Consider the following 72,089-nt stretch of genomic DNA (forward strand, 5'->3'; position numbering starts at 1 on the left):
TGCACCAGAACCCCATACCTACAACCTGCACTTAGAGGTACCGGCAGAGATTGAAAAGCTGGTTAAAATCCCCGAACAAGATGAGGTGACGAGGAAGTTCAAGAGCCTGGAGCAGTCCTTCAGGAACCTGCACGGATTGGGCAACCAGGTCAGCGTGGCCTACAAGGATCTATGCCCTTTCCCGGATGTCCAACTCCCGGCTGGGTTCAAGATGCCTAAGTTTGATTTATATGAAGGGCACGGTGATCCCATGGCGCATTTGCGGGGATTCTGTAGCAAAATGAGAGGGGCAGGTGGCAAAGATGAGCTGCTGATAGCTTATTTCGGCCAAAGTCTGAGTGGATCGGCACTAGAATGGTATACCAGGCAGGATTCCAGCAGATGGTACACTTGGGATGATCTGGCGCAGGCTTTCGCAGGTCATTTTCAATACAATCTCGAGATAGTCCCTGACCGTCTCACATTGCTGAGGATTGGAAAGAAGCCTGGGGAAAGTTTTCGTGAGTTTGGTTTCCGCTGGAGAGAACAAGCGGCCAGAGTTGATCCTCCCATGAAAGAGGGAGAAATGGTGGACTACTTCTTGCAAACACTTGATCCAACTTACTTTGGTCACTTGGTGACAACGGTTGGGAAATCCTTCAATGAAGTGGTAAAGATAGGGGTCATGATAGAGGAGGGCCTAAGGTCTGACAAAATCCTAAATTACTCAGCGTTCAAGGCAACGACCTAGGCTATTCAGAGCGGCGCGGGAGGTGTGCTCGAGGTCGCATCAGTCGAAGCAGGTACTGGGTCCAAATTCAGAGGTCCTTCCCCTCACTACCAGCCCAGGCCCAGTCATCCAAATTATCCACACACTCCATACAACCTTCCACAATCCTACTACCCACCATCAGAGCCACTCTTTTCAGACCATCATGCCCAAGCCTGCCCCTGAGCTCCATATAATCCGCTTCAGTATTATCCTTCCGAACAAAGTCCGGTCGCAGGGTCAACTATCAGGTCACCCCCGCTGGCGAGAGCCAGCACCACGTAATGCATTCTTGCCTTCACAACGTTTTCAAGCACCCAACGACCCTAGAAAACAGGGGCATGGGGGAAAACAAAGGCAAGGAAACAATTTCACGCCAATTGGGGAGTCCTACGCGAGTTTGTTTGAAAAGCTAAAGCTTTCAGGACTGATTGAGCCGCTCCTTGGCTATACTCCAGACCCATATGCAAAAGGATTCGATCCTGCTGTTCGATGCGTGTATCACTCTAATGTCCAAGGACATAGCATTGAAGACTGTCGTTCTTTGAAAAAGGAAATAGAAAGAATGATTCAGGAAGGGGCAATTGTGATCGATGACAGTGACAGGGAGCACGCGAATCCTCTTGAGAACTTGTTGACCGATGTTGATGATATTGAAGCTGGTAATGGTCTTGGCAGTATCGATGCAAAGCTTAGTGGCTAAGATGCCAGTCTTGATAAAGTGGAAGGACGCTCTGTTACTTGGTTAACAGGAGAGAAACTTGTGGTGGCTTATTTTGTTTTCATATCTGTTGTTCGGATCATTAGGATTGTAATTCGGATTGTTTTGTGTCAATATCATGCCGCTTATCTTTCTGTTTTTGTCATAGCGGTCTGTTTAAGTTTTGTCAGGGTTGTTTAGGATTTTGTTCTGGTTTGTTTTGTTTTGTTATTCAAACCATTTCGCCGGTAGTCTAATGCAAAATCCGGTCTTTTATTATTTCCAATCTTCTTTTGTTTAGTCCTTTTATCATTTTTTCAACGACGATTCTAGTGACATGACATGCGCACACAGTTTGGGGCCTAATCTTAAAGTTAATTATAAAACCCCGATCAGACCATTTAAAGGAAATAAGGACGGTTGAGATTATTCAGAGCTCGAGTCATATGGAACTGGGGCAAGTAAAATATGAAGAAAAATCGTTAAAAGCAAGATTCGCCAAATTGGCATGAGGGTCGTTCATGATAATGAGAGTGTCGCCCAACGGTTCTTTAGAAAGGACCAATGAAAAAGCAAATGTTGAATATAATTGTCAAGTCCAGCACCATCGGAAGAGGCTACAAATCGTTGTTTAAATTGTGTTGTTTGCACTTGACATAGTTTGAAGACTGGAATGACGAAGGCATTTTATTCTGCTACCTAAACACTTTATCCTTCATTACCCCTTTTGAGCCTTACTTATTTTTTGTCATACCCCTCGTTCGAAATCAGAAAAAACGACTAGAAAACGCAAGCATATGGCATGAAAAAAAAAACGCAAAAAGAGAAAAATGAAAGAAGAAAAAAAAGAAAAGAAAAAAAAACAAACAAAAGAAAGTCGGAATGAAAAGAGGAATTGGGAACTACGTTTGACCTGATTCCTCAAAGAGGATACGTAGGCGCTTCACGGCTCGGTCATAGTTTTGAAAAATGAAAAAAAATCAGTTAGGATATCCCCAAGCAAGAAACTGGGGCAAAGGTTGCGTTTATTGTGAATAAATCTAATTCCGAAGGTTGTAACTAATAACCCAAAATTAATGTATTTTTTTAGCCTTTTATACCCTTTCTTTCTAGCCTATCCAAAACCCACATTACGGTCCAAAGAAAGACCTTCTGACCAGTCTTCAAAAGATGCCAAGTCAGACAAATGAGAGTCTTACCGGCGAACATAACATTCTGTTCCACAGCAGAAAGGACTCTAATCTCCAACAGAAAGAGTCATACCGGCGACACTCCAAATCCCCAGCTGGAAAGTAATACAAATGAGAGAGTCTTATCGGTGAAAACCTTCACAGGCACCATAAGGCGATGAAAGCTGAGAGAAAACCAAAATGAGAGAGGCTTGATAGTGAAAAAACCCTTCGGGCACTACAAGTCGAATAAGATTGGGAATCAGATGGGGAATCGTCAAGGGAAGGTCTTGAGAGACGATTGACGGCAGAGGATAGGCCACATACGCATGTCATGGCCATTAGAGTCGGTATCTGCGTTTGATAGATTTTTATTTATAGTTTCTTTTGTTAAAGAGTCATCTTTTCCTTTGTCTTTATTTTGTTTCTTTTTATTTTTTTCCTTTCATAGGAAAATTCCCTAGTAGAGTCTGTTTGGTCGGAACCAGTGGGAAATGACTTCAAAATAGGCCATCAACTAGTACATCCAAGTGGTACAAGGAACAGGCGCAAAACCCGTGTCAAGAAGGGTATCCCTATCAAGATGAGATTGATAAAAGGGATGGGCCAGTGTCAGCAATTAATATCATCCCCAGCAAGTTTGATAGCATAATGGAACACAAAGCTGGGAAAGGAGAAAGAGGAAACCATCCCCAACAAGAGTGGCATGACCGCTTACCATGTTTTTAAACTAACAAATTTTTCTTTGATTTAGAAACAGGGAAAATGAACGTTATTGATGGCGGAAAGACAGGCCATAAAGAAAATCATCAAACCGGGGCAGAAAATTTTCTCATTGTGAAAATTTTCTCGAAGACAGGCGCCCACCTGAATAACGAGAGGAATACTTTTATGTCTTAGTATAGACAGGCGCCCACCTGAATAACGAGAGGAATACTTTTATGTCTTAGTATAGACAGGCGCCCACCTGAATAACGAGAGGAATACTTTTTGTCTGTGCATTTCATATTTCAGGCACCCACCTGTATAACAAGGGAATACATTTCATGTCTTTACCATTAGGCGCCCACCTGTATAACAAGGGAATACATTCCACGTCTGTTCCAATAGGAGACGCACTTCCTAAGCCTAGCCTTTACCAATAGGAGACGCACTTCCTAAGCCTAGCCTTTACCAATAGGAGACGCACTTCCTAAGTCTAGTTTTGCCAATAGGAGACGCACTTCCTAAGCTTTACCCATAGGAGACGCACTTCCTAAGTTATTTCACCCATAGGAGATGCATTTCCTCCTAAGTTTATTTTTACCCATAGGAGATGCATTTCCTCCTAAGTTTGTTTTAGTTTCACCCATAGGAGATGCATTTCCTCCTAAGTTTGTTTTAGTCCACCCATAGGAGATGCATTTCCTCCTAAGTTTGTTTTAGTTTCACCCATAGGAGATGCATTTCCTCCTAAGTTTGTTTTAGTCCACCCATAGGAGATGCATTTCCTCCTAAGTTTGTTTTAGTTTCACCCATAGGAGATGCATTTCCTCCTAAGTTTGTTTTAGTCCACCCATAGGAGATGCATTTCCTCCTAAGTTTGTTTTAGTTCCACCCATAGGAGATGCATTTCCTCCTAAGTTTGTTTTGGTCCACCCATAGGAGATGCATTTCCTCCTAAGTTTGTTTTAGTTTCACCCTTAGGAGATGCATTTCCTCCTAAGTTTGTTTTTTACCCATAGGAGATGTATTTCCTCCTAAAGTTTATTTTTACCAATAGGAGACGCACATCCTAAGTTAAGTTTCACCAATAGGAGACGCACATCCTAAGATAAGTTTCACCATTAGGAGACGCACTTCCTAAGTCAATTTCACCAATAGGAGACGCACATCCTAAGTAAGTTCCACCAAGAGGAGACGCACATCCTAAGTTAGTTTCACCAAGAGGAGACGCACTTCCTAAGAAAAGTTTCACCAATAGGAGACGCACGTCCTAAGGAGACGCACTTCCTAAAAATAGTTTCACCAAGAGGAGACGCACATCCTAAGTTAGTTTCACCAAGAGGAGACGCACTTCCTAAGAAAAGTTTCACCAATAGGAGACGCACGTCCTAAGGAGACGCACTTCCTAAAAATAGTTTCACCAAGAGGAGACGCACATCCTAAGTTAGTTTCACCAAGAGGAGACGCACTTCCTAAGAAAAATTTCACCAATAGGAGACGCACGTCCTAAGGAGACGCACTTCCTAAAAATAGTTTCACCAAGAGGAGACGCACATCCTAAGTTAGTTTCACCAACAGGAGACGCACATCCTAAGTTAGTTTCACCAACAGGAGACGCACATCCTAAGTTAAGTTTCACCAAGAGGAGACGCACTTCCTAAGTAAGTTTCACCAAGAGGAGACGCACATCCTAAGTCAGTTTCACCAATAGGAGACGCACATCCTAAGAATAGTTTCATCAATAGGAGACGCACTTCCTAAGAATAGTTTCACCAATAGGAGACGCACTTCCTAAGCTAAGTTTCACCAATAGGAGACGCACTTCCTAAGCTAAGTTTCACCAATAGGAGACGCACATCCTAAGGAGACGCACTTCCTAAGAATAGTTTCACCAAGAGGAGACGCACTTCCTAAGAATAGTTTCACCAAGAGGAGACGCACATCCTAAGTTAGTCCTAAGATAAGTTTCACCAAGAGGAGACGCACTTCCTAAGAATAGTTTCACCTATAGGAGACGCACTTCCTAAGAATAGTTTCACCAGTAGGAGACGCACTTCCTAAGAATAGTTTCACCAATAGGAGACGCACTTCCTAAGTTTAGTTGTACCAATAGGAGACGCACTTCCTAAGTTATTTCACCCAATAGGAGACGCACATCCTAAGTTATTTCACCCAATAGGAGACGCACTTCCTAAGTTAGTTTTACCCAATAGGAGACGCACTTCCTAAGAAAAGTTTCACCAATAGGAGACGCACTTCCTAAGTTTATTTCACCAATAGGAGACGCACTTCCTAAGTTTATTTCACCAACAGGAGACGCACTTCCTAAGTACAGTTGTACCCATAGGAGATGCACTTCCTAAGTAAGTTTTACCAATAGGAGATGCACTTCCTAAGTAAGTTTTACCAATAGGAGATGCACTTCCTAAGTTTAGTTTTTCCCAATAGGAGACGCACTTCCTAAGTTTATTGTACCCAATAGGAGACGCACTTCCTAAGTTCAGTTTTACCATAGGAGACGCACTTCCTAAAGTTCAGTTTTACCATAGGAGACGCACTTCCTAAGTTCAGTTCTACCAATAGGAGACGCACTTCCTAAGTTCAGTTTTACCATAGGAGACGCACTTCCCAAGTTCAGTTCTACCAATAGGAGACGCACTTCCTAAGTTTATTGTACCCACAGGAGACGCACTTCCTAAGTTTATTGTACCCAATAGGAGACGCACTTCCTTAAAGTTTAGTTTTGCCCATAGGAGACGCACTTCCTAAGTTTACTTTTATCCCATAGGAGACGCACTTCCTAAATTAAGATTTCACGCATAGGAGACGCATTTCCTAAATTATTTTCATTCATAGGAGACGCACTTCCTAGTTCAAAATCATTAAGGTTTCACCCATAGGAGACGCACTTCCTAAGACTATTTAACCCCTAGGAGACGCACTTCCTAAGTTTAATTTCGTGCATAGGAAACGCACTTCCTGAATTAAGTTTACTTTAGGAGACGCACTTCCTAGTTTGGCTTTTTCAGGTTATACTTTTACTTTAGGAGATGCACTTCCTAGTTTGGCTTTTTCAGGTTATACTTTATTTCAGGAGACGCACTTCCGGAATTGAGATTTCACCCTTAGGAGATGCACTTCGTAGTTTGATTCATTTTGAGTTCGACCATAGGAAACACAATTCCTAGTCTAGTTCTTTGAAGTTTTCACCCTTAGGAGACGCACTTCCTAGTTTAGCTCATTCCGATTCAACCATAGAAGAAGCACTTTCTAGTTTGAGTCATTGAGGTTTTTTTAGCAGACACATTTGCTAGCAAGAGTTTTGGTTTTACTCGTAGGAGATGCACATCCTAGCCTAGTCTTTAGTTTACTCTCATCATTGCATCAGTAGTATAAATAGGTTACAATTTTGCTAACGACTCACAAATCTTCCCAGTGCAAACTGGGTTAGGAAATTCTCGTTTGTTTTGTTTGTTTTGGTTGTAGGATCCCACCTGGAGAATAGAGGTTGTTAAATTCAAGATGATGAAGCCAGGCGCCTGCCCATAATAACAGAAGAATACATTCCAGTCTTTACTTTTCAAGTGTTGAAGTTGGGAGCCCGCCCAGATAACAGAGGCATACATTTCAGTCTTTAATTTTCAAGTAGTGAAGTTGGGAGTCCGCCCAGATAACAGAGGCATACATTCCAGTCTTTACTTTTCAAGTGTTGAAGTTGGGAGCCCGCCCAGATAACAGAGGCATACATTCCAGTCTTTACTTTTCAAGTGTTGAAGTTGGGAGCCCGCCCATAATAACAGAGACATACATTTCAAGATCAAGTCAGAGGACATTAAAACAGAGGGTTACAACAGGAATCCCCAGCAGGAAACAATAAAAATCCCCAGCACCGGGAAGCAAAAGGATGCAACAAGAGGTCCCAGCACAAACTCAAGTGCATGTGTCAAAAGGAAGAAAAGCATCTGAAGAAAAGCACCGGAGGAAACACAAGCCGACAAGAAAGCAAGGCAACAAGAACAAATTTTAGTCTAGCCTAGCTTCTTGTTTTCTTTTAAACACGGTGTAACAAGGAGATCGGTAAGCAGTGATAACAGCATGCAACAACAGTAACATTGCAGTCTCACGGTAGTCCCAGCTACCAAAGCTTCCCGAACTACATTGACCTGATTCCTGTTTAGCCCAGGATATGTAGGAAACCTTTGAAGCAAAGGTTCGGTCAAATCTTTTTCAAAATAAAAAAATAAAAAAATGCTTCACACGGAGTACTCGGATGGGCAAAAATCGCTCGCTTTATCTTTGCACGAAAACCATTCGTGTCTTCGGGCAAAGAGGGGCAGCTGTAAGCACGTGATTTTTGCCCTATATGAGAATTACTCCCAAAAAATTCAAAAATAAAATAATTTTTCTTGGTGTGCAATTTTTGTGATATTTTGTGTAACTATTTGTATGTTTGTCTATGCATGTTTATTTGTTAAATTAATAAAAAAATACAAAAATAGGCATCTTTTGCATTTTTAGCATTTAATGTCCAAATGAACAATTTTATGCTTAATTATTACTTAATTGTGCGTTAATTGTTATTGGAAGTTAATTTGCGCTTTTATAACTTAATTTAGTTCTTAATAATAATTTAAGTACTTTTATAATTTAGTTTTAGAAAAATAAAAGAAGAAAAGAGAACAAAAATACAAAGAAAAATCGGATTGGGCCACTTCTTCAATTTCAAACCACAGGCCCAAATAATTGCCCAACTTTCCCCATGACCCGGTCCGTTTCAAACCGGGTCGATCCGGTCCGCTCCATTAACCCAACACCCCTTCTTCATTTTTGTCCAACACAAAACAAAACCAAAAAAATAAAAAATAAAAAGTGAATTATCACTATTAATAGTTTTATTTTTTGTTTTTTTATATATAAAAAAAATCCGAAAATATTTTATTTTATTTATTATTTTTATTTTAAAAAATATATATATATAGTAATTTCGGAAATGATTTTAAAAAAAAAATAATAAAATAAAAGAATGTAGAAAATTTAAAAAAAAAGAAAGTAAAAAGTTTTAAAAAATTTAAAAGTAAAATAAGGTTGGAATTAAAAAATAAATATAAAGGTATCTGAAAATTTAAAAAATTTAAAGTAATTGAAAGTAGCATTTTTAAAAGAAAAAGAAAAGATAGTGGTTTGTTTTTTAAAGAAAAGTTAAATAAAGTGAGATTCTCTTTTAAAAAAATAAAAAGTGGGATTTTAAATAAGATAAAGTAATTAAAGTTGGAATTTTAAAAATAAAAGTAAATAAAGGTGAGATTTCTTTTTCTAAAAAAATAAAAGCAATTTGTAAGTGGGATTTCTTTTAATTAAAAAAATAATAAAAATAATAAAAAAACAAATCTGAAAATTTCGAAAATTTTGCTATAAATAGAAGAGAAAATTTAGGAAGAAGGGGTGGAAAAAAAAGAGGAAAAACTAGATAGAGAGAAGAAAAAAAGAGGGGGCGGAGTGAGAAGTATACACCCGATATACATTCTGGATACACTGAATATACAGGGGCAGAATTCATTTTGGAGAGTTTTGAAGTTGAAAAAGAATAGTTACTGTTTCATTGCCTCGCTTAAGATCTGAAATAGTCAGAACCTTCCTGCCTTTTACTTCTTCTCTATACTTGGAGTCGTTTATAGTCTCCTGGGTTTTCTACTATTCCTACTGTTACTGGTCTATTCCTGTGTTGCTGGACTGTCGTTGTTGTGCTACATTGTTACTACTGTTGCTGCTTCTCAGCTTCATCTTCTCTTGTTTTCCAATACCAGGTACACGAATGTAATACTAGTTATTGCAAGCTAAAAATGTGGAAGCATGAATACATATGAAGAATCGAATTTTGAAGTTTTAATTTCGCTTTTTCTCTGTTCCTTTTATTGATTGTATTTAGGCTATTTTATGTATTATTGAATAATAATTGGAATAAGAGAAAATAACATAAGTTAGTCTTTAATGAATCGGCTTGGCAAAACGGGTTAATTCACTAGCTATGAAGGTTCTAAGATTATCAACAGTAGGTTAATTGTGAACAAGTACTTAAATTTAGCTAAGGCATGAATTTGAACTAAATTTCGTGAATTAGGTATTAAGGCATGATTTGAGTTCAAACAAAATTAGAAGAACGTTTAAGTCTAATAAACTTTCTATTAAGCTTTAGTAATTATGGTTAAATCCAGTTTCAAATGGTTGTGAATAATTAATTCCAATAGTTTTTTTATATATATAACAATGCGAGCTTCAATCTAACTATATTTGATTCTTTTGAATATTAGTTGTCAAATTTTTATTTTATTTATAATTTCGAATTTTTTTAGTAAAATTCTTGTTCATCAATATTTGTATTAATATAGCAATTAGTATGCCATGCTTTCTTAAATAAAAAAAACTCGTAATTAATTAGGATTTTCTTTATTTATTTTAGAGACTAATTTTAATAGAAAAGATGTAGTCGCTTTAGGATTTGTCCATTTAAAATAAATGAGATGAGCCTCGCCTAGTAAAATATATAGATTGTGGGGCCCTCACAAATGTATGTGTTAATTACTTAGAACTCGGGATCGGCCGCTTAGCGAACTTCACGGCCTTTTCTCAAAATAACCCTGCGCTAGTCGCTTTAGGCGCGTATTTAATAATGTTATCTCCTTAAATTCGGGTGCACATTTATGTGACCCAAATCCAAATCTCAACGAAATCGAAATGTGTCTCTAATCACGGGTACATTGATTGTGACGTGGTCTGAGATGTATTTCCATGACATTGCAAATTCTTTTTAATAATGAATGAGACGAGCCTCGACAAACAAAAAATGCACAAGCTGCGGGGCCCTCTAAATGTATATATTAAAATACTTAGAATTCGAGGACAGGCCGTTTAGCGAATTTTACGGCCTTCCCCATAATAACAAGACGCTAGTTGCTTTAGGCGCGCCTTTAATAATTTATTTTCCTTAACTCGGGTGCACATTTATGTGACCCAAATCCAAATCTCAACCGAGTCGAGATATGCCAAACAACTACGGGTGCATTGATGTAACGTGGTTCGAGATATGTTTCCACGACGTTGCAATTCTCGTAAAATAATAACAATAAGTAAGAAAGCGGTAAAAAGATAAAATTTTGCACATAAGTTCATATTTGTATAAAATCAGATAATCAAGCCGAATATAACAGTTGAGCGACCGTGCTAGAACCACGGAACTCGGGAATGCCTAACACCTTCTCCCGGGTTAACAGAATTCCTTATCCGGATTTCTGGTGCGCAGACTGTAATATGGAGTCATTCTTTTCCTCGATTCGGGATTAAAATTGGTGACTTGGGACACCCTAAATCTCCCAAGTGGCGACTCTGAAATAAATAAACGAATCCCGTTTCGATTGTCCTTTAATTGGAAAAAACTCCCTTGTACCCTCGCGGGTATGTAAAAAGGAGGTGTGACAGGCCCGAGGCTGAGGCTTCCGATGCAGTTATCACAGGTACTGTCACACCACCTTTTTACCTACACCCCGGAAGGGTGTATAATGGAGTTTTTCCAATTAAAGGACAATCTAAATAGTATTTATTATTAAAAGATTCAGAGTCGCCACTTGGGAGATTTATGGTGTCCCAAGTCACCGATTGAATCCCGAATCGAGGAAAATATGACTCAGTTTAACAGTCCGCGAACCAGAAATTTGGGTAAGGAATTCTGTTAACCCGGGAGATGGTGTTAGGCATTCCCGAGTTTCGTGGTTCTAGCACGGTCGCTCAACTGTTATATTTAGCTAAATTATCTGATTTAGAATACTTTTAAACCTATGTGCATTTTAACTTTTTAGCCGCCTTTAATTATTTTAAGGAAGATTTCAACGTCATCTAATACACATCTTGAACCACGTCACATAAATGCACCCGCGAGTCTCGACATATTTTATCTAACGTTGTTGAAATTTAGATTTGGGTCACATAAATGTGCACCCGAATTTTAAAATTGTGTATCACAACTATGTCACGGGAACCGTACCCATAGCTATGACACTTTATTTAATTATTATTCTACAAAAACATTATGAATCGCGTTACGGGAACCGTACCCACGATCTCTAACATGAAATTTCCTTCATCCCTTTTTATTTGTTGGAGTCGGGGATAGAGAGACAAATTGAACTGCTAATGTAATACAAAGAATTGCCAAATGGTAAACAAAATACGAAAGACCAAGTTCATCTAATGTTATAGCCAATTGGTCTATTCCATTTGCAAACAAAGGCTTGTAATTAACGTCATTTTTGTTATCCAGTAAACTATTCGTTAGTATAACGGAAAACTTCACCATGACTAGTAGCAAAACACATCTTATATGTTGTAAAACGGCTGGAAAGTACGTAACCTAGAATTAATGAGATTCTTCCTCAAAATATCATAAGTAACAAAAATTCACATAAATCTTCACGTTGAACCATAATTATAAAAAATACACGAAATGAAACAAAGGGCGAAGAACAGGAACTTTCGAACCTCGACGAACTCAGAATGACAAACGACGACCTCAAACGGAACAAGCAACAACGAACGGAGCTTCAGACAGGTTTAACAAACGAGCTCCTTGAGAGACTCAAAGCGGCAAAACTTATGCAGCGAGCTGGGAGAGAATGAAAATGGCGATAACTGTAGCATCATAGATGACCGCCGGTTACTGGAGTTTTTCGGCGGGTTAGAGGCTAGCAGCGGCGCGTCTGGAACTCGTTAATCCGACGAGCTGGTGGAGCTCGTTTTTTCCGGCGAGTTTCAGGTAGAGATGGGGGTCGTTTGATGATTAACATTGGGGTCGTTGGCGTTTTTCCGGCGAGCTGGGGTCATCTGACTCGCCGCCTAAGAGATATGGCTGTGTTGTCACCGTTGGTCGAAGAAGAAGATGGGGTCGTCCCTTTGTCTGCACAGCCTTTTCTCGTTTTAGCTTTTTTTTTTGTTTTCCAGCGTTCTCTTCTTTTCTTAGGTCAGGCGCAACTTTTCTTTTGCCTTTTGTCCGGTTTTTTTTCTTTTCTGTTCCGATGTTGCGCTTGTCAGCCCTTTTTCTTTAGGCGCAGCTTTTGTTCGTTCCCCTCAATTCTTTAGTGTTAAGCATTCTTTTATAGTGTAGAGTCTAGGTTGTAGGGTTTTAGGTTAAGGGCGTATGGGCCTAGGAATTATGGGCTTAGAAATTATGGGCTAGGTCCAAAATTAGGCCTAAAGATGGGTTGCTCGAGCCCAAGCTCTATTCTTTCGCTGCGAATGAGATTAAAAATACGGGCCCATTTGTTAATTATTCCTACTATTCAAATAATTATTAAAGTAAAACTAACCAATAAAACAAATCTATTTTTGGTATTTTCAAATATCATATTAAAATAAAAATACGATACTATTGTTGTATATATTTTTTAAGATTTTGTTTTTATTAAAAATGACTACAAAACATTAATGAACCTATTTTTGTGATTTTTTGTTTTCTTGTAATAAAATAAAGTAAAAGAGTCAAAATTACTTAAAATATCTATATTATGCCTAAATTAAATATTTTACGCTAATATATAAAAACTCTTGGGGAGGGTCAAAAATCACATGTCTACAGCTGCCCCTATTTGACTTTCAGACAAAGACTGACTAGACAGGTTTTTTGACCCGGCCCTTATTTGGAGAGACTAAAACTGAGAAAGAGGGGAATATGATCGAGCCCTGGTATCTGGACTGCCTACATATCCTTGGCTATAAAGGAATCAGGCCACGTGTAGTTCAGAGATGAGTGGGATGACGGAGTATGCCGAGGTGGAGATCCGGTCGAGGTGCCGTTCCGCCAAGGTTCCGGTCCGTGGTCCCTATTGTTACATCAAAATCAAAACATGAAAAAGACTAGCTAAGCATATCAATTACGAGTTACAAGATTCCTATCTATAAGTCTTCTGAAGCTTGATCTTGAGTTTTGAGTGGTTCTTCATGCAGACTTTAGATTTGAACCTTCACGCTCGCCAGTTGCAGGTGCTAGCTCGTTCTTCTCCAGATTTTCGGACCAAGACTAAACATGTATTGCTTGTGACCTCGGCCATGTCTTGAGCAGCTCACATCCTTCATCAACTTCTGCATTTGGATTAACTTGTTGCCTTTCTCTCTTTTCCTGTATTGATTAACTTTTGTTGATCATCTAGGACTGCTGACTCGCATTCTTGATGCGAGCTTCTTTCGTTACATGACTTGAATTGCATTCTGAATTGAATTCCCTTTTTCCCAGGTGGGCGCCTGATTGTTGAACTTGAACCGTCTTATCTTGTTACTTGACATTGTTTTCCCTTGCACCTTGAACCATTTTTCCTTGAAACTTGAAATGTCTTCCTTCGAAACTGCTTTCCCTTGAAACTCGAGTTGTCTTCCTTCGACACTGTTTTCCCTAGAAGCTTGAGTTGTCTCCCTTTATTCTCCAGGTGGGCGCCTGATTACAACAAAATAGACAAAATAAAGAAATTTTTTCTGCCCCAGTTTGCACTAGGAAGATTTGTGAGTTGTTAGCAAAATTGTAAACCACTTGTATTGTTGATGCAGTGATGAAATTAAACTAAAGAATAGACTACGAAAACTATAAACTAAGCTTGACTAAAGTAAAAATTGACCCTATTATCCAGGCGGGGCTCCCTGACTGCTGACTTGAAATGTATTCCCTGCTCTTCAGGCGGGCTCCTAACTGTTGACGTGAAATGTATTCCTTGCTCTTCAGGCGGGCTCCTGACTGCTGACTTGAAATGTATTCCCTGCTCTTCAGGCGGGCTCCTGACTTCTAATTTGAAATGTATTCCCTACTCTCCAGGCGGGCTCCTGACTTCAAGATAGACAAAACAAGGAATTTGAAAGCTAAAATTTAAATTGTACTCCCTTGTTCTCCAGGCGGGCTCCTGACTGCTACGCTTGAAAGTATTCACTGCTCTCCAGGCGGGCTCCTGACTTCAACTTGAAATGTATTCCCTGCTCTCCAGGAAGGGTCCTGACTTCATAATAGACAAAACAAGGAATTTGAAAGCTAAAATTTAAATTGTACTCCCTTGTTCTCCAGGCGGGCTCCTGACTGCTAACTTGAAAGTATTCCCTTATCTCCAGGCGGGCTCCTGACTGCTGACTTGAAATGTATTCCCTGCTCTCCAGGCGGGCTCCTGACTTCACAATAAACAAAGCAAAGACTTTGAAAGCTAAAACTTAAATTGTACTCCCGTGTTCTCCAGGCGGGCTCCTGACTGTTGCGCTTGAAAGTATTCCCTGCTCTCCAGGCGGTCTCCTGACTTCAACTTGAAATGTATTCCCTGCTCTCCAGGCGGGCTCATGACTTCAACATAGACAAAAACAAAGAAAATTTTCTGCCCCAGTTTGGTGGCTGGGGACAGATGTGATTGTAAAACCAAATCATATTACCAAGTATTACTAAGGATTTGAAAGCTAGGTCTCATTATTCAGGGGGGTCCTAACAACTCTTAACTAAACGACAATTTAAAATCTAAGTTATATCTTCTACATGTGTGACTTCTGCTAAATCTTGCTATCTAAGAGGATCTTTAAACTACTCCCCATTATCCAGGAGGGTCCTGAAAATCAAAAGTCCAATCTTATCTTAAGAGTGACAACTTTCATGTCTGAATTATACTACCCTACAACAGACTTTACGCTAAATGTTGTTATCTAATCAAAATCTTTAAACTAAGTCCCATTATTCATGAGGGTCCTGAAAACTCGTAATTAAATCCTATCTCGAACATGCAAACTTCTAAACCAACTTATATTCTTTTGGGATACATTTATGCTAGATTATGCTATTTTCTAAACTTTAAACTATGTCCCATTTTCTAGGAGGGTCCTGAAAGTTTACGGTCAAACCTGTTTGGTGACTGCCTTTCTCCACGGAGGGTTTCTTCGAAACAAACGCGTTTTCTGCCCCTGTTTCAAATCAAAGAAAAATCTTGTCAGCTTAAAAATATGGTAGTTGGTTTGTGGCCTTGACTTTGAGGACGTTTGATCCTTCACTTCTCATGATAACTAATTTCCCTTTGAGGACCTTGCTTTCTTATGGACTAGCCACTTTCTCTGCCATCCTTATCACAGAAAATGCCCCTTCTCCGTTCAGACCCAATTCTTTCTATCTGTTGCACTGCTCATGAACTGACATTTACCAACCTTTGTGTTTTACCGAAAATACCTTTGATCCGTTCACCTAACACCTCCATCTGTTGCATTGTTCTTGAATTGATGTGTACCAAACCTTTGTATTTCATAAGGATCCCAAAGCATGTTGATTATTACCAGCTCAATGCGCTTGTTGTTCTTTCCTGACTTATGACACTTTGATGTACTGGCCAGATCCCGTTTTGTGCAATTGAAAAGCTGGTGGAAAATTTTGAAGTCATTTCTCACTTGTTCTGACCAAACAGACTCGGAACGAGGAGGTAAACAAGACAAAAGGAACAGAGTAAAGGACAAGGGAAAGAGATGATTCCTAACTAGAAAACTACAGAGTATAAACCTATCAGATGTGGATACCAACTCTAATGATCATGACATACACATGCTGATTAAGTGGCCTAATCTGTCAAACAAATCTGATGTTCAACTCTTGTTATACTCCTGAACCGTGAAACTAGGCTTCAATGCTCCGATTGGATTCACAATCCTTATTCGACATCAAGCTTCTCTCATTTTGTTCTTTCTCTCAACTTACCATCGCCTTACGGTGCCCACAAGGGTTTTCACCAATAAGACTCTCTCGTTTTCATCATTTTTCTACTTGGACCAGAGTGTTGCCCCTGATATGAATTACCTCTCCTTGCTTGACTTGCCATTCCTCAAAGACTGATCAGAAGGTCTTTCTTTGGACCGTAACGTGGGCTTTTGGATAGGGTTAAAAAAGAAAGGATATCAATGGCTCAAAACAATTCACATGGGTTCAACATTACAACTTTCGGATCCAGATTTTCTTACACCAACCACGACTTCTGCCCCAGCGTCTTGCTTGGGGGCTTTAGGATTTTGTTTGATGAGACCGAACCGTGAGGCTGCCTATGTATCCTTAAAAGGAATCAGGTCGAACGTAGTTCATGATATAGGAATTACTTTGTTGTTGTGATTTTCTCTTTTCTCTTTCTTTTCTTTCTCTTTCTTTTCTCTTTTTGTTGTTTTCCTTCTTTTTTCTTTCCTTTTTTTCTTTTTGCTTTTCTCTTTTCTTTTCTTTTATTTCTCTTTCTTTTCTCTTTTCATTTTTCTTCTCCTTTTCCTTTCTTGTTGATTTTTTCTTTTTCTTTTCACTTTCTTATCCTCTGCACTTGCGTTTCTGAATTGTGTCGTTGATCCCGAAAGAGGGGTATGAAAGAAAAATAAATAAGGCTCAAAATGAGTGACGAGGGATAAAGTGTTTAGATAGCAGAACAAAATGCCTTCGTCATTCCAACCTTCAAAACATGCCAAGTACAAACAACACAATTAAACAAACCAAGGAAAACATTCGTAACATCTTTTGGTTGTGCTAGACTTGATGACTGCACCCACACATTCACCTTCTACATTTGTTATATCCAAAGCACTATTGGACAACACTCTCACTCTCATTACCACAAACGGCCCCTACAAATTGGGGCAAACTTGCTTTTATATTCAAATTGATGCGGCATGATGCATTTCAATAGGGGTTCTTTATGTTTTATCTGCCTCAGTTTCACACAATTCGGGCTTGAAGTAATCTCAAAATGCCTTTATTTATTTCCCTTAAATGTCCCTACATCTTCAACATTGTTTCATTGCTTCATGACTAAATTAACTTCTTAAGACCAGGCCGAGCATTATGCGTGCATGTCGTGTCACTAGAGTCAATCAGGAAAAGAAATATAAAAGAAAAGAGAACCAAATGAAAATGACTAGAAATTACAGAAAATAGAAAATTGCATTAGACAGATGGTGAAAGGGTTTGAACAACAAAACAAACTAACTAAACTGGGGACACAAACCTAGAACAAACCTAGACAACACTAGACGGGATACTATGACTAAACAAACTAGGCAAAATAAAAGGATAGAACGGTTTGAGCCACAAGACAATGTCTGGATTACAACCCTGAAAATAACCCGGACAGCAGAAATGACAGCAACATGGACCACCAAAGCTCCTCCCCGGCTGACCTAGGAATGGAGCGTCTTTCCAATTACCAAGTACAACATCTTAGCCACTGAATTCTGCATTACCAACATTAGGAACTTTACAAACTTTCATCACATCGTCCTCAACAAGTTATTTTTGGGCCTCTGAGGTTCTCAGAGAATCCTCACATTCCTTTTCAAAACAAATCATACCCACCATGTCTACCTTATTATGCGCAGGCGATGGATTTTGGCTGGTGTCCGGTGCATCCGGATTTTGTACGATGATGTTACCTGCATTAATAAGCTCCTGAATTGCTTTTTTCATCCTCTAACACTTTTCCGTGTCATGCCCCAGAGCATCTGAGCAATATGCACACTTTAGAGAAAAATCACATTTCAGAAGGTTCGGCATTTTTATCTGAATCGGCTTCAGCATGCCCACTTGCTTCAACTTCTGGAACAGACTAGTATATGACTCTCCAATAGGGGTGAAAGCCTTTTCTCGTTTCAGCAACTTCTCATTCCTAAACGCCTGATTTGGCCTAAAACCTGACCTAGGGAGTTTCTGGTATGCTCGTGGGGGTGGATAAGCATGTTGCAGAGCTGAGTATTTGGAAAATGGAGTCTGTCTTTGGGAGTCCCATGGAGAGAAGTAATGTTGGGGAGGGTCATCCGGTGCCCGAGGATATTCACAGGTACGATATCGGGGTTGGAAATGTTGATCAGGAGAGCCCTTTGGATCATCTTTTCTATTTCTCTTTCTCCCTTCCGAGCTTATCGAGATGTCCTGAATGTCTTTCGAGCAACTCCTTATTTTGCCCGACTTGATTCCCTTTTCTACTAACTCCCCCATTCTTAACACATCATCGAAAGGTCTGCCCACGGCCGGGATCAAATGATTGAAGTAGGAGGGCCCCTGGGCTTGTATGAAAAGTTCGACCATCTCTTTCTCATCAATCGGGGTATTGATTCGAGCAGCTTGTTCCCTCCATCTGAGCCCAAACTCTCTAAAGCTTTCCCCTGGCTTCTTTTCCATTCCAGACAAGGAGGAACGGTCCACGGACGGTTCTTTCAGCTTCATGGATTCCCCGTCTGTCCCTTCTCTTTCTGTGAACCTTCCATTTTCAACACGAGGCTTATCTTGCGGCCATTGTTTGTACGAGTTAGGACCCTTATGAGTGACCTCGGAGGGGTAATATTGGGCATCCTGAGCTCTGGGTAAGTGTTCTTTGTCGAGCATAGTGGATGTGACCAGAAGGCACCTTTGGGAAAAGATAGTTGGATGATGAGTGATGGAGTTACCAGAGTGGTTGGGAAAGCTGTTATAAGCGGGTAGGGATGGGGAGTATGGGGGATCATCCGGCATTGTGTTTGGGGTTTGGGTAAGGACAGAGCCCAGGAAGCTAGACGGTGGTGGGGGTGGTGCTCTCCCAGTCATCCATGCCCGATACATGTCTGCCACATGCTGTCTCAACATTTTAACCTCTTCCACCAACCCGTCGACCTGTTCAACCGGCTGCTTTTGGGTATTGGTACCAACCCACTTAGTTCCGTTGTTTCTGCCATTATATTTTGTATTGGAAGGGGCGTTACCTTAGAACCACAAACCAACCATCTTTCTCAAGTGACAGGCTAAAATGAAACCATCATGTTAGCGTTAGGGCATTTAACACATTGGTAATCGTACATTTGGGGAATGAATGCACCTAAGCAGTTGACAATTTCTATTATGCATTTGCTCGGCTGCTTGCGTCATCCCGACCTTTTCCCTATTTCTAATTGCAAAATTTCTCTCTTTTCTTTTCTCTTCTTCTTTTTTTCTTTCTCTTCTCTTTTCTTTTCTTTGTTTTTTCGTTCCTGCCTTTGCTTTCTTTTGTTCTTATTCTCTCATTCCCTCCTATTTTGTCGTTGTCCCTTTCTTTTGGTTTCTGTTTTCCATCATCTGTTTTTCTTTCCTCTCTTGTTTTTTCCCCTTTCTCAGCTCCTCTCTTTTATCTTTTTTTTTATTCTGACTTCTTTTGCCGTGATTTTCTTGGCTTTCTCATTTTCTCGCTCTTTTGTTTCTTTTCTGTTTTTCTTTCATTTTCTTCCCTCACTCTTTTTGCTTTTTCTCTTAAGGTTATGGTCGAATCCGATGAGGATTGCCTATGTATCGTGACCCCGCACGAATCAGACCGAGCATAGTTCGTGCAAATAAAAGGTAAACGACAATAAAACATTTTTGGAATTTTCATAATAAAACAAACTTGATTACAAAGGTTTTTTTAAATAAAAAAAACTGACCCTACTAATAGACTTTGACGAAAAGACGACCTACAGACTTGAAAATCAAACATACTTCATACTTTAATCAAAAGAATTACGAACTCAAAAACCAACGGCCAAATTCCTTTCCCTATTTGCCAATTTTAACCAAATGACTGTTTTGCAAACGTGGCCTCTTCCCAATTTCACATGAATTTTGAGAGGATTATTTTATGACACTTCACAAACTTGTCCATTCTTTTACAATAATAGCCTTTTGACAACTGAAAGATACTCTAGGGCTATTTCAGCAAGAACGGTTTAAGACGCCGCTGAAACTGGATCGGATTATTTTGACCAAAATCTAAACGGTATTCACTTGACCAATGACTCTTTCTCTTGTTTTTCAAATTAAAATAAAAGACCTGGTTTTGCAAACACGGCCTTTCAGTCCCCGGGGACGAAGATTTTAAGATTGTGTGGGTCAATCGGCTAAAATCTAAAAAGTGACTCAAAAGGTGGTTGTTTATGCAAAGTCAGCCTTCTGGCGTCCCTTTCGAGAACGTTCGGCTGTATTGACAAAAACGGCATCACCCGATTTATTTATGACACAAAAATAAAAATTTTGACATTTTTTGGCTATTTTTGCAAAGGGGAGGTTGGACCTGATGAGGGTTGCCTACGTATCTCACGCCCTGTGAGAATCAAACATGCGTAGTTCGGGCAAAGAAACTAACTATATTTTGAAAACAAGACCTTTTTTTTCATTTTCCATGGCAAGACAAACTATTTTTCCTTTTCTATTTTTTGAAAACAAGACAAAATAACGACTCTCCTTTTTCTTTTTCATTTTCAACAAACAATAAACAACCTATATTTTTTTTCTAAACTAAAACAAAGACTCTTTTTCTTTTCTTTTTCAACAAAAAACTTTCCAAAAATAAAAGACTCTTTTTCTATTTTTCCTTTGCTTTTTAGTAAAACAAACTATTAAAAATAAAACATTTTCCTTTTTCCATTTTCTCAAAATTTCGGCAGAGTTTCGACAGTATTTGGTCATTGGTTTTTCTAAAATAATCAATTAACTCCCTAATTGTTATTTCTCTCTTTTTCTCTTTTCCTTTTTTTCTCAATTTTTCAACATTCCCGAGATTCAAAAGCCGGTCAACATGCCGGTTCGGAACAAATATATGTACATAACAAGTAGGATGCATCAGGATGGTCTTTTCATTTTAGGTTGCTAGCCCTAGACGGACTCAACCCCTGTGTTGAGTCCCCTAAGTCAAATGCAGCATGATGCAATTAAGCGCTCCTACTATGGATCCGGCATGAAGTCAAGTTATTCTAGGTTCAAAACCTGGGTATGTATTCTAAACAGTGCACCCGAGCGGACAACTCGAGTCGAGGAAGGGGCAGCGAACCGGGGACCCGCGAGATCGTCCGGCTTTGCAACTTGTCCGAGCCTCTTTTTTATTTCAGGGTATGACACTAACAGAATAGGGAGTCTCAACTAGTAAGCACATCCCCGGAGGTGAGAAGAGAAGGGTTTCGGCACAGTTTATATACAGTTCAGATAATATCAAAGCGGTAAAGCATTTAGCACGTTTAGCATGAAACATGTAAGGAGATCAGATAAAGCCAACACAACAATTATTCTAAGCTCGAATTCTTAAAACCTGAACCGAAGTTCTGGGTAAATGTCCCCAGCAAAGTCGCCAGAGCTGTCACACCTCCTTTTTACCTACACCCCCGGAATGGTGTATAATGGAGTTTTTCCAATTAAAGGACAATCGAAATGGGATTTATTATTAAAAGATTCAGAGTCGCCACTTGGGAGATTTATGGTGTCCCAAGTCACCGATTGAATCCCGAATCTAGGAAAATATGACTCTGTTTAACAGTCCGCGACCCAGAAATTTGGGTAAGGAATTCTGTTAACCCGGGAGAAGGTGTTAGGCATTCCCGAGTTCCGTGGTTCTAGCACGGTCGCTCAACTGTTATATTTAGCTAAATTATCTGATTTAGAATACTTTTAAACCTATGTGCATTTTAACTTTTTAGCCGCCTTTAATTATTTTAAGGAAGATTTCAGCGTCATCTAAAACACGTATTGAACCACGTCACATAAATGCACCCGCGGGTCTCGACATATTTTATCTAACGTTGTTGAAATTTAGATTTGGGTCACATAAATGTGCACCCGAATTTTAAAATTGTGTATCACAACTATGTCACGGGAACCGTACCCGTAGCTATGACACTTTATTTAATTATTATTCTACAAAAATATTACGAATCGCGTCACGGGAACCGTACCCCACGATCTATAACATGAAATTTCCTCCATCCCTTTTTATTTGTTGGAGTCAGGGATAGAGAGACAAATTGAACTGCTAATGTAATACAAAGAATTGCCAAATGGTAAACAAAATACGAAAGACCAAGTTCATCTAATGTTATAGCCAATTGGTCTATTCCATTTGCAAACAAAGGCTTGTAATTAATGTCATTTTTGTTATCCAGTAAACTATTCGTTAGTATAACGGAAAACTTCACCATGACTAGTAGCAAAACACATCTTATACGTTGTAAAACGGCTGGAAAGTACGTAACCTAGAATTAATGAGATTCTTCCTCAAAATATCACAAGTAATAAAAATTCACATAAATCTTCAAGTTGAACCATAATTATAAAATATACACGAAATGAAACAAAGGGCAAAGAATAGGAACTTTTGAACCTCGACGAACTCAGAATGACAAACGACGACCTCGAACGGAACAAGCAACAACGAACGGAGCTTTGGACAGGTTTAACAAACGAGCTCCTTGAGAGACTCAAAGCGGCAAAACTTACGCAGCGAGCTGGGAGAGAACGAAAATGGTGATAACTGTAGCGTCACAGATGACCGCCGGTTACTGGAGTTTTTTTTCGGCGGGTTAGAGGCTAGTAGCGGCACGTCTGGAACTCGTTAATCCGACGAGCTGGTGGAGCTCATTTTTTCCGGCGAGTTTCAGGCAGAGATGGGGGTCGTTTTATGATTAACGTTGGGGTCGTTGGCATTTTTCCGGCGAGCTGGGGCCATCTGACTCGCCGCCTGAGAGATATGGTTGTGTTGTCACCATTGGTCAAAGAAGAAGATAGGGTCGTCCCTTTGTCTGCACAGCCTTTTCTCATTTTAGCTTTTTTTTTTGTTTTCCAGCATTCTCTTCTTTTCTTAGGTCAGGCGCAACTTTTCTTTTGCCTTTTGTCCGTTTTTTTTTCTTTTTTGTTCCGATGCTGCGCTTGTCAGCCCTTTTTCTTTAGGCGCAGCTTTTGTTCGTTCCCCTCAATTCTTTAGTGTTAAGCATTCTTTTATAGTGTAGAGTCTAGGTTGTAGGGTTTTAGGTTAAGGGCGTATGGGCCTAGGAATTATGGGCTTAGAAATTATGGGCTAGGTCCAAAATTAGGCCAAAAGATGGGTTGCTCGAGCCCAAGCTCTATTCTTTCGCTGCGAATGAGATTAAAAATACGGGCCCATTTGTTAATTATTCATACCATTCAAATAATTATTAAAGTAAAACTAACCAATAAAACAAATCTATTTTTGGTATTTTCAAATATTATATTAAAATAAAAATATGATACTATTGTTGTATATATTTTTTAAGATTTTTTTTATTAAAAATGACTACAAAACATTAATGAACCTATTTTTGTGATTTTTTGTTTTCTTGTAATAAAATAAAGTAAAAGAGTCAAAATTACTTAAAATATCTATATTATGCCTAAATTAAATATTTTACGCTAATATATAAAAACTCTTGGGGAGGGTCAAAAATCACATGTCTACAGGTACGGTTCTGGTTTGTGATAGAGATGCTTCAGTGTCATTTGATCCAGGGTCTACATACTCGTATGTGTCATCTTATTTTGCACTGTATCTGGTCATGACTAGTGATTCTTTGAGTGCTCCTATTTATGTGTCTACACCGGTGGGTGATTCTACTGTGGTAGATTGAGTCCATCGTTCATGTATACTTATGATTGGAGGTCTTGAGACTCGTGTAGATTTGCTTCTTCTGGACATGATTGATTTTGACGTCATATTAGGGATGGATTAGTTATCACCTTACCACGCTATCTTGGACTGTCATGACAAGACTTTGACCTTAGCCTTACCGGGTTTACCTCGTCTAGAGTGGAGAGGGACTCCTGGTCATTCTACCCGTAGTGCTATCACTTATGTGAAGACTCGACGTATGGTCGAGAAGGGGTGTTTGGCCTATTTGGCATATGTTCGTGATTCTAGTGTCGAGGTTCCTTCTATTGATTCTGTGCCTGTTGTTCGTGAGTTCCCTGAGGTATTTCCTTCAGACCTGCCGGGTATTCCACCCGATAGGGATATTGACTTTTGCATTGATTTGGCTCCGGGCACTCAGCCCATTTTTATTCCGCTGTATCATATGGCCCCGCCTGAGTTGAAAGAGTTGAAGGGACAGTTGCAAGACTTGCTCAAGAAGGGTTTCATTAGGCCGAGTTTTTCGCCTTGGGGTGCACCGGTGTTGTTTGTTAAGAAGAAAGATGGATCGATGAGAACGTGTATTGATTACCGGTAGTTGAACAAGGTTACAATCAAGAATAAGTATCCATTACCGAGGATTGATGATTTCTTTAATCAACTTCAGGGTGTCAAGGTATTTTCGAAGATTGACTTGACATCTGGCTACCATCAGTTGAGGATTAGGGCATCTGAGGTCCCTAAGACAGCTTTTCGCACTCGGTAAGGGCATTATGAGTTCTTGGTGATGTCATTCGGGTTGACAAATTCCCCAGCAGCTTTTATGGATTTGATGAACCGAGTGTTCAGGCCTTATTTGCATTCGTTCGTAATAGTCTTCATTGATGATATATTGATCTATTCTCGCAGCCAGGAGGAGCACGAACAACATCTTAAAGTGGTTCTTTAGACCTTGAGGAATAGTCAGTTATATGCTAAGTTCTCGAAGTGCGAGTTCTGGTTGAGTTCAGTTGCATTCCTGGGTCATATTGTGCCAGATGAGGGTATTCATGTTGATTCGAAGAAGATTGAGGCAGTCAAGAACTGGCCTAGACCAGCATCAGCTACATAGATTCGGAGTTTCTTGGGATTGGCAGGCTACTATCGTCGGTTCGTGGAGGGGTTTTCATCTATCGCAACCCCGATGACCAGATTGACCCAGAAGGGTGCCCAGTTCAGATGGTCGGATGAGTGTGAGGAAAGCTTTCAGAAGCTCAAGACAACTTTGACTACGACACCGGTGTTGGTTTTGTCCACAGGTTCAGGGTATTATATAGTTTATTGTGATACATCTCGTATTGGACTTGCGGTGGTGTTGATGTCGGATGTCAAGGTCATTGTCTATGCCTCGCGACAGTTGAAGATTCATGAAAAGAACTATCTAGTTCATGACTTGGAGTTGGCAGCCATACTTCACGCGTTGAAGATTTGGAGGCATTATCTGTATGGCGTGGCATGTGAGGTGTTTGCAGATCACAAGAGTCTACAGTATTTGTTCAAGCAAAAGGAATTGAATTTGAGGCAGAAAAGGTGGTTGGAGTTGTTGAAAGATTATGATACCACCATCTTATATCATCCGGGGAAGGCCAATGTGGTGGCCGATGCTTTGAGTAGGAAGTCAGCCAGTATGGGCAGTCTTGCTTATATTCCGGTCGGTGAGAGATCTCTTACTTTGGATGTTCAGGCTTTAGCCAATCAACTCGTGAGGTTGGATGTTTCTGAGCCCAATCGTGTGTTAGCTTGCACAATCGCTCGTTCTTCATTATTGGAGCGGATCCGAGATCGGCAGTATGATGATCCCCATTTATATGTCCTTAGAGACATAGTGCAGCACGGAGGTGCTAGGCAGGTTACCTTGGGTGATGATGGAGTTTTGAGATTGCAGGGTCGAGTTTGTGTGCCTAATGTGGATGAGATTCGAGAGTTGATTTTAGAGGAGGCCCATAGCTCCCGGTACTCTGTTCATCCAGGTGCAGCGAAGACGTATCATGATTTGTGGCAGCATTATTGGTGGAGAAGAATGAAGAAGGACATCGTTGCATATGTGGCTCGGTGTTTGAATTGTCAGCATGTTAAGTATGAGCATCAGAGACCTGGTGGTTTGTTTTAGAAGATTGAAATTCCTGAGTGGAGGTAAGAGCGGATCACTACGGATTTCGTTGTTGGACTCCCACAGACTCGGAAGAAGTTCGATGTAGTGTGGGTTATTGTTGATAGGCTGACCAAGTCAGCGCATTTCATTCCTGTGGCAGTCTCCTATTCTTTCGAGAGGTTAGTTGAGATCTATATCCGGGAGATTGTTTGTCTTCATGGTGTACCCGAGTCTATCATTTCGGACCGAGGTACACAGTTTACCTCACGTTTCTGGAGAGTAGTTCATCGAGAGTTGGTCAAGTGGGTTGAGTTGAGCACAACATTTCATCCTTAGACGGACGGGCAGTCCGAACGGACTATTCAGATTTTGGAGGATATGCTCCGAGCTTGTGTCATTGACTTTGGAGGCTCATGGGATCAGTTTTTGCCTTTAGTAGAGTTTGCCTACAACAACAGCTACCAGTCGAGTATTTAGATGGCTCCGTATAAGGCTTTGTATGGTATGCGGTGTCGGTCACCGATTGGATGGTTTGAGCCGGGAGAGGCTCGGTTGTTGGGTACGGATCTGGTTCAGGATGCCTTGGACAAGGTTAGTATTATTCAGGATAGGCTTCGTACAGCTCAATCCAGGCAAAAAGGTTATGCCGACCGCAAGGTTTGTGATTTGGCATTCATGATCGGTGAGCGGGTATTGCTTCGAGTGTCGCCTATGAAGGGCGTGATGAGATTTGGGAAGAAGGGCAAGCTTAGCCCTAGGTTCATTGGCCCGTTTGAGATTCTTGATCGAGTGGGAGAGGTGGCTTATAGACTTGCGTTGCCACCAAGCTTATCAGTCGTGCATCCAGTGTTTCATGTGCCCATGCTTCAGAAATATCACGGCGATCCATCCCATGTGTTAGATTTCAGCAATGTCCAGTTGGACAAGGACTTGATTTCAGCACTGTCCAGTTGGACAAGGACTTGTCTTACGAGGAGGATCAGTAGCTATTCTAGACCGGCAGGTTCATCAGTTGAGATCGAAGAGTTTTCCTTTTGTTCATGCTCAGTGGAGAGATCAACCTACTGAGGCATCGACTTGGGAGTCCGAGTCCGATATACGGAGCCGTTATCCCCATCTTTTCCCCGACTCAGGTACTTCCTTCTTCTGTCCATTCGAGGACGAACGGTTGTTTTAGAGGTGGAGAATGTGATGAACCAAAAGGTCATCACTTATTTTTAAAAGAAAATTCTGCATTCCGAGGCCTTAAAAATCTCTTTTAGCATCACCTCGATTTGTGTGCGCAGTCCGGGTGCGTAGCCGGAAAGCTATTATGTGAAAATCTGTGAAAAGATTGAAATTTTGACTATAAAATGAATTAATTTAACTTCGGTCAACGTTTTGGGTAAACGGACCCGGACCCATGATTTGACGGTCCCGGAGGGTCCGTAGGAAAATATGGGACTTGGGCGTATGCCCGGAATCGAATTCCGAGGTCCCAAGTCTGAGAAATGAATTTTGTAAAGAAATTATTTTCTGAAAAAATATAAAGGTTTTTGAAAGTGAAATGTTATGTGAAACATGTGGTATCGGGCTCGTATTTTTGTTCCTGGCGTCCGATACAGGTTCAATATGATTTATATGTATTGTTGGTGAAGTTTGGTAAGAAACAGAATCCATTTGACGTGATTCGGACCTTAAATGCAAAATTTGATGTTTAAAGAAGTTTTGAGAAATTTCATTGGTTTTGAGGTTTAATTCGATGTTCATGATGTTATTTTGGTGATTTGATTACACGAATAAGTCCGTAGGATATTTTTGAAGTTGTGTGTATATTTGGTTTGGAGCCCCGAGGGCTCTGGTGAGTTTTGGATAGGCCACGGAGTGTATTTTTGGACTTAGAAAATTGCAGTTTTTATTGCTGGTGTGATCAGGCCTGCATGCGAAGCCTGACTCGCAAATGCGAGTTCGCAAATGCGAAGGCTGGATCGCAAATGCGAAACAGCCCAAGCCTATCCTTGCTCGCAAATGCGAGGTTTGATCGCAAATGCGATTACCCCTGTTTCAGCCTTGAGTCGCAAATGCGACGCTGTAGTCGCAATTCCCAACTCGCAAATGCGAGAGGCATTTCGCAATTCCCAAGCTAGCATTGCGAACGCCTGTTCGCATTTCCCACATCTGCAACCTGCAACTTTCATACTTAGACGAATTTTTAACCCATTTTCACATCTTTTCAAAACAAAAACTCCCTAGGGCGATTTTTCAAGAACAACTCTTCTTCCAAATGGATTGTAAGTTAATTTTAACTCATTTCCTTCAATCATTAACATCTTTTAACATGATTTCAACTCAAAAATCAATGATTTTCATGGGGGAAATCGAGTGTTTTGGGTAGAACCTAGATTTTTTCAAAAATTGGGGATTTTGACCTCGATTTGAGGTCCGATTTCAAAACAAATTACATATTTGGGTTCGTGGGGGAATGGGTAATCGGGTTTTGGTTCGAACCTCGAGTTTTGACCATGTGGGCCCGGGGGCGATTTTTGACTTTTTGGGTGAAACTTTGGGAGATTCATTTTCATGCATTCAAATTGATTCATTTAGTGTTTATTGATGTAATTAAGTAACTTGTAACTATATACGAGCGAACTGGTGGTGGAATCAAGGGGTAAAGCTATAATTGAATCGTGAATTGTGTTCGTAGCATCGAGGTAAGTGTTTGGTCTAACCTTAGTTTGAGGGATTAGGAGTCGAGTCCTATTTGTTATGTGGTAATTGTGGAGTACGACGTATAGGCATGGTGACGAGTATTTATGCGTTGGTGTCTAGCATGCCCGTGAGTCTTATATTGTGATTTTCATGACTTTGTTGTATTATCCATGCCTTGGAGAAGATTTCTATTTATTGTGTAAAGTTTGTGGAAAGAATTGTGATTTATGAACATTGAGGAGCGTTGGCTCAAGTTGTATAACGAATTGTGAAAGTATGAGTGATAATTGAACTTTTAGACATTAGCTCGAGTTGTAAAGTGAATTGTGAAGGTATAAGTGATAATTGAACCTCTAGAGCATTGGCTCGAGTTGTGAAGTGAATTGTGAAGTAAAAATGAGAAAGAGAAGAGATCATTTTGTTTCCACCCTTGCCGGCCTATTGTTTCTTTATTTGTTATCTCTCTTTCCGGGATGTTGGGGTTATTGATGTTGTTCCCTTGCCGGGATTCTCATTATAATTCCATTTATTCCCTTGCCCTATTGTTTGTGATTGTTGTTTGGGGTGAGGAAGAGATTTAAAGCGTGAAGGGTGATGGCGTGCATTGTTTTATTGTGAGGAAAGAGTGTAAAGCATGAAGGGTGATACCGTGTATGATTATGAGGATAGAGTGTAAAACACGAAGGGTGATGTCGTGCCGCACGATGTACCATTCCGTGCCGATTATTTTGATTATATGGTGAGGAAAGAGAGTAAAAGCACAAAGGGTGATGTCGTGCATTTATTGATTTCTGATTCTCTGTTGATATCCGAGTTATGTTGTTTCTTTCGTTTACTTGATGTCTTTCTATCCGGAATTGTCATCTCCCCCACAGCATGCTCCCCCTCCCATATTGGACTAGTTATTTTTGTATTTCTTTTCCGTTGTATATATTTGATCTGCACAGGTTTATTTGGTAGCTTGGTCCTAGCCTCGTCACTACTTCGTCGAGTTTAGGCTAGACACTTACTAGCATATGGGGTTGGTTGTGCTGATACTACACTCTGCACTATGTGCAGGTCTTGGATTGTAGTTTGGAGGCTTCATTTAGTCCACCCGGAGATCCAAGGTAGACCTGCAGGCATCCGCATGCCCTGGCGTCTCCCTCTATCCCTATTTCCTGTTTCATTTTCCTTATATTCCCAAATAGTGTATTGTTATTTTCTTCAGACCTTGTATGTAGTTAATCATAGACCGTATGTGATACTGTGACACCAGGTTTTGGGCAATTAAGGTTTAAGCAGTTGTAATAGATACATATTTCAGCTATTTTATTGTTTTCTTCCGCTTAAATTTAAATTTTCGTTGTTATTACGTTATTGCTTTATGTTTGCTTAAGGGAAATAATTGGACAATGAAGTAATTGGTTTACCTAGCTCACATTAGTATGCGCCATCACGACTCCCGAGGGTGGAAAATCTGGGTCGTGACAAAAATGAGTTCATAAGGAAAATATTTTCCAAAACATTCAAGCCAACCAAACATGAGAAAATTGAAAAACATTTTCCGGAAAATATTTTCCTTCATACCAAACACACCCTTTGTTATTAAAATCGAAAGTGATAAAAACTAAGCGTCCACCAGACTGTATAGAGAACTAGATTCTGTATCAGTTCCCACTGTAAGCAACAGATTGTAAAACCAACTAGTATAGGGAATCAAGTTCTCTAATTGTTCCCATAATAACTCGGCAGTAAATAAAGAACACAGAGGATTTTTACGTGGAAAAATCCCAACTCAAGGGGACAAAAACCACGACCCATACTTGTAGGCTTTCAACTTTACTAACTTGTAAACACGCTATTACAAGCCACTTTGTAATGATTTTATACAAAGATTTCAACTCAACTAACTTGTGATACACTTACCACAAGCCACTTTGTCACTCACTAGTTACAAAGACTTCAACTCAACTAACTTGTGATGCATTTACCACAAGCCACTTTGTCACTCACTAGTTATAAAGACTTCAACTTGTGACTAACTCTAGTCACAACACAAACTCAGAAAGTTTGTGGTTTTACAAAGGAGTTCCTACACAATGCTTCTAACTAAGCTAAGTAGGAGTTACAAATGAAGAATAAATAACAAAGACTCAACAAACCTAAGGACTTAAGATATCTTCAATCTTTGGATCTGGTCCTTGAGGTTGCAGCAGCTTTGTTCTTGAGAGAGGTTGTGTCTGGAACTTGAAAGAATATTTTCTTTTGATTTTGCAAGTGTTGGGGAGATAAAATCCCTTACCTCATGATGATAATATGTGTGTGATGTCATCAAGGATGATGCAATAAAGTGCCCTTTAGTTTGGCCTTAGCAAGCTACAGTTGTGCTGCTGCCAGACGGTACAGTGCAGCAGTCTGCCAGACGGTACAGTGCAGCAGCTTTTATAGCTGTAGAGTTGACTTTACAATGACGAGGGAAATTGATCCCTATCTGGTCCCTCTATTGTTTCCTAATCTGATTTCATTGAGAATTGAACTAGACATCTGACTAGTTATTCGGAATGCAAGGGAACTTAATTGTATCAGATTCCTTATCTTGTTCTCTCATGAAGTAAGTTGTTTTACCTTCCTTGATTGTATTTATACATGTGTGACATCACTTACAATGATGTAAGCAAGGTAGGTAAAAAGCATTCCATAGAAAGTTGACTGCTGCACTGTTCCTGTACAGTAGCGTGTGCAGGCAGCAACTTTCCAGCTGGAGAGTTGACTTCATACAGTCTCCTCAGGAACTGATAGGGACCTGTTCCCTCAGCTATTCCTTCCACTCTGAAGAGTTGAGTTATATCCCACGCTAGATCCCAACCTGGAACTTTGTGATCTCAAGGTTCATATAAATGTGTAACAGGTTCCTTATCTAGTTCTGGATGGTAAGTTTGTTAGATCATTAAAACATAAAGTAAAGTATTTATGCCCAAAGTACTTGTAACCTATGAGAAAGAAAAGTGATTTTAGGAGGATAATTTGAAATAGTTGAGTGGTCATCTTATTAATTGACTCTATAAATTAATTCCTCCGGGGAAAGACTAATAGTGGTTTACGCTCTTTGTGATCATTGATTCAAGCTCCACTTGAAACTCTTCTTGAAATCTCAGTTGTTTCTTATTTTCTGGCCAAAAGTAAGCAATCTCTCTCTCTCTTTTTTTTTTTTGGGGGGGGGGGGGGAGGGGGGTGTTCTTGCTCTCATGAAATACCAAGAACTGCTTGGTTCTTGCAAAAAGCTCAAACTTTTTCTTCTTTACACTACCAAGAAAACCAAGTAAATCAATCCCTACAACTCCCTGCAAGTAACTGACGTTTGAACCAAATATCCAGGTAGCTTTCCATCCTAAATACTTGTTATTTAAAATCCAAAGTTAATCGGTGCGAAAAGTCGATTGCTATAATGTATCGCCTAAAATCCAAACTCACTGTCACTAAAAGTCGACTTGAATAATTTCTTACTTTGTCACATGTCGAATTCTCTATTCGTATATCTCATTAACATTTTCATGCAACAAACTCATTAAAACAAGAAATCCATACTACAAAGATAACTTAAAACTCCCTTGCACACAACTTGTGGAAATTAAATGGAGCCATGTGAATTTTAAGATGCACAGAATATATGCGATTTCACCTCCTTTCCTTTCTCTAGTGAATATGTTATTCTTTCTCGAACCATTACTTTAAGGTAGTCGTATATAGTCGTGTCCTTTCCTGAATAGGTATCAAGTCGATCACCGAATATGCTTATTATACTGATCTCCGCATGTTGTGTACAACGAGATTATCGCACGCCATAACCGTTAGTGCGTAACCGACAGGGGAAATGATCTCGATCGGGAAGATCATATCATAGGTATATTGGAGCTCGGCACCGAAGGAGTTAAGTCTGTTTCGGATACGTGCTTGGCGAATCCCTTCCGATCCGGTCACTCTTGTTCTGGATCCGAATGGATGATCCAAATCGTGGTCCTTCGGCTCTCTTTTAGCTTTAGCTTCCATGCTTCTAGGTATTGAACCATACGTCACTGCACTGATAAGATAGGATTTTACCAATACACTGATGAACCAGAGCATATGAATCCCTTTTGGTCTTTCGGAGACATGTATTTCATAAACCATTAGTTGGTCAGTCAAGAAAGATTTTAACATTCTGGAAGATGAAGTATCAAGGGAAAATTTCTCATTGCCCATTTCATTCCAGGTTATATGAATACGATCCGGAATTCAACCCTGAAATTCTGAAAGTGGCGTTTAAGAAGACCGGCCAGACAATTGGTTCTGGCCAATCCAAGCAAAGAAACCACGCACGCTATTTACCCGTCCTTGACACTGAGATGTTTGACATGTGTCAGCCGCTTTGGGGTTAGTTTACAAGAAAATCTTGATGTTTGACCTGTGTGAGTAGCTTTGGGGTTAATACAGATTTCTAAAGAATTTTTTGAAAGAAGACGCGTAGATTACATTGTGCAAAGCAAAAAAAAAAAAAAAAACTAGAAGACACCAAAGAGAAGGTCAACAAACATTTGTTAGGATCGAAAATAATCAGGTGTCATGCAAAAGCTAGTAAGCAAATTTTGAACGATGATAAATCAGACAATAAAAGGGAAATATACCAAAAGGGACACAAACATTTAACGTGGTTCGGTCAATTGACATACGTCCACAGATGAAGATAATAATCCACTATATAAAAGAGAGTACAAAATATCGAGAAAACAACCTCACAAAGAGGCAAACACAAGTGACACACTAATATTTGTCCCGAAAAGTTCTCCCTCTAAACAAAACTCTAGCTCAAACCGCATATGACTACATTGTGGATGTTACTGAATGAGAAGGAAGGATCCTTAATTTATAAAAGTCCAAACATTTTCCTCCAAGAAAAAAGACTAGCCAAATATGTAATAATTATATTTTCCTTGTAGGAAAAGAAAAATCCAATTATTTAAACATGTTGTCCTTTTCTTCAAGAGATAGAAAAAACAAATATGATAAGAAAATTAGGATAACACCTCACAATTCTCCTCCTTGGCCGGAATTTTCTGACAAAATAAACTTGATCCACCTTCTTCAGATAATCTTCAACAAGTCGCATTTCTAAATCTCCGCCGCAAAGTTTGTATCAACGCGACTAGTACTCCGGTCAAATTTCTCAAACAAAAATCATGATTACCGTCAAATAGGTTGCGACTAGAACTAAACCCGCCTAGATGAACTTGTCTTGAAACTTACTCTGATATCACTTGTTAAGATCGAAAATAATCAGGTATCATGCGGAAGCTAGTAAATAAACCTTAAATGGCGATAAATTAGACAACAAAAGAGAAATATAGCAAAGGAGACACAAATATTTAACGTGGTTCGTTCAGTTGACCTATATCCACAGATGGAGATGAGCAATCCACTATATAAAAGAGAGTACAAAATATCGAGAGAACAACCTCACAAAGAAGCAAACACAAGTGACACACTAATATTTGTCCCGAAAAGTTCTCCCCCTAAACAAGGCTCTCAAACCCGATATGGCTACATTGTGGATGCTTCTGAATGAAAAGGAAAGATCCTTAATTTATAGAAATCCAAACATTTTCCTCCAAGAAAAGAGACTAGCCAAATATGAAAGAATTATATTTTCCTTCAAGAAAAAAAAAACTCAATTATGGTAAACTTGTTGCCCTTTCCTTCAAGAGATAAAAAAGGGGCCCATCCTCCCCCACACACCGGGCAGCCCATGAGCCCGCCAAGACAAGCCTGGCCCGCACAGGACAAAGGCACAAAAAAAGAAGGGAAAGAGAGCTGAATACGATTACCGAATTCAGAAAACACCACCCCCATCAACCATTGAAATGCCAAGCAAAGCAAGCAACGCCACAGATCCACCTTCTGTTGTCTGCTCAAACAAGAATGCAAACGCGCGGGCGAGCGAGCAAGCAAACATCCCAACTAAAGAATGGGAAATTACTATAAAGCAACCGAGATGTCGTCCACCTGACAAACCCAACTCCAAGGAAATGATACCCCTCTCCCTCACCAAGAAGTTGTCCCAAGAGAGCCCTCCCGGGGACTTAAAGACCTGGCCGACAAGGGGGAACTACCCGTGGTCAAAGTGTAATTAATCGCCCCACCCACCAATGACACCTCCAGACAGGAAAGCGAAAAGGTTAGAAAGGGAAACATCAATATGTGCGTAAAACGAGTATGAGCAAAGCAGCAGCATATTCTACTCTCTGACATCACACTCCCGATGCAAATAAAATCAGGAGAACTGCCCCCAGAAGATACCCAACTCTCCGGAAAACCGGAACAACGATGGATTAATATTTCGACGAAAATTCGAAATAACACCCTTAAGGCCAAGGGCGTTCGCCAAAAAAGAAGAGTTCGACCTCGATCGAACAACGACGGGTTAATAGTTCGACGAAAGTTCTAAATAATACCTTAAGGCCAAGGGCCTTCGCCAAAAAAGAAGAGTTCGACCTCGATCAAACAACGACGGGTTAATATTTCAACGAAAGTTCGATATAACACACTTAAGGCCAAGGGCCTTCGCCAAAAAAGAAGAGTTCGACCTCGATCGAACAATGACGGGTTAATATTTCGACGAAAATTCGAAATAACACCCTCAAGGCCAAGGGCCTTCGCCAAAAAAGAAGAGTTCGACCTCGATCGAACAACGAAGGGTTAATATTTCGACGAAAGTTCAAAATAGCACCCTTAAGGCCAAGGGCCTTCGCCAAAAAAGAAGAGTTCGACCTCGATCGAACAACGATGGATTAATATTTCGACGATAGTTCGAAATAACACCCTTAAGGCCCTTCGCCAAAAAAGAAGAGTTTGACCTCGATCGAACAACGACGGGTTAATATTTCGACGAAAGTTTGAAATAATACCCTTAAGGCCAAGGACCTTTGCCAAAAAGAAGAGTTCGACCTCGATTGAACAACGACGGGTTAATATTTCGACGAAAGTTCGAAATAATACCAAGGCCAAGGACCTTCGCCGAAGAAAAAGTTCGAAAAATCCTGGGGGCCAAAGGCCATCGCCGAAGAAAGCTGGGACTCACGATGGGATAATACTTCGATATAAGCTCGAAAGTAACATTCCTACGGCTAAGGTCGCTATTAGAAAAAGAGTTCGATACCATTTGGACTATGATGGGATAGCACCGCGACACAAGTCCGAAAGCACCGTCCCATCAGTTAAAGACGTCATCAAGGCTCTACTCAACCCGTGTGACATTAAATTCCCTAAGAGTCGGGAACTCATCACGCGGAAATCTACTTCTTTGCACCAAAGTTATGAAGAGCAAAACAGGAAAAGAAGTAGAGGAGGCATATAACAATGGACGAGTTTAATGGTTTTATGAGGATGAGTCATAGCAACAATTCCTTAATATTTTTTTGCAATTGGATTATGCATACTCCTTTTTAATTGGTGTGCCAAATTGTGCTTTAAGACTTACATTTCTGTTCATCTAAAAGTTACATAATGTTCTTCAATCCTCCCACATCTATGAATGTAGATCCTTCTTCTTCTTTTTTGTGTGTGTGTGTGAAGGTCTAATGAATGCCGGAATAGATGCTTCTCTTGCTTAGACAAATAAGCAAGACAAAGAGGACCTGCAGTGTCATATTATTGATAACTATCCTTTACAGCGTAATAATGGAATTCTGACATATAGAATAGATAATACTAGTTGTGTTGTGAGGTAGAGAGGCTGGTGAGATACATGAATTGTATATCCGCTTTACGCCACCATCAACATCTCATTGTTTCTTATAAAAGAGATAGCAGATGATAAGTTAACTAAACTAGGAGAACAAATGGCAATTTGATTAGTTTGTCTATCATATGATAGTTTAACGAAAGCTGGCTTAGCAGCCAGAATTTAATCTGCTCTGCCCTTCTTCAGCTACTTCACAATCCAACTTTCGGTGGGAAAGAATGGATTTGTAATTTAGGAAGGGTATGAACATGTATATAAGGTTACAGGTCTGTGTTTTGTTCTCCCGCAACCTCAGGTTATAGCACTCATTTTGCCTTGGTTTTGTTAGATCCATGTTAGAGTTGTTGAGTGCTCAATGTGTTAGATGTATTATCTCTGTCAGCATTTGCGTGATCTGTGGTAAATATGGTGTTCAAATTTCTGAACAGAATTATAGTAGGAGGTGAAGGAAACAAACAACTAGAAGCAGTATGAATATTTCAGATTTATCCGTCCAAAATATGAAAATAAAGATTAGTAGGCTAGCTTCTAGTTTGTCCTTTTTATTGAATTGGTGAGATTGCTTCTAGGTTAATGTGATGATGGGATATTTTATGCCAAAAATTGAAAGGATGCAATAGCGAGCTAGTATACATATTTGTTGACGAATTGTAATTTTGTGACTTTTGATGCTTGGTGTTCATTTTTGTTGATATCTATCAAGTTTTAAACAGGAAACTGAAGTGTAATCTACTATGGTTTACTGCTGGGTCAATTTCACTTATGGTCACTCAATTTCACTTTTTGTGTAAACAAATATGATTTTGAACCTTAATTTCATTGATTTCTTGCAATTTTACGTGCATATTGAGATAAGAGAATGCAATATTTCTTTACTCAAAAAAGGAATCTTTTTAACGTAGATGCTGGGTTGTTGTTGTATTGATGCATTTAGTATTGATACATTATTTCAAAACTTAGTTTCAAAAGTCTTGGAAATTTTATTCATTTGTTCAGATAAAATTAAAGGAGGAAGTTTTTTGAGCATTTATTGTTAGACTTGTGACGGGTGTTAGTTGCTTTTAGGATTTTATTGGAATTTTATGTACAGAGACATAAAAAGCACCCCAAATTTGAATTTTTCATTTTTAACTTTGCTAAACATTTTTTTCTGTAGTCATTGCTAGAGTATTTTATATTTTAACCATATTTAGCTTTTGTAAAATGTTCATTTTTTTCTTAAACATCATAACATGTAGAGTTTTTATTTTTCTATACAGATCGAAATAAAGAGGTATTTTTTCGTACAAGTGATATGAAAATATGATTTGGAAACTTAGCTTCAAGAAGTTTCTAGGATTTTTATATACACATTGACATAACGAGAGAAATACTAATTCATACAAGTTATATTGAAATATGAACGAAGAACTTAGTATCAAAGGTGCGTTGGATTATTTGTACAGATTGAGATAAAGAGAGTTTTGGAGTCACTATACATATTTGAGGTGGAGAAGGTCCAAACCCTTAACATGGATGGGAAGAAGAAGAAGAGAGGTGGGTTGTTGATAGCTAAACCAGACTATAAAAAAGCATATGTTACTCTTAAGAACCCGTTGTCTATCTCATCGGACCTATATCCAGTCCGGATACTCGAAGAGGAGAAGAAGAATACGAGCAAGAAATCAAAATCTAGCATTGTTGAGGATGATGAACCTAAGAAGATGCATTGGCTTGACGGGAAGAAATATGGGAGGTCTAAATCAGAGACGAGCACTAGTCGTGGCTATGATGGAGATCGGAGTAATGTTGGTGCAGCACCGGCGAAGTTCGCATGGAGCAGTATGAGGTCTTATGCTGCTAGGTAGATTTCCTTTTTCAATTGGAATGAGGAGATCTTTGTCAGAGAGTTTTTTGGGTAAAGTGCTTCCATAGCTCAGTTTAGTAATGGTGGTGTATTATCGTGGAGTATATCACTTATGTCAACTTCTCTATAATTATTTGAAGTTCTATGTATTTACCTTCATTCATTGGAGATAATTTGATATTTGTGAGTTGAAAGCTGGAACATGATGAGTTTCTTTTGTATTGTTTCTTACATGGATGATCAGAGATGGTACTTGAAATTGTGTTGAATAAACTGTTTGATTTAGTCATCTCCAATGGTTAAATGAGAAAGCTTGCTCTGTGCAAGAAGTAATGAGGCCAGACTTCTTTTTTATCGTCGTCAGGCTAAAAATGTGTATTAGGAAGTTCATATCAAGAGGAAGTCCAATGGTTAAATGTGTCTTGTGGGAAGCTACAGCTACATAAACATTTGATCAAAAGAAAGAAGAAATCTTCAAGATCAAGAGGACTTTTGACTGGAAGTGTGATATGATTGATTTCTATTCTTTATAGGGAAATGATGGGATCCTGATCTGTTGAACAAAAGATACTGGTTCTGTTGTAAAGTATAAATGCCACTTAGATAAATGACTGTGTTTCTGCATTATGCAGGTGATGCAACCATGTCCATTAGTGATAACATTATTACATAGTTACTTACAAACAAGATGGCAGATGATGAGTTCATTAAATTAGATGAACAATTTGTAATTTGACACTCTGTCTGATCTGATAAGAAGCACAACTTTAGGATCTTAGGATATAGACTGCCTTCGACGAGAGCATGCTTTGCAGCCTACATTTGATCTATTATGGCCTTCTTCAGTTACTTCACTATCCAATTTTCCATTGGAATGAGCAGATTTTTTCATCTTTCTCCACCCAAATGTCCAGCTTGTTTTTGTATTTTTGTTGTTTACTTTTTCATAATTGTGTTGCAGTTCCGAGTAGTCCCTCTGAAGCTCTTCCATTTGTATCTTTATTTTTTCAAGTTCTTCTTTAAGGGACTTGACCTCCTTCTTGGAAGGTGACTGACTACTTTCCTTGTCTGACTCGTCATCACTTGTTATATGATCTTTCCCTTGTATTGCAGCCTTCATCTTCACTTGCTCTGAGAACAAAACCTGCAAGTTTCTCTCTTTTTAATTCATAAGTTTATGAGCATGTTTAGAAGGCTATTTGGTCTTGTTTTGGTACATATATGTCTTTTTGCAAGCTTAGTTTTTGATTAACCCTTTTTGCAAGCTTAGTTTACAACACTTCTTTTGCCTTGGCTTCTTAGATCTATATTAGGCTTTTTTTATGACGGTGTGTTGGGTTCAGCTTGCTCGCATCTCCATTGTTCTACCCGATACCTACTCCCTCCCACCAGCATAGGTACCTAGTAGTTCTACCCACCAAGCTTAAGGCAGATAGATAGAAATCACCTAGCGTTTTTTGTCTCCGTTGTGATTTGAACCCTGATATCCAAGGTTTTCACCCACTTGAGCAATCCATGTTAGACATTCTTATTGCAATTTCACTCAAAATATTTACTGCAGCTTTCTTCCAGATATGTGCCTCAAGTTTCACATTGTTTGCTCGTTCTATGAAGCTCCACCATGTCCTGATACATCTAGTATGTTCAGATAAGGTCTATTCTTCTGGTCCTTTTGTTGCATGTGCTAATAGTATTTGTGTTATCTGAATTCTGAGGTGAATAAGGTGTTCATATTTCTGATATATAGTTCGAAAAAGAGGTGAGGAAAACAAACAACTTGCCCTAAGATACACAGGATGACTATTACAGATATAGCCATTCAAAGTAAGAAAATAAAGATTGGTAGACTAGTTTCTAATTGTCTTTTACATAAATGGGTCAGATGCTTCTAGGTTTGAATTTTACAATGTTTGGTTTCGAGGCATTTTGTGCCTAAAAATAAAAGGATGCAATGGCAAGCTAATTAATGTGTAAGATTATCCAATTGTGATTTTGTGGCTTTTGATGCCTGCACATTTCTAAGATTGGCACATAGAAGTTAGCTCTATTTTTTATTTTTTAGATAACCGTGGTATTCGAGCTAGCTTGCGCAAACCTCGACTAACTCCACAGGTATCTGCTACCTCTCACCCGTGTAGGTACCGGGTAACTCTACCAATCAAGGCTTGGACAGATGAGAGGAACTCACCTACTGTTTTTTTGCCTCGATTGAGATTTAAGTCTGAGACCTCATAGTTGTCAACCCACTTCATTGACCACTGGGCCACACCCCTGATGCCGTAGAAGTTAGCTCTATTATATCTAGTTATTTCACCATTCAACCTTGCAACGTCAAATAAAAGCTAGTCTTGCTCTAGTGTAAGATTCTGGCCTTGTTGGCATCTAGAAAGTTTTAAGAAGCTGAATTGTATTATGCTATTGTTTACTTCTGCCATGATGCTTAGTAAGGATCTAGAGACAGAATATGCCTTACAATATGAAGGGCTCATTGTCAGCTTTTATATACTTTAGCTCGATCGTGATGTTTAGGACTAGAAATCTTTTTGCAGTTATACCTGGATAACAATCCTTAGAGGCAACCTGTCATTTTGTGCTGCATGTGTGCATGCGTCAAGTGACAACTTCCCACAGTTCATAATCTTGCACAGCCTTTGGCGGTCATGCTCTGACAGTGAAGGATGAGTCTATGGAAAATATTAAACCACTAGTATTCTTTATCAACTTGTACATCAGGAAGTATATAAGTGACGGAAAAATTTAAGAGAGAAAGAGAGAGAGACCTTGAGGTATGTATCAATGGCTCGATAGAGGCCATCGTGACTTGCTCGAGCTTCTAGTGGCAAAGATTCAGCTAAAATTTGGAACTTGTCGATGGAGACATTGGGATCACTTGCAATTTCTGCTAGGTAGCTGTCAACCAGTTTACTGATATTCGATGCTGTAGACTTCAATCCTTGTTGCTGTAGCTGTTGTTTTTCGTATATCAAGAAATAATCCAAAATCCTTTGTACAGCTTCTAAATTGTGCATAGTCTGTTTTTCAGTTGAACTGGATGAACCATTAACGGAATTTGGTAAGACTCTATTTGGGATTCCTCAAGTTTTATCTTTTCTTTAAGTGTCTATATTGAGATGAAAATTGAAAGACTGACCTTTAGAGCAATGTGCTAAATCAAATGATAGAAACTCACTCTATTGTTTGTTCGCCTACTGAATTAGTAGGGATCAGAAGGTCATTCACCGTGGCATTTTCCAGCACCATGCTGATTCTTTTCTCGAGCTCAAAAACTAGGACTGGTGATGGTGCATACACAATAGCCTTCTTTAACATCCACAGGAGGAACTTGCAAGGAACAGCTTCCTTTTGAGGAGGCAGTATACTAACAAGACTCTCTATGATTGTCCTACGCTCCTTATTCTGTCCAATCTTCGTTTCTTGCTTCCTCCCACTCATGAAATGAAAATCAATTATTCTGTTACCATAATTTCCCGTTTCTTCTGTTTTCGTGTCTGTGCTTGGCAACCATTTTTCCCCGTAGCATATTATACATGAGCCAATGATTTCAGGGTTCATTTCTTTTGCCCGCAGTGCTGTGATTATCCGTAAGAAATGGTTAATATGGAGACTAGTAACATCTTTGAACCACCAATTCTCTTCAATCAGCTTCTCCTCAGCTGAATTTCCTCTGGAAATCTTCGAAATGATTGAGTCGCAACATCTTCTAACCATCTGAAGGTTTTCTGCCCATGGTGATAGAATCTCACATGATCTAAGGACAGTGATGGTGTCATTCCATGATGAGAGGACTACAAATGTGAAGAAGGCTTCTGTCTTAGCAATTAAATTTCCATCTTCCATTGCTTCGGTCATATCTAGAAATTCTGAGGCACATCTTGTTGCTGCGACATTGTCAGGGTTCAGGCTTATAGGCAGGCCATAACAGAATTTCAATATGATCTCAAAAGTTCCAGATCCGCCTGGAAACTTTTCAAGCTTGAGGTCATAACCTAAATGTGAATTTGGCCGCGGAAGCTCAATTGTTCTTAGGTAGCCACACTTTGAAACCAGTGGATACTGTTTCAGGAGAACATGAACTTGAATCAACTTCTATTAAGTAAATAACAGGTATCACATTATTGCAGCACTTTTTGTTTGTTTTGTTTCGGATAAATACATTATCGCTGAACTCCAAAAAGTGAAACCTGGGTTTGAAGATCTCTTTTATCGCTGTTGAAAAGAGTTTATATTTGCTTCACTTAGTTTGTATTTTATTTATTTTCTTTCTGATTGCTGACTCCTAGTTTGTCCTTTTTATTTTCTAAACTCTTTATTATTGGAGCACTCTAACCTTTTTTCAGGTCAATATCATCACTTTCTTGTTCCGTTCTTCCAAGTTGGCAAGAATGTTACAAGGTCATTTCAATGATAAGTCAAGGAAGGCTTCTTTTGGAATTATACAGGTGATCACCTCCTTATGCAGCAGTATATTCTTTATGATGAGTAGAATTGTAATCATGTTCTTCTATGCGGCCACTAGTGTCTTTTTTGAGTGATTTGGTTCTTCGTGTGTTTAATTAGGAAAAGCAACTTACTCTGTTTTGTTCGTATGAATTATAATGCCTCGATTAGTTTGGATATAATCTCCGTAATTACCTTGTGAACGTGGAAGGTGACATCTTCAACTTGAATTGAGAGATCAGTTGGAATCTGACAAGTCGCAAACCTGAAAAACAGATGAAAAGCACACTAGAAACAAACAAACAAGCTAAAACAAAAAAAAGAATTGAATGAGTATGAGGAAATTACATGATCAAACTAAAAACTGAAGCTTATGGTTTTAAGATTCTTACCATGATTGTTCTTTCTTCTTGAAGCCGTCAGCTGTTTCAGTTTCAACTATACGTTGGTTGTGGACGTGGTTAGTACCATTAGAATCATTTGGGGGTTTGTCTGGCTGATCCAGCTGAATGGACTTGTGCATTGTAAGTTGTCTTTACTGCATTCACTCAAGAAAGTTCATCTGATAAAAAGATTGAGTTTGGTGGGGACTGCAGTGAGTAAATGTGAAAAAGGAGTCTGGCTGGAATGAACGGACAATTGAAGGAATGCTGGGGTGGTGTTTTCTCAACTTGCATTGAAGTTCAGTGTGACAAACATGGTATTTATTTCTAGAGACAATTTGATTAAGATCAGGAGGACAGTCAGAATGTTGTCTGTGAGGTCAATGTTGAGCGAAAACCACGTAGAGTCCAATCATTTGCCCAAGTGATCATTTTGTGGATTAGACGAATGTGAGACAGTTGTTGCAATTAATTGTTGAAACATTAGTCTATCTACCTGCATTTTGTGGAAGAATTATCTACTACTCCTAGTTTATTTCTGCAGTGAATAGTATAAAACAAATTTTGCCATTATGCTTTACTGTTTATATTGTGGAAATAGCACGGGCTAGCTATTTCTTGGACAGGTAATCGAAAAACAGCCATAGTTTTGCTGAAACATGGAAAATTACAGCATAATATGCGAGATTAAGAAGCTCTTGCGTATAAACTTCCAGCATATTATGTTGGAACTCTAGGACACGGAAAGTTCCAGCATAATATGTGTGATTATGGAGCTCCTGCATATAAATTTCCAGCATATTATGATGGAACTTCAGTACATTATAAAAGCTCATATGTAAAAATTCGAACTTTAGCATATTATGCTGGAACATTTCCGGATTTTTAATAGTATTTTTGTTCAGATTTTATCTTTACACGAAAAATGGCTAAATTTCAATTACTTTTGAAACTGTGGCTATTTTTCAATTATCAATTGTAAATTTGGCTATTTTTGAATTTCACCCGTTTATATTAGGTAGGTGTATTTTGAATTCTAAGGTGGAGAACAAGCTTAATTGAAGGCTTGAAGCCGGTCCCTATGGTGGAGAATTGACTCAAATAAAACGGTTAAAATTAGCTTTATTTTTCCTTTTTGCAAACTCTTCTACTCCCAAAATAAATAAATAAAGTAGAAATAAAAGGGTGGATATTAACTAGAACTAGGATATTCAAGCGGTTTTTATTTTTCCTTTTGTTTTTCTAAAGTTAGGGGTGGATGTGGAAGCAACGGATTTGCCAAGTTTATTGCCCATTTTTTTCTACTAAGAGCGTGTTTGGTATGAATGAACATCATCGAAAAAATGTATTTCAATTTCTCATGTTTGGTTAAGGACCATGTCCAAAACATAACAGTCGGTAATGGCTCCCACATTTACTCCACCCTCCATTTCTCTTGTGGCATTTGAGTTATTCTTATCTTCATTGTATCATGGGAAACGGACCAAAAATACCCCTGATCAATTAATAATTTGGGAGAAGGGTTAGATTTACCCCTTTACTATCAAATATTGTCTACATTTAATCTTCATTATATTTTTGGAACATATGTATCCCTGCCGTTAACAAAGCTTAAAAGCACTTTTTAAGTGCCGAAACTTGTTTTATAAATAAGCAGCTACGTGTTTGGATAAAAGTGCTTAAGCTGAAAAAAAGTTGTTGAAGTGTTTGGTAAATAAGTGCGGGTAAGCACACTTTTTCTGTTAAAATGACTGAAATATCCTTAAAGCTGTAGTATGTTATTTTTGGAGAATTTCCTTCAAAAAAATTGGAAAAATTTATTTGTGTTTAGATGAGTTTTCATTTGAAGTTACCATATTTAGTGCTATATATTTATTTCAATTTTTTCAAATATTTTGTATTTTAGTATTTGTACAAGACAAACAATTATGACATTGTTTGTTTGACAATATAAAAGAAACGCTCAAAACATAAAGAATTTTAAGAAAATAATTATTAGCAAATATACTATCAAATCAGGAGGAGTAAAATAAAAATGCGGTTATGATTATTTACGTGAGAAGAAATCATGAAAGTAAAATCAGGGCGGCTTTAGTGAAAATAATTGAGTGACCATCATATAGAAAAATTCACAGAAGTTGTTACCTTTGAAGCAGAGGGGATTGTTTTGAGGGAAATTTCAGTGATATTAGAGAAAGAGGAAGGCATGAGGAGCTTAAGGGGGAAATTAGCAAAGTTCACAACTCTTCTTCCCAAACGACTTCCCATGTTTTCTTCTGTGTTGAGCAGTGAGAGTGGGAAGCATTTTCCATTACTGGAAGTTGCATTTGTGCCATTAACAGGGGAATTTGGGTTAGCGGACCAAACTATGGCTATGCTTGAAATCTGACTATGCAAACTTCAGTGATTGAAATTCACTTCATGTGCATTACTCGGTAACCCATATGCAACCGATAATATTCACAATTGAACCAAATGGATCGATGCACACCCGCAACTCTCAACAAAGGGGTCTTGAGCTGAAAGATGAATAAAAAATTACACAAATACATATGACCCATTTTACATCGTTTTTTCGTTGAACTCTGAACCGAATCAAATACTTTTATTTTTTGACCCCCACTTATTCTAAGGGTAAAATTTTAAGGTCAAAAATTAAATATATTATCTATAACATTAGTTAAACTTGAAGTTCTACCCTAAGACAATCCAAGATAATAATTCAAGATCATCTATTTTGAGAGCTATTTATGTACTTCATCCCTTTTTGGCCTGGGCTGGGTTGACAGGCCTTAAATTCTATGGACTGTCTAGTCTAGTAAGAAAAGAGAGAAATTCACTTTTAACCGGTCGGAGAAAATAAATATCATCGAGTAGCCATAAATATTAGTCATACAACTCATAACCCCAAACTAATTATACTTGCTAGCCCAAACTTATCGTATGGACACTATTTTTACTTCTCTTTCTTTTTCTCACGGTTCAAATTTCCCATAAGTACACGATTTGTTAGGTGCAGAAGAATTAGATGAGCAAATTAAAGAGTTGTAGTTGTTGGACGAGAGAAAGTGATTACTAACACCTAAGAGTTGCCACGTACCAATTTTGGACAACAAATGAACACAGTACAATGTGCCAACTGTACTGTCCCTAAAACAAATACCCATCAAACTAATAGGGCTACACGCTGTATAGACTGCAATATTGTGGTATCATGTATGACTTCTTCTACCCGGCATATGTAAGCTCAATTTTCTTTATTCTTATTCCCCCCCCCCCCAGTTTCGAAGCTTGAAAGAGAAAAGAAGATCTTGAAATTAGTGGTCATGAAATAAAAAATTTAGTATTATATATATATATATATCAAAAAATAATTTTATTGTTAATGTTCAATAATCGTAATAATTATACCCATCCAAAAAGCTTTGCTAGGAGCCTTACCCAAAGTTTAGAAGAATTTATATTAGACATAGAAACCGGATTTTATTCGATAGTAGATTTGGTCGTACATTTTATATACCTACAACACAATAGTAGTATCTGTTCAGATATATATAGAAAACAACTGCATATGATATTGTTAATATTATCATACCATCAATCATATCATCTATACCATCTAAGAAGAAGATTTTAACTATAGACCTTTTTATTTTATCTAACCCCCCTCTTACCATCTAAGAATATATATATATATGGGGGGACACTAAAGATACATTAGGATTTAGGGGTATACTGAGAAAAATATAGGACACTTTATATAAAAAATTTATACAATGTAATAGTGTATATACAATTCCATCTCTTTTTTTGCTCACCAAAAATAACCCAAAGACTGAAAAATTCTCATAGTTACAGTTGTAAAATCAGTGTATATATATTGTATAATTAGTGTATAATGTATAAAAACTCAAAGTGTATACAGATACATAGATATTATACATAAAAGATACACAAAATATATATTTATTGTACATGATATACACAAATTATACATCTCATATTCAAGAAGAAGAAGAAGACAGCAACAATAACCACCTCCACAAATACACTTCACCTTTTACTTCTTCTTAGGAAATGCACATAAATTCATCCAAAAGAATCATGAAGACCAACCTTCAAACGGCTCACAACGCACCAACAACCCACCAGCGACATTATATATTGTATAAACAGTGTATATAAATTGTATAATAGTACATATACACCTATTATACAATATATATACATTATATATACATTTGTAAGGTAGATGCAAAAAAGTCGGAGCCGAAACAGAAAGAAAAAGGGAAGGTCACTGGAGTCTTTATCTGATCGCAGCCATGGCCGATAGATATCACTAGCCAAGTATTTGTTATAATTCCTTAAAGATCTAGAATTACATGACTTTTATAGAAGAGGAAGGAAGCAACACGGAAGATAATAAAATTATCATTGGTTAGAGGTAGCGGTGGAGATTGTTTAGGCAAAGAAAAATTATTTCTATAAATTTTCGATTCACAGTGGATGGTTGTTGGTCTCGATTTGATTTTGGGGTTGAGATTTGAGAGTATTTTGAGAGGTAGATAAAGATTTACTTATGGAAATATGGTGAATCGGTGGTAGTGAGATCAGTGGTGGAGGTAAATTGGAGCGGTGGTGTGAGGAAGGCGGTGGAGATAAGCTGGAGATTATATCGATGATGGAAGTGGGAGGAGAATAACAAACAACTAGAGGAGTAGGAAATACGAATGAATTGGGAAGAGAAGTGCATTGGAAATTGTGGCTACAACTTGCAAAAGAATTGGGCCTAAAGGCCATTTCGGGTCAAAGATGAAAACATGGGCTATTAAAATATTTGGAGGGCCATACAGCGTCATTTGTAAAAGTAGCGTGGGCTGAAAATTTTTGAATTGGTAATTAAAAAATAATCAATATTTGTAAAGTAATTAAAAAGTAGCCACTATTTAATGCGAAAATAAAATCTTAATATCATATGTGAATTCTAGCATATTATGTTGTATGTTAATTTCAACATATTATGCTGAGTTCAAACTCTTAGAAGTTAAATTCCAGCATATTATGTTGGAACTCCAAGAAATAATATTAAAACTCAAACAAGACACACAGTGTGTGAATTCCACCATATTATGTTGGAGTTTCAACTTTTAGAAGTTAAATTTCAGCATATAGAGCTGGATCTCCAAGAAAAAATATTAGAACTCAAACAAGACACAATCCTATAATTCTAATTTCAGCTTTCACCGGAGCTAAAAAAGAGCAAAAAAGATAATGAATCGAGTCTTTACGCACTTTTAAGTTAGATATTCTTCTCCAAGTATTATTTTCGCCGGAAAAAATGGCTAAATTTTAATTATTTGTGACACTAAAACTAATTTTTAATCCTCAGTTGTAGGGTAATCCTGAATTTCCTCCTTAGAAAATCATAGAAATAGGACATCGTAAGGGAGCTCTTTAACTTTTGGCCTTTGAAATAAGTTACCTGCCTAATGGGCAATCTTCAAAGTCAAATTTTTGCCCATTAGTAAAACTTGATAAACTTAAAGTTTTGCACATTAGTTAAGTGACTTGTCCTAAAGGTCAAATGTTCAAGCCAACATCATTCAAGGTCATTTATGTCATCAACCCATGTCTAGTTTGTGACCATTGTTTGTTCATTAGTGTGGGCTGGGCTAACAATATCTATAATTTTATTCTTTTCTTCTTTTTAGATCTTTACAAAAAAGTCGATCGAATTCATTGTTTACTTTTCCTAATCGATATGCATAGATTATATACGGTTATGCATATATTATACATAAACTATATGATTATATATTCGCTAATTATTTTTAGTTTAACAAGTTAGATGAACAGCTATTTAGGTTAATTCTTATTCTTTTTCTCTTCTTTAGGGATGAGTATTGCCGGCATCCAGGATTTTATATTCAATGTGAAGTGTATTGCCGGCATTCAGGATTTTATTTGAGCAGCTATGGTGGTCAGAGGGAATTGCTTCGGGCATTTGAGCTGTGTGGAATAGCATGTGATTGTATTCTGTATTGGAATATTTGGCTTGATTCAGCCTGTTCAGGTTCATACAGTGTGATGATGTGTGATTCGGGTCCTATGATGAATTTCAGATGTTGAAGTTTGGGTTCTGTCCTAAGGTTATGGACTAAGGATGAGGCGAGACCTTCAGTTAAGTTACATTATCAATCCTACATAGGTTTGGGTGATGGGGAATCACCCCCAGGTGTATGTATGAGGAGCTCATGCAGTGGTTCGATGGCTTCGCAACGACTCCGGGCACGTTCGAGGACAAACGTATATTTAAGTGGAGGAGGATGTAATGACCCGACTAGTCGTTTTGAGCAATTGCGTCTGGTTCGGCAGTTTGAGGTCACGAGCAACTTCATATTATGTGTATCGACTTGCGTGTATGGTTGGATTCTGTTTCCGGATGAATTAGAGTCAAATTGGAAGAAGGAATCTAGTTTTGGAAGCTTAAGCGGTAAGAATTTGATCGGAATTTGACTTTTGAGTAAACGGCTCTAGAATGAGTTTTGGATGATCCCAATAGCTTCATATGGTGATTTTGGGCTTAGGCGTGCGTTCGAATTTGGATTTGGAGGCCCGTAAGGTAATTTGAGGCATTTAGCGAAAGTTGGAAAAATTGAAGTTTGGAAAATGGAGAGGTTTGCCCCATAGTTAACTTTTTTGTTATCGAGGTCAGAATTCGATTCCGAAAGCTCGAACAACTCCTTTATGTCATTTGGGACTTGCCTACAAAATTTGGCGTCGTGTGGAGTTGATTTGTTATGGTTCGGACGCTTGGTTACAATTCTAGAAGTTCTTGAAGTTCATGGTATTTTCATGCGTTTTGGCATCCGATTCGTGGTTCTAGAGGTTATTTTGATGTTTCGATCATGCGAGCGAGTTCGTGTTATGTGTTCAGACTTGTATGGGTGTTTGGTTTGGAGCCCCGAGAGCTCGGATGAGTTTCGAACGCGTTTCGGAGTGTTGGAAGAAGTTTCAGCAGTGCTGGTATCTCTGTTCTCGCATTTGCAAGGATTTCATCACAAATGCAATGACTGCATTTGCGAGATCCTTCTCACATTTGCGACGCTGGGCTGGGGCAAGGGAGTTCGCAGTTGCGAACAACTTCATCGCATTTGCGATCAGCAGCTCCGCATTTGCGACAAAACTGTCGCTTTTGCGAACATCTCAGTGCTCGCATTTGCGACTTGATCAGAGCTTACTAGCCTTCGCATTTGCGATTCTGATGTCGCAAATGCGACATCTGAGGCTGGTATTAAGATTCCCATTTCGGGACTTAGCTTCATTTTATCATATTTTGAACCTTAGGTCCGAGAGTGGGCAATTTAGAGAGAAGGTTTTCATACCAAATCATTGAGTAAGTGTCTCTAATCAATTTTCAACTATATTTTGTGATTATATCTTATATTTAACATTAAATTTATGAGAATCTAAAGGAATATTTGGGGAAAATTGTACAATCTTTCAAAAATGTAAAATGATGATTTGAAGGACCAAATGGTATCAGAATTTGATAATTTTTGTATGGGTGAACTCGTATCGGAATGGGTACTCGTTTTTTGTAAATTTTTTGGGCTTCGAGGTGCAGGCCCAGGGAGTTGACTTTTGTTGACTTTTTGCAAATTGTATAAGAATCATAGTTTTGTTAATTGAAGTTGTTTTCTCTTGCGTTGTTTGATGTATTCAAGTCGTTTTTTGCTAAATTGAGCCAATCGTTGATGAATTGGTAAAGGAAAAGCTAAATTGAGTATTGAATTGGCCGGATTGAGGTAACTATCTTGCATAACCTTGTGTGGGGACTCCCCCTTGGGATTTGAGTCTTCTATGCTAATTGTAGTCCGTGCACGCAAGGTGACGAGTGTGTGCTCGGACTTATTTGTGAAAAATTTGCCTTTAGGATACTTAGGTCCTTGTGTTCATTAAGTGGGAAGTATTCTAATATGATTGAGTTTCCTAGTTGCCTGATTTATATCTATATGCTCCATACGATGTTGTTAGCTTTCCTCTAACTCTTACTTGTTACTTGGCCCTTATTTGCCTTAATTGAAATGATTATCCTCATTATCGTTGTGTTATTTCTTAATTTTGAATTCCTCTATGACCCCGTGCATATATGCTATGTGTCCAAATTGTTGTGGTTGCCGGTGTAGTTATCACGCGCCTTATATGTCTTGTTGTTTTTGTAAAGGTTGTTTAGCTTATTAGTTTTTCGTAATTCTCTTGTTGACGCGTACTCATCTTGTTATTGGGTTGTTGAATTGTTGTTGCTGTTGATTTTAAACTATGTCTGGTTGTTGATATGATGAGGAGGAATAAGGGAGAATTGATGTTGTCTGGTGGGATCGGGTTGCATGCCGCAAAAAGGAGTAATAAGGGTGGACAAGTGGGATCGGGTTGCACGCCACAACAAGAGGAATAAGGTTGGTATATATTGAGGAGTAATAAGGGTGGACTGGTGGGATCGGGTTGCACGCCGCAACAAGGAGTAATAAGGGTGAATGATCATGTTGTTACTGATATGGTGATATATATATATACTATTTACTCTCATTGTAATTGTTAAGGAGGAATAAGGGAGGATTGGTGGGATCGGGTTGCACGCCGCAACAAATATATACTACTTACTTTTATTGTAATTGTTACGGAGGAATAAGAGAGGATTGGTACGATCAATATATATATATATATATATATATATATATATATATATATGCTAATGTATTTCCCTTGATTGTACAAGTTATTTGGTGGTTTTACATTTCATTAGGATTTGGTTATAGTTGAATACTGAGAAGACCCTAATTTATTTATTTAAGACTTGACAACTTGTATTTCGGGTTTCACTGAGTTGTGAGGAGCGGGTTATTGGCATACAGTTGTTGACTTGACATTGTTCCTTGAGTTCCTTTCCTGAAACTATTATTCTGGTGAATTAATTTTTAAAGTAAATTTACTACGTTGAATCATTTCCTCCTGTCTTGTTAAGTTATTAGTAATATCGTGATTTAAAATAAAGCCAGAGCTGTCACACCTCCTTTTTCCGCACCCGCGAGGGTGCAAGGGAGTTTTTCCAATTAAAGGACAATCGAGACGGGATTGGTTTATTTATTTCAGAGTCGCCACTTGGGAGATTTAGGGTGTCCCAAGTCACCAATTTTAATCCCGAATCGAGGAAAAGAATGACTCCATATTACAGTCTGCGTACCAGAAATCTAGATAAGGAATTCTGTTAACCCGGGAGAAGGTGTTAGGCATTCCCGAGTTCCGTGGTTCTAGCACGGTCGCTCAACTGTTATATTCGGCTTGATTATCTGATTTTATACAAATTGAACATATGTGCAAATTTTAACTTTTGACTGCTTTTGTCGTTATTATTATTTTACAAGAATTGCAACGTCGTGAAAACATATCTCGAACCACGTTACATCAATGCACCCGTGGTTATCGATATATCTCGACTCGGTTGAGATTTGGATTTGGGTCACATAAATGTGCACCCGAATTAAGGAAAATAAATTATTAAAGGCACGCCTAAAGCAACTAGCGTCTCGTTATTTTGGGGAAGGTCGTAAAAATTCGTTAAACGGCACATCCCGAATTCTAAATACTTTGATATATACATACATTTAGAGGGCCCCGCAACTTTTGTACATTTTGTTTGTCGAGGCTCGTCTCATTCTTGTTTTTAAAAGAAATTTGCGACGTCATGGACACGCATCTCGAACCACGTCACAATTAATGTACCCGTGATTAGAAACACATTTTGAATCCGTCGAGATTTAGATTTGGGTCATATAAATGCACACCCGAATTTAAGAAGGTAAAATTATTAAATACGCGCTTAAAGAGGCTATCGCGTTATTATTCCGGGAGGGTCGTGAGATTTGCAAAATGACCAACCTTAGGGACTGAATGCTTCAACATATATATATTTAACAAGGGCCCCGCAATTTGTGTGTTTTTCTTTATTTTTTGTCGAGGCTCATCTCGTCCTTATTTTAAAAGGATATCCTATAGCAACTACGTTTCTTGTTGCGTTTGTCTCTACTAATTGAAAACAGTAGATAGCCCTAGTTAATTACATGCTTGCAAGTTATCTATACAGAATTCCGAGTGCTTGCACAAAATCAGAAGCACGGCCACGTACGCAGTCGGCCGAGCAAAAATTAAGGGCCCAAATCCAGCCCATGCGTGATGGACCAGACCTGGGCCATTGTTTGTTCGATGCAGGCCTGCTTGGTCTGTTTCGACCCGGGCTCGACCTTCGTGAGGTTGAGATTGCAGTCTCCGTGTTCTTTGTCTTAAAACATGGTTTACCAGTTATATGAAGCAGTTTATCAGAAAGGAAAGAACTTAACTAATAGAGTACGATTTTCATGCTTGGCCTACATTAAAGGACATACTACAAAGTAAAACTAAGTCTAAGATACAACCTATTTCATTGGGAATATTTTCACCTATCAGCATACATATATAAACTATCATTCAGCTAATCTATATTGATATACACTGGGCATACATGCTACTTCTATTGTCAACACAGGAATGAAAATTATTATACAGTACATGATATCTAATGTAACAATCTATGTATGAAAGTCAACTTCAGGTCTTTTCTTTTTGTATTCATGCTCAATTTTCCAATTACATTTGACAGTGTATTGGTTGTGTACCTGGTATAGAGGACAAAAGAAGAAAGGAATGATCAGCTGGGCAGTATGCAATAAACACAGCAACAGCAGATACACAGCAACAACACAGCAACAAACCAACAACCACAAGTGTTTTCCACAGTCCACAGACAACCAGCAACAGTTTCCAGAACAAAGAAAACCAACAGATGGTCGAGCACCAAACAAGTAATCCCAGAAAAGAGTAGTGAAACAACAGAAATAACAGAGTATTCGATGCAGCAACACCAGCAGTTCAACAATCACAAGCAGCTCAATCAGGGCAAACAACAGAACTTGGCCAAGACAGCTTGACCAATATGAATTCTTCTGTAGTTTTCAGACAGTGTTTGGTTACAGTGTTTCTGGAAATTTCCTTATATTTTTTCAGTTTTCTTCAACTCACAAGACCTCTCTCAAGACTAAAATTTCCAGCCCCTTTTAAGTTCTGAAATGGCCTATTTATAAGCCAAACAAACAGTGCAGTCAAGCTGCCTGGATCCTGCCAATTTGCAGACTGCCCATACCTATTAAATCCCACGCCTAAGCATCTTTTTGATGCCAGCCCTTTGTTCCCCACGCTTGGCTTATTCCTTTTGTTCAAGAGTTATGGGTTCATTTAAGTATTCATTTTAAACCCCATACTCTTGTGTCTTGTTCCCCATTGGCATTAGTTTAATCCCAATTTAGTACCCTACTTGTCAGCTCATTTAAACTAAGCTTTTCTGTTCTTTTCAAACCCCAGACTACCCCTGTTAAACCCTGATTATTACTGCCCTAAACCCATTGCAGCATCTGTGCATTTTGAACTTCTGAAAGTTCAAATTCAGAACTGCCCATGGGCTGAATCTTTTTAGTCGTTTTGCAATACAAACAAACCCATTTCAAACAGTGTCGGGCATTCAGTTAGTGACATGGTTCGATCAGTCATGTGACATTATTAGTTCATTTGATCAATTAGTTATAGAAAACCAATCGACGATGTTTATCGAGTCGACTATACTAAATACAACAGGTAATAATCAATCGTTCACATAAACAATACGTACAGGGACCCAAAGGGCATCAGACAACTTTTGTTCAATTACTGGGAACCTATATGAATTATTTATGCGACGACTATCCTAATCGAACATGTATATCACAGAATATATTCAGAACATACACAGAAAACAATCGACCAAATAAAAAGGTCTTTGACAGAGATGGAAGAAATTAAGAAAATTATCAGACAATAACACACAGTCACAACAAAGCATGCTAACAACTCAATCAAAATTAAAACAAAGAGAAGGGAAAACTTACTGAAAGAGTTTAAACCAAACTGACCCAAATCCGACTTAGCTTCGACCATTTGAGGCCGAACAAACTTTAATCAGGGTGTTCTCACACGAGAACACCTTGATTAAGGTCTATTAGACCTCAAACCCCTGTTAAGACCGGCCGGATTCCAAGGCTATTCGTGTTCTAGGTTTTGGGTCTTCAGATCTGGTTTTTTGGGAGTTGTAGGTAGATTCGGACCAAACCAAGCCTGGTTTGGTCACGAGGGAGGTTAGGGGAGTGTCTGGTACGAAGATGGTGAGGTTTGGTATAGGTCCGGGTTCGACTCGAATCTTCAAATGAAGATTCGAGATGAAGGAAGGTGATTCGAGGCTAGGGGGTAATTGATCCATGTTCAGGAGAGTGAGGGGGTCCTAGGGTGTTCAGGAGGTGGTCATCGGCGTTCATGCCGCCGGGTTCTGATGAAAGGGAAATCAGGGCGGCTGCTAGGGTTTGGGGGGTTTCAGTGTTTTGGTGAGGACGATGAGTGGAGGGGGGTTCGGATAAGGGGCGCGGGGTGTTAGGTTAGGTTTATATATGGGGAGGGTGATTCAATCCTGGCCGTTGGATTGATTACAATTGATGGTTAGGATTGGGGAAGCTTAACAATACGGTGCCGTTTGGTTAAGTAGGGGGTCGGTTAAAATGGGAATGAGTCGGGTCACGAGGGCCAATAAGGGCCATCGGATTAATGGAGATGAATGGCTCAGATTAACCGTCCCTAAAACGACGTCGTTTGGGTCCGTACTTGGGCAGGCCGGACTTGGACTGGACTGGTGTGCCGGTTTTGGGCCTATTTTTGTTACATTTCTTGGGCCCAAACTGATTTTCATTCACTCTTTTCTTTTGTATTTTTCTAATTTTAAAACCAAAAATGAAATAATAAAAACAATGAAATTAAAACAAACAACAATGTAACATTTTAACACAATTATCACAAAAATATTTAAGTAAGTTAAATCACAACCTAGAACGAACGATGCATATATATATATTTTGAATTTTCTTTCAACGACCGAATTACGGTTTGATTACCATGACAGACGTACTTTGTATTTTGATCGATAAGATTAAATGCAAAATGGACCGAACCACAAATGACTAGCAGTACATGTCATGAAAAATTGAAAATTTGCACAGCGAGGTCACTGGTCACTATTTTTGTTTTCTTTTGGAGTGATTGTCCGTGAAGCAAAACTCACGTGCTTACAGCTGCCCCTCTGTGCACGAAGACACGCAGGGTTTTCGTGCAAAGATAAAGCGGGAGATTTTTGCTCGTCCGAGTACTCCGTGTGAAGCATTTTTTGAAAAAGATTTGACCGAACCTTTGCTTCAGAGGTTTCCTACATATCCTGGGCTAAACAGGAATCAGGTCAATGTAGTTCGGGATATTTTGGTAGCTGGGACTACCGTGTGACTGTAGTGCTCGCTGTTGTTGTGCGCTGTTGCATGCTGCTGCAGGATTCTACCGCTCGCCGATCTCCTTGTTACATTGTTCTGAAAGGAAAAACAAGAAGCTAAGCTAGACTATGGATCATGAGATCTCATCTATCCTCGACTTGTTCTTATCGCCTTGCTTTCTTGTCTGCTAGCGCTTTCCTCCGATGCCTTTATTTTGTGAACTTGGGGGATGATACTGGTCCTTCGCCTTTTCTGAATGTCAGTTTTTATCACTTCGCTTGATCCGCTGGGAACATGGCCCTCTTCTTTAAGCCTTTCAATGGTTTCTTCAGTGGTATGGCTTTCTTCACCAAAATTGTTATGTTGGGCACGCTATAACGTTCCCCAAACTGCTTCTTTTGAGATGCGTTCCTTCTTCCTTTTGAATCGCGCGTTTGCCTTTGCAGCCTTCTGCTTCTTGATGCTGGGGTTTTTATTGTTTCCTGCTTGGGGATCTCTGTTGTAACATTCCGCCTTCAGGTGGGGTTACTGATTCCAGAATCTAGAGCTGAAATGTATTCCCGCATTATACTGGTGGGCGACCTAGAACTTAAATGTATTCCCGCATTATACTGGAGGGCGACCTAGAACTTAAATGTATTCCCGCATTATACAGGTGGGCGACCTAGAACTTAAATGTATTCCCGCATTATACTGGTGGGCGACCTAGAACTTAAATGTATTCCCGCATTATACTGGTGGGCGACCTAGAACTTAAATGTATTCCCACATTATACTGGTGGGCGACCTAGAACTTAAATGTATTCCCGCATTATACTGGTGGGCGACCTAGAACTTAAATGTATTCCCGCATTATACTGGTGGGCGACCTAGAACTTAAATGTATTCCCGCATTATACTGGTGGCCGACCTAGAACTTAAATGTATTCCCGCATTATACTGGTGGGCCGACCTAGAACTTAAATGTATTCCCGCATTATACTGGTGGCCGACCTAGAACTTAAATGTATTCCCGCATTATACTGGTGGGCGACCTAGAACTTAAATGTATTCCCGCATTATACTGGTGGGCGACCTAGAACTTAAATGTATTTGAAATTGTTTCCCCGTTCTTCCGAAAATTTTTTTTTGACAATTGGCGGAAAATTTTCTGCCCCGGTTTTTGGTGATTTCCCTGGCGTTGCATCTTGCTGCCAACATTAATCCTTTGTTTTCCTGCAGCAAACAAAAAGGAGTTAGTTAGTTTCAATCGTGGTGGGAGGAGGTGTCCTTCTGGTGGATGATTTTTCCTCTCTTCCCCTTTTCTTGCTCTATGTCCCCATAATTGGTTGGGTGGACAAACTTGCTTGCTGGGGGTTTCTGGCCTGCTGGGGGCTGGTTTTTCAATTTATCCCCTTTCCTGCTTTCTCTTTAAGCACATGCTATGGGAGTCTGTTTTTACTCCCGAAACCACTCCCTTTAGGAGCTTACTTCCTCCAAAACTGGCAGGCACGATCATTGCATTGCCTGGGGCCGGCCTTTAAGACTGTTTGTGTTATCCTGCATTGGATGAATTCCCCTTCGGTCTCTGGTAGTAAGCTTTGAAAATTTCTTTTCAAGACAACAATTTTTTTTTTTTAGGAAGAGAAATAAAAGATAGAAAAGGGAGAAAATCTTTCTGAACCAATATTTGGTGGGAGAAGAAACTCAAAAGAACTTATCTGGAGGACATGACTGGTCCCCGTGATCATGACGTGCACCATAGATTCCCGACCCAGTCTATTTGTATCAATCGATTTGCCCGATGGTCTGACTTGCTGGGGATGATAAATGAGTGTCCATTTCGTTGCGAATGTGGTCGCTTTTTGTTGATCTGTCTTGTCGCCTCATAGTGCCCTTCGAGGGGTTTTCACTAATGAGACTCTCTCTTTTCTCTCATCTCCCGGCGCCTTATGGTGCCTGTGAAGGTTTTCACCAATAAGACTCTCTCATTTCATATCCCTCATCTTACATCGCCTCTCGGTGCCTGTGAAGGTTTTCACCGATAAGACTCTCTCATTTTATTTCTTTCGAGGAATCGGGGCGTTGTAGATACGACCCTCTCTTCTGGAGATTCCTTTGACCATCAATTCATTCCCAGTCTTACGATCCTCTCCTTTGTTGGGGGTCGGCGTATTATTCCTGGCCCTATTTGCCTGACTTGGTATCTCTTGGATATTGATCGGGAGGTCTTTTGGGCATCTATGTTGGTTGTGGTGTGGGGTTAAAGAAAGGCTATCAAAAAATGAAATAATTTGATGGGTGATCTGCTACAACTTTTGGAATCAAACCTTTGTTGGAACTTAAACATAACCTCTGCCCCAGTTTTCTTGCTTGGGGAATTTTATTTTTTACACTTATGTTGAGCTATGTGCGTTACGCACACTGTGCCTCTTATGCACCCTATGTACATTATGCATCCTATATACACTATGATGCACACTATGACCGAGCCGTGAGGCGCCTACGTATCCTCTTTGAGGAATCAGGTCAAACGTAGTTCCCACGGTTTTGCATTTCTTATGATTTTATCTTTTTTTTCTTTGTTTTTTTTTCTTTTCTTTCTCCTTCTTTTCATTTTCCTTTAAAGATTTTTTTTCTTTTCTTTTTCTCTCTTTTTTCTTTTCTTTTTTTTCTTCTTTTCCATGTCTTTTCCATTAGTGATTCCAAAAGAGGGGTATGAAAGAATAACTTAAGGCTCAAAAGGGGAAGCGAGGGTTAAAAGTGTTTGGATAGAAGAAAGAATTGTCTCCGTCATCTCATTATCCAATAAATGCCAAATACAAACAAACGAACCAATAATTGCCATAATTAAAGAAATTACGCATAATATCTCTTGACTACATCAGAATTGATAGCCATGTCGACACATCTCCCCTCGATATCTGTCAAACACAAAGCACCGTTGGACAATACTCTGGTCACGATACAAGGCCCTTGCCAATTTGGGGCGAATTTGCCTTTTTCCTCGACCTGATGCGGGAGGATCTTCTTCAATACCTGCTGCCCTACTTCAAACTTCCTGGGGCGCACCTTCTTATTATATGTTCTCGCCATTCTCTTCTGGTATAGCTGACCATGGCACACTGCTGCCAATCTTTTCTCATCTATCAAGCTCAACTGTTCTAATCGAGCTTTGACCTATTCATCATCATCAATCTCGGCTTCAGCGATAATCCGGAGGGACGGAATTTCGACTTCTGCTGGTATTACGACTTCAGTTCCGTACACCAACAAATAAGGAGTTGTACCTATGGAAGTCCGGACGGTAGTGCGGTAACCCAACAAAGCAAAGGGTAATCTCTCGTGCCATTGTCTGGATCCTTCCACCATCTTTCGCAGTATCTTCTTGATGTTCTTATTGGCTGCTTCGACCGCTCCATTCGCCTTGGGACGATATGGGGTGGAATTGCGGTGTGTAATCTTGAATTGTTGGCATACCTCTCTCATCAGGCTGCTATTAAGATTCGCACCGTTATCCGTGATGATTACTTTTGGGATCCCAAATCTGCAGATGATATGGGAATGAACAAAGTCCACCACTGCCCTTTTGGTTACCGACTTGAAGGTTTTAGCCTCAACCCATTTGGTGAAGTAATCAATGGTCACTAGAATGAACCTATGACTGTTGGATGCTGCCGGCTCGATAGGCCCAATGACATCCATGCCCCATGCCACAAACGGCCAGGGCGCTGACATCGCATGCAACTCTGTTGGTGGAGAATGAATCAGATCTCCATGTATCTGGCACTGATGGCATTTCCTCACGAAAGTGATACAGTCGTGTTCCATAGTGAGCCAATAACACCCTGTTCGAAGGATTTTCCTTGCCAATACATATCCGCTCATGTGTGGCCCACAAACTCCAGCATGTACCTCTGCCATAACTGTCGTGGCTTGACCGGCATCTATACATATCAACAATCCCAAATCCGGGGTTCTTTTGTACAACACTCCTCCGCTGAGGAAGAAACCATTCGACAAACGCCGAAGGGCTCTTTTTTGGTCTCCAGTGGCCTGTCCTGGATATGTCCCCATTCTGAGGTATTCCTTGATATCATGAAACCAGGGCTCGCCATCCGGTTCCTCTTCTACGGCGTTGCAATAAGCTTGCTGATCACGGACCTGGATGTGCAGAGGATCAAAATACATTTTGTCAGGGTGGTGCAGCATTGATGCTAAAGTGGCCAAGGCATCCGCAACCTCATTGTGAACTCTCGGGATGTGTTTGAACTTCACCGATCGAAATTGCTTGCTCAGATCATGCAGGCATTGTCAGTATGGTATGAGCTTTAGATCTCGTGTTTCCCATTCACCCTGAATCTGATGTACCAAGAGGTCCGAGTCTCCCAAGACCAGGACGTCTTGGACATCCATGTCTGCAACTAAGCGCAGACCTAGAATGCAAGCTTCATACTCGGCCATATTATTGGTGCAATAGAAGCGTAGTTGAGCCGTAACAGGATAATGGCGTCCTGTTTCAGAAATGAGTACTGCTCCTATTCCAACCCCTTTCGCGTTTGCAGCTCCATCGAAGAAAAGCTTCCAACCCGGTTCCTCAGTTAATTCCATCTCATTTGTATGCATTACCTCTTCGTCGGGAAAGTACGTTCTTAAGGGCTCGTACTTTTCATCAACGGGATTCTCTGCCAAATGGTCGGCCAGCGCCTGGGCTTTCATGGCTGTCCTCGTCACATAGACGATATCGAACTCTGTGAGCAGAATTTGCCATTTTGCTAACCTTCCCGTGGGCATAGGTTTCTGAAAGATATACTTCAATGGGTCCAAACGGGATATGAGATAAGTAGTATATGAAGACAGGTAGTGCTTCAACTTCTGAGCTACCCAAGTTAGGGCGCAACATGTTTTCTCGAGTTGAGTGTACTTGACCTCATGTACTGTGAATTTCTTGCTAAGATAGTAGATGGCCTGCTCCTTCCTTCCTGTGTCATCATGTTGCCCCAGTACACAACCAAATGAATTTTCCAAGACCGTCAGGTAAAGAATTAAGGGCTTCCCAGGCTTAGGCGGGACCAATACGGGTGGATTAGACAGATACCCTTTGATTTGGTCGAAGGCCTCCTGACACTCTGCCGTCCAACCTACCGCAACATCCTTTCTCAGCAGCCGGAATATGGGCTCACAAGTTGCTGTGAGTTGAGCGATGAACCTGCTGATGTAATTGAGTCTACCCAGCAAACTCATTACCTCTGTTTTGTTCCTTGGCGGTGGAAAATCTCGGATGGATTCAATTTTGGATGGGTCTAACTCAATCCCCCGTCGACTGACGATGAATCCTAGCAGCTTTCCTGATGGAACCCCGAATGCGCATTTGGCCGGGTTGAGCTTGATATCATACCTTCGGAGTCTTTGGAAAAATCTCCTTAGGTCTGCTACATGGTCCTCCTGACGCCAAGACTCTATGATCACATCATCGACGTACACCTCGATTTCTTTGTGTATCATGTCATGAAACACGGCAGTCATTGCTCGCATGTACGTTGCCCCGGCGTTCTTCAATCCGAACGGCATTACCCGATAGCAGTAAGTTCCCCATGGCGTAATAAACGCTGTCTTCTCAGCATCCTCCTCGTCCATTAGGATCTGATGATAACCCGCATAGCAATCCACAAAGGATCCGATCTCGCGCCCAGCGCAATTATCGATCAGGATATGAATGTTGGGTAACGGAAAATTGTCCTTGGGACTTGCTTTGTTGAGGTTGCGGTAGTCGACGCACACCCTGATTTTTCCATCCTTCTTTGGGACTGGTACCACATTGGCCAACCACTCGGGATATCGAGTGACCTGAATGACCTTTGCCTGCAACTGCTTAATCACCTCTTCTTTGATTTTTACACTCATTTCTGTTTTAAATTTCCTTAGTTTTTGCTTGACCGGGGGGTATGCTGGGTCAGTGGGCAATTTGTGAACCACTAAATTGGTGCTTAATCCAGGCATATCATCATATAACCATGCAAAAACATCCTTGAATTCCATGAGGGTTTTGATCAATTCTTCCCTGACCTTCGGCTTAATGTGGATGCTGATTTTGGTTTCTTGGACGTTATCAGCGTCTCCTAGATTTACAGCCTCAGTGTCATTTAGGTTAGGCTTGGGTTTTTCTTCAAATTGGCATAGTTCTCGGTTTATCTCTTCGAAGGCTTCACCTTCATCACATTCAGATTCATCCTCACAAACGACCTCTTGCATCATTGAGTCAGATTCAGATTGATTTATTAGACTAGGTTGAATATCCGCTGTGCATGCCATGTCATTAGAACCAGTAAAAATAGAACTGTTCAGAAAGGAAAAGAACAAAACAAAATTAAAATAGGGAAAAGGAGAGAACTTTATTAAATTTGCGGGATAAAAGGGTTCACACTTTTACAAAACAAAAGTAAAATTTGGATTACACCCTAAAATAATCCGGACAAAACAAAACACACAAAACATAAATCAAAGCCTACTACCAAGACTCCCTCGGACAGGAAGAGGAGTAACTGTCCAATTGTTGGTTTTGGCCTCAGGCCCCACAAACTGTATCTCTGTTCTGCTGGAACCTTCTCCAGCTTCTACCATACTGACATCAGCGAATAGCCTCTCAAAACTCTGATTCATGTCCCCATCCATACCAATCAACGGTCCTAGGATCTTCGGGACTGGAAACCTCTTGGCATTTGCTTTGACAAAAGACCTTGAGAGACGTGGCACCGGCTTAGGAAGAAACCAAACCCTCTTCTTCATTTCTCGCGCTTGCTTCCTACCTGCTGCGGTTGGTTTGAACCCCAATCCGAAAGTTTCCAGATTTTTAGGCAAGGTGATAGGTTGGACAATCCCCTGAAGCTTGACTCTTAGGCCCTTTCCCGGCATGAATCCATTACCCAGCATTTCTGAGACCATCATGATTGTTGCGGCAGCTACCCTAGGGTGCGGGATGATTTCTCCTTCAGAAATTTTGTCGGCCGACCCTGTATCGAAAATCTGGTAGACCCAAGGACCTTTGTCATCAGCGGTCTCTATGAAAGGTACAATGGCTCCGCCCGTGGTGCATGTTGTATCCTCGCCGTGTAACACGACTTCTTGTCTTTCCCACTCGAACTTCACCATCTGATGTAGGGTGGAGGGCACCGCTTTGGCTGCATGAATCCATGGTCGTCCCAACAGCAGGTTATAAGATACTGTGGCGTCTAACACCTGGAATTCCATGGCAAACAGGACTGGACCAATAGCCAGTTCAAGTACAACATCCCCCACAGTGGCTGTTCCGTTTCCGTCGAACCCTCGGACACAGATACTGTTCTTGTGGATCCTTCCGTGGTCGATCTTTAACTGGTTCAGGGTAGATAGTGGACAAATATTGGCGCTTGAGCCGTTATCCACCAATACTCGAGTTACCACCGAGTCTTCACATTTGACAGCTAGGTATAGAGCTTTATTATGCTCCGTACCTTCCACCGGCAGATCATCATCTGAGAATGTTACCCTGTTCACCTCGAAAATCTTGTTGGCAATGGTTTCCAGGTGGTTTACAGAAATCTCATTGGGTACATGAGCTTCGTTCAATATCTTCATCAAAGCCCGTCGATGCTCCTCAGAATGGATCAGTAATGACAGCAGTGAGATCTGGGCCGGTGTTTTTCTCAGCTGTTCGACCACGGAGTAGTCCTGCACTTTCATCTTCCTCAGGAACTCCTCAGCCTCTTCTTCGGACACAGGTTTCTTGGTTGCAACTGGGTTGGTTCTTCTTAGCTCCACCGGAGCAAAACAACGACCTGATCGAGTCAGCCCTTGCGCTTCACAACTGACTTCTTCCACCTGTTTTACTTTGTACATCACCACCGCCTTTTCATATTTCCAAGGTACAGCCTTGCTATCAATCATCGGCAGCTGGACTATAGGCTTTATGGTGACCAGTTCTCTATGTGCCCCCTTTAATACAACAGCAGGTGTGGGCGGAATCCCTGATATTACCAGCTTGTTTGGCTCGGGTTTGCTTGTTATGGCGGACGGGCTCTTTCCCAATATCACTACCGGCTTGACTCCTTCTCTCTGTGACTGTACACTCGTTCCTCCACTGGTTGAGACTTCTTTCGGGGCGGCCTGGATCATCATCACTGTTTGTGAGGGTTTTCTCAACTCTCCTCCCTCATATACCAACTCAATCATGTGAGTCTCGTGGTGCGCTGGTAGTGGGTTCTGGTTGATGTTAGGAGCCTTCGGTGTCTGGACCTCGATCTTATTGGTGTCAATAAGATCCTGTATGGCATGCCTCAATTTCCAACACTTCTCGGTATCGTGCCCGAGCATCCTTGAGCAGTATTCACAACTTATTGATCGATCCAAATTCTGAGGTGGGGGATTTGGTTCTTGAGTCTGGACAGGACTAACCAAACCCAATTGCCTCAGCTTGTGGAACAAAGCGGTGTAGGTTTCTCCCAACTCTGTGAAAGTTCTCTGTTTCCGCAACCTGTCATTCCTAGCATCTGGATTTCCCTGAAAGCTTGCCCCTGAAGGGTTTCTATACGCCCTCGGTGGAGGGTAGGTGTTTTGTGGTGGTGCATATATGTTCTGGGGAGCCTGCGTGCGCCATTGCAGGCGAACCGTAGGCTGAGTGTATGCTTGGGCCTGGTGTACGAAACAATGTGGTTCTCGAGGTGGATAGAAATTTTGTGGTGGGTTGTATGGGTAGTTTGACCTGTGAGGACTGGGTTGGTTGTAGTGTGGCCGGCCAGCCCTGGACCAACTGCCTGCCTCGATCGTGGCAACCTCTTCTTTCTTTCTTCTCAGCGCACCTCCCGTGCCGCTTTGAATAGCCTGGGTTGTGGCCTTGAGTGCCGAATAGTTCAAGATTTTGTCAGACCTCAGACCTTCTTCTATCATGACCCCTATTTTGACCACCTCGTTGAAATATTTTCCAACTGTTGTCACCAAGTGGCCAAAGTAGGTTGGATCCAATGTTTGTAAGAAATAGTCCACCATCTCTCCCTCTCTCATGGGAGGATCGACTCTAGCTGCTTGTTCTCTCCAACGGAATCCGAACTCGCGAAAGCTTTCCCCGGGTTTCTTCCCAGTTCTCAATAATGTGAGACGGTCAGGGACTATCTCGAGATTGTACTGGAAATGACCTGCAAAAGCCTGCGCCAGATCATCCCACGTGTACCACCTGCTGGAATCCTGCCTGGTATACCATTCTAGTGCAGATCCGCTCAGACTTTGGCCGAAATAAGCTATCAGCAGCTCATCCTTGCCGCCTGCCCCTCTCATTTTGCTACAGAATCCCCGCAAATGTGCCATGGGATCACCGTGCCCTTCATATAAATCAAACTTAGGCATCTTGAACCCAGCCGGGAGTTGGACGTCTGGGAAAGGGCACAGATCTTTGTATGCTACGCTGACCTGGTTGCCCAAACCGTGCAGGTTCCTGAAGGACTGCTCCAGGCTTTTGAACTTTCTCAATACCTCATCCTGTTCAGGGGCCTTGACCGGCTTCTCAATCTCTGCCGGCACTTCCAAGTGTGGATTGTAAGCCTGTGGCTCGGGAGCGTGAAACGTAGGCTCGGGGGGATAGTATTGTGTATCGTGAGCCTGAAACAATGGCTCACTGGTCGTTCTTTGCAAAGGGGCTGATGTTGGTCCCACAAAAATGGGAATATTGGGTGTTGGGAGAGGTTGATGGGGTGGTGGAGCTTGGGAATCATGAGGGCTTCTTTCTTGATGATAAAGGGGATTTGGGCGGCTTGTGGAAGGGCCGGAGTGAGGGTATTCTGGCATGTGTCCCAGTGTTTCAGGGCTCTTTTGTGTTTTGGCTATGGCTAGCTGCATTGCATTCATCTCTAGTCCCATCCTTTCAATCTTTTCCATCGCTTCTTTTAACAACTGGCTCATCGGCCTCTCTTCCTCATTACTATTCTCTGAAGTAGTCATGCTTGTTGCTATCGGTCCTTTGGATCTGGTTTGATAGGAGTGTGTTGCCAGAGTTCTTTAACAACTAACTTGTCTGGATCAGACAACAACAAACTTTGTTAGCGTTAGAGTTTAACAGATTTGATCATAACACATAAAGGATGCCATGCTCCTAGGCAGTTAACCGTTTCTACATGCTTTGCTTCGAACAACATGCGTCATCCCGGCTTGCTCATTTGTCCTTTTATTGTTATTTTTGTTTTTTTCTTTTCTTTATTTATTAAAGCAGTCGAATCTTATGGGGATTGCCTACGTATCACGTCCCCGCGCGAATCAGACCAGGCGTAGTTCTGCCATGAGGCTAACATTTTCATTTATAAAAAGATGAACAAACATTACATTTGAAAACTTTTGTAAGAAAATGTCTTGAAATACACACATTTAAATCGAAATAAAAAGATACAATTCTTAACATCTCACAACGTGCCCCACTTTCCACTTGTGTTGTAAATTATTAGATCTTTTGCTCAAGGCGGGGCTTGACCTGGATGACCTCCCAACGTACGATACATCCTTTCCAACTCCACTGCTAGATGACGGGAAAAAGTGGGTGCATGCTTTGTAAACCTTTCATAATCCATTCCTTGGCAGTTTACATAACTTTGAGAGGTGTAGACCGCCAGGTCGTGGATCTGTGCTCTGAAATCTTGGAGATGTTGGCCTTGATTCTGCAATTGCTGCTGGCGAGTGGTGGCTATATCTCTAATACGGTCTTCACGATCTAGGGCTGACTCTAGTAGAGCTCGGAGTCTGGCCTGCTCTAGTCTCGCCTGCGCTCTTTCTTTGTCAATGTCTGCTTGTTGATGATCTCTGTACCTTCTTGCCTCTTCTAGCTGTGCACGAAGTTGGTCTTCTGATCGTATCCAATGGTCTTTTTCCTTCTTGAATTGTGCCCTGTCTTTCTCGGATTGCCTATTTTGGCGTTCCTTATCAGATCCGGCTTCTTCGTTTAATTGTTGGATCCTTTCTTTTGCTTTGCTCAACGCCCTTTCATTTGCAGCAAGAACGGAATCATAATCTTGCATTCTTTCAAAAAGATTGGCGATGGTTTTTTGATCCTTCCAATTCCTCATTGGCGTTTCAGAAGCCTTTTTCATTCTCAGAAATCGAGCATGAAGACTTTCATTCTCACAGGCTAGACTTTTCTTCTCGCCTTCAGCTTCTTGTGCTTGCAAATCTTTCTCCAGACTGAGGTTCCTTAGATTTTCCTTTAGGGCATGGATAGTTGCTTTGTACCCCTTTTCTTTTTCTCCCCAGATCAACCGCTCTTGGATTTTATCATTAAAGCTTTGAATATGGGGTCTTTTGGTTGGCCTTCTTAGCTCAGGTTCTGGTACATCATCCACGCGAGATCGTTTCTCGAACCACCTTGCATATCCAGGATTTATCTCACCCTTTGATGTGTCTGGGACTTGAGTATCACTTTTCAAGTATCGACATCCATTCCACATCTGCTGGAGCAGAGCCTCAGGAATAGTGGCTTCTGGGTGCAATTCGATTTCTTGCGTACTCAAATCTTCATCATCAGGAACTACTTGATATCTCCCTAGTTGTCTTAGGACTCTTAATGGCGCATACGGCTGGATGCTTCTCAATCCCAATAGTAGCAGATAACTATTTGAGGTTGACATGTGTATCACTTCCCTCATTGGGAGCCATCCCAAAGTCCATTCAATTTGATTTGCCGTTAAAGTCCTTAGATGAGATACCCATGCTTCTGTCCCTTCGGGAACCTGATAATTTTTTACTCTTTCCTCATAACCCTCGATGCAATTATCGTTGCTTGGCCCATACTGTATGATCTTGGGCTGTTGTTGGAGATGTTCCATCACCCACATTTGCAACAGAATTTTGCATCATTCGAAGACTTTCGCTCCTGCTTTACATAAAGTTAAAGCCCGATAAATGTCTGAGAGAATGATGGGGACAAGGGTGTGGTTTTCTTTGGTGGTGAGGATTTGCACAACCTTTGCGGTGCGAATATCGATTGTTCGCTCTTTGTTTGGGAAGACCATGATTCCTAGAAAAGCCACCATGAAGGCGAAGCGACGGTGAACCTGCCATGCGTCTTTGTCTTGCTTGTTAGTAAGGCCTTTCTCATGAATTTCGAACCCATCTGACTTTCCGAACCTTGAATACAAAAAGTTGAAAGAACAACATCCATTGATGACATTGCTTTTCCTGATTTGACTGCTGATGTTCAGAAGACCGAAGAATCGATGTACCGAGGGAGCCTTTGTGAATATCAAGCTTTGATTCCTTAAACTTCCGTCAAAACCAACATATCCAGCTATCTCCTCTAATGTAGGAGTGAGCTCGAAGTCAGAGAAACGAAAGACTTTGTGAACAGGGTCCCAAAAAGTTACTAATGCCGCAATCAGATCATCACGGGGTTTAACTTTCATAATATCCGGGAGATTTCCCAAATGCTTGATGACCCACTTTTGACCATCTTCGCCTAATTCACACCACCACATTTGAAGCTGGAATAGAAACTCTTCTGTATTTGCGGATGAGGGGTTTTGTGTGGTGCTCATTTTGTATCTGAAATTTAATTTAATAAAGTCAAGACTCATTTTGAAAACATACTCTAATCATTTTCAGTCAAAACTATTTTCAAGATTTAAAACTATTTTGGAAATTTTTCAAACTATTTTCAAGATTAAATACCTTTCAAGATTAAATACCTTTATTTCAAGATTTTAAACTATATTTTATTTTTATTTTTATTTTTATTTTTTATATATTTTTTTTTTAAAAAAAACACAACCCATTTTATTCCTCAGTTCTCACCATGATTTCATTTAAGCCGGTCAACAAGCATGTTCGAGGCAAATGAATGCACAGGTAGGAAGTAGGATGCATCAGGATGATCTTTTTATTTCGGGTTTACCTGTCCTAGACAGACCCAACTCCTGTGTTGAGTCTCCAAGGTCAGATGTACATGATGCAAATAGACGTTCCTACTAGGGATCCGGTACATGGCTGAGTTATTCTAGGTAAAAACCTGAGGCGTATTGTTCTAAACCTGGCTTACTCAAGCGGACAGTTTGAGCCGAAGTGGGGGTAACGTACCGGGAGCACGAAAGTCTACCCGGCCTAGTTACTTGTCCCAACTTCGTCTTATTTGGTATGACTTCTAACAGAAAGGTGGGTCACGCGCACGTGTACACCATAAATTTAGAAGACTCAGAAAGAAGAAGGGTTTCGCAACAGTTTTATATACACAATTCAGATAATATTAAAGCGGTAAAAGCATCATTTAGCACACTAAGCATGTAAAAATCAGATAAAAATAAAGCCAACTATAACAGTTATTTTAAGCTCGAATTCTTGAACCCTGAACCAGTGGTTCTGGGTAAAATCATTCCCCAGCAGAGTCGCCAGAGCTGTCACACCTCCTTTTTACGCACCCGCGAGGGTGCATGGGAGTTTTTCCAATTAAAGGACAATCGAGACGGGATTGGTTTAATTATTTCAGAGTCGCCACTTGGGAGATTTAGGGTGTCCCAAGTCACCAATTTTAATCCCGAATCGAGGAAAAAGAATGACTCCATATTACAGTCTGCGTACCAGAAATCTAGATAATGAGTTCTGTTAACCCGGGAGAAGGTGTTAGGCATTCTCGAGTTCCGTGGTTCTAGCACGGTCGCTCAACTGTTATATTCGGCTTGATTATCTGATTTTATACAAATTGAACATATGTGCAAATTTTAACTTTTGACTGCTTTTGTCGTTATTATTATTTTACAAGAATTGCAACGTCGTGAAAACATATCTCGAACCACGTTACATCAATGCACCCGTGGTTATCGATATATCTCGACTCGGTTGAGATTTGGATTTGGGTCACATAAATGTGCACCCGAATTAAGGAAAATAAATTATTAAAGGCGCGCCTAAAGCAACTAGCATCTCGTTATTTTGGGGAAGGTCATAAAAATTCGTTAAACGGCACATCCCGAATTCTAAATACTTTGATATATACATACATTTAGAGGGCCCCGCAACTTTTGTACATTTTGTTTGTCGAGGCTCGTCTCATTCTTGTTTTTAAAAGGAATTTACAACGTCATGGACACGCATCTCGAACCACGTCACAATCAATGTACCCGTGATTAGAAACACATTTCGAATCCGTCGAGATTTGGATTTGGGTCATCTAAATTCACACCCGAATTTAAGAAGGTAAAATTATTAAATACGCGCTTAAAGAGGCTATCGCGTTATTATTCCGGGAGGGTCGTGAGATTTGCTAAACGACCCACCTTAGGGATTCAGTGCTTCAACATATATATATATTTAACAAGGGCCCCGCAATTTGTGTGTTTTTCTTTATTTTTTGTCGAGGCTCATCTCGTCCTTATTTTAAAAGGATATCCTATAGCAACTACGTTTCTTGTTGCGTTTGTCTCTACTAATTGAAAACAGTAGATAGCCCTAGTTAATTACATGCTTGCAAGTTATCTATACAGAATTCCGAGTGCTTGCACAAAATCAGAAGCACGGCCACGTACGCAGTCGGCCGAGCAAAAATTAAGGGCCCAAATCCAGCCCATGCGTGATGGACCAGACCTGGGCCATTGTTTGTTCGATGCAGGCCTGCTTGGTCTGTTTCAACCCGGGCTCGACCTTCGTGAGGTTGAGATTGCAGTCTCCGTGTTCTTTGTCTTAAAACATGGTTTACCAGTTATATGAAGCAGTTTATCAGAAAGGAAAGAACTTAACTAATAGAGTACGATTTTCATGCTTGGCCTACATTAAAGGACATACTACAAAGTAAAACTAAGTCTAAGATACAACCTATTTCATTGGGAATATTTTCACCTATCAGCATATATATATAAACTATCATTCAGCTAATCTATATTGATATACACTGGGCATACAGGCTACTTCTATTGTCAACACAGGAATGAAAATTATTATACAGTACATGATATCTAATGTAACAATCTATGTATGAAAGTCAACTTCAGGTCTTTTCTTTTTGTATTCATGCTCAATTTTCCAATTACATTTGACAGTGTATTGGTTGTGTACCTGGTATAGAGGACAAAAGAAGAAAGGAATGATCAGCTGGGCAGTATGCAACAAACACAGCAACAGCAGATACACAGCAACAACACAGCAACAAACCAACAACCACAAGTGTTTTCCACAGTCCACAGACAACCAGCAACAGTTTCCAGAACAAAGAAAACCAACAGATGGTCGAGCACCAAACAAGTAATCCCAGAAAAGAGTAGTGAAACAACAGAAATAACAGAGTATTCGATGCAGCAACACCAGCAGTTCAACAATCACAAGCAGCTCAATCAGGGCAAACAACAGAACTTGGCCAAGACAGCTTGACCAATATGAATTCTTCTGTAGTTTTCAGACAGTGTTTGGTTACAGTGTTTCTGGAAATTTCCTTATATTTTTTCAGTTTTCTTCAACTCACAAGACCTCTCTCAAGACTAAAATTTCCAGCCCCTTTTAAGTTCTGAAATGGCCTATTTATAAGCCAAACAAACAGTGCAGTCAAGCTGCCTGGATCCTGTCAATTTGCAGACTGCCCATACCTATTAAATCCCACGCCTAAGCATCTTTTTGATGCCAGCCCTTTGTTCCCCACGCTTGGCTTATTCCTTTTGTTCAAGAGTTATGGGTTCATTTAAGTATTCATTTTAAACCCCATACTCTTGTGTCT

At 39.9% G+C, this 72,089-nt stretch overlaps 2 protein-coding genes and 1 long non-coding RNA gene across 3 annotated transcripts; 2 read left to right on the forward strand and 1 right to left on the reverse strand.

The window, feature by feature from the left end:
• The first annotated feature begins 37,804 nt into the window (after positions 1-37,804).
• LOC104248075 (uncharacterized) lies at positions 37,805-38,140 on the forward strand. The gene has a single exon (XM_009804265.2). It carries the CDS (start codon positions 37,805-37,807, stop codon positions 38,138-38,140), a length of 336 nt encoding a protein of 111 aa, XP_009802567.2.
• A 623-nt stretch (positions 38,141-38,763) lies between these two features.
• Positions 38,764-43,246, reverse strand: LOC104248074 (BTB/POZ domain-containing protein DOT3-like). Its single transcript, XM_009804263.2, has 6 exons — positions 42,990-43,246; positions 42,793-42,862; positions 41,330-42,213; positions 40,920-41,187; positions 40,695-40,823; positions 38,764-39,283 (listed from the first exon to the last, which is right to left on the reverse strand). The coding sequence occupies exons 1-6, from the start codon at positions 43,118-43,120 to the stop codon at positions 38,915-38,917; spliced, it is 1,851 nt and encodes a 616-aa protein (XP_009802565.1). The 5' UTR covers positions 43,121-43,246; the 3' UTR covers positions 38,764-38,914.
• Positions 43,068-43,473, forward strand: LOC104248073 (uncharacterized). Its single transcript, XR_716380.2, has 2 exons — positions 43,068-43,121; positions 43,194-43,473. It is a non-coding gene; the product is annotated as an uncharacterized lncRNA (long non-coding RNA).
• Positions 43,474-72,089: the final 28,616 nt, after the last annotated feature.

The sequence above is a fragment of the Nicotiana sylvestris genome, chromosome 5 (genome assembly GCF_000393655.2).
Source record: "Nicotiana sylvestris chromosome 5, ASM39365v2, whole genome shotgun sequence".
Classification (NCBI taxonomy): Eukaryota; Viridiplantae; Streptophyta; class Magnoliopsida; order Solanales; family Solanaceae; genus Nicotiana; species Nicotiana sylvestris.

Bases quoted from the DNA above. Each gene is read 5' to 3' on its own strand.
- LOC104248075 (XM_009804265.2), top strand. From the start codon at position 37,805: ATGGATGGGAAGAAGAAGAAGAGAGGTGGGTTGTTGATAGCTAAACCA.
- LOC104248074 (XM_009804263.2), bottom strand. From the start codon at position 43,120: ATGCACAAGTCCATTCAGCTGGATCAGCCAGACAAACCCCCAAATGAT. The intron at 42,214-42,792 runs GTAATTACGGAG...CTCCTGAAACAG, and splicing joins TCACCTTCCACGTTCACAAG to TATCCACTGGTTTCAAAGTG. The intron at 40,824-40,919 runs GTCTCTCTCTCT...TATTTTCCATAG, and splicing joins CCATTGATACATACCTCAAG to ACTCATCCTTCACTGTCAGA.